General features: G+C 45.3%; 1 long non-coding RNA gene across 12 annotated transcripts; it reads right to left on the bottom strand.

The window, feature by feature from the left end:
• Nucleotides 1-41359: 41359 nt before the first annotated feature.
• On the bottom strand, nt 41360-68624 carry LOC146404989 (uncharacterized). 12 transcript variants are annotated; one of them, XR_014839857.1, is made up of 10 exons: nt 68290-68624; nt 67837-67984; nt 62849-62967; nt 62242-62462; nt 61428-61639; nt 60234-60740; nt 60000-60104; nt 59006-59099; nt 43767-44848; nt 41360-43729 (listed from the first exon to the last, which is right to left on the bottom strand). It is a non-coding gene; the product is annotated as an uncharacterized LOC146404989 (long non-coding RNA). The 12 variants fall into 12 exon arrangements; XR_014839859.1 differs by having other exon boundaries at nt 60647-60740; XR_014839860.1 differs by having other exon boundaries at nt 59392-60104; nt 60647-60740; nt 62861-62967.
• Between the last annotated feature and the right edge of the window lie 3465 nt (nt 68625-72089).

Below are 72089 nucleotides of genomic sequence, written 5' to 3'. Positions count from 1 at the left end.
ACGACTCAGCTGCCAGAGGACAGAGCCAGTGCGACGTGCTCCATTAGGGATCACCCATCTCCTGCAGAGTAAAGAAGTAGTAAGTAAGTTAATAAACACATGGAGGAGAGTTGGTGGGCAGAGGACAGGCGGGGTCCATCTGGGGAAATGGAGGGTGTTTAGTGTCACCAGCTGGAAACATTCAGAATGTGGGTGCAAAGCCCCAAGTCAACTTGGCTTTACTGCTGTCCCTGTTCTAGGAGGGCCTGTCAGTAATCAATTACCGGTTTTTCACGTATGTGTGTACGTGTGTGCGTGTGTATGTATGTGCATATACGTATAGATTTCTTAACTAACTATACACGTCCATATGTATATTATATACATTCACTTTAGGGAAACATCTTCTTTAGGGTCAAAGTTCGTTGTTTGTCCTCTCTAGCTGACAGGAAGTCACCGAGTAAAATATTGCTATTTATAGGAATATCAGGAAGAGACAACCTCCTCGTAAATTTTGCTCCCTGGTAAGCTGAGAAGATCAAGATGAAACCACATGCAGATGTCATTACTGAGCACACTGTCTTTATTGCCCTTGGAATAGGCAACATTTCACTTAAATTACTTAAGGCTCTTCATCGCACACTTGGGAACGTACCTCGGATCTCTTCGTGAGCATGATGGCACCTCAGAGTGTAGGAGCTGTCTGCATCGTTCGTCATGAAAAAGAAATTCTTTTAATGGAAAACTGGGGTAATCCCCTCTAATGTAACTCCTCGAATTTAAAAATAGGTTTCGGAGGAAGCGGCGCTGCAGTTCTCAAAATCGTCTTCCTGTTATTACGGTTTTTAGTGATCTCCGAGGATTGTTCGCATTATGAGATTTCAAGTCAAAGGATCCATCCTCATCATGAAAACAATTACGACCTTGAAAAACAGACCTCAAAGGGTCCTTTCGCCCTGCAGAGGCTGACTGGACCCTCAAAGCCCATCTCCCAGGATGGTTTTGCAGAGGGCCTCTCTTTCTCGTTTACTCCGATTCTAGAATATGCTCATCTGGAGCCAGAGCGCATGACATGTTAATAGGGCTGGTGGCGGCATTCTCCTTTAGCCACAAAAGAGTCTGGAAGGAAACAGTGAGGCAAGTCAGAAGCGAATTCTAGTGGAGGGTGGGGGGGAGGTGCCAGTCAGCCAGCCGGAGGTGTACTCAGCTGAGCACAGGCGACAACGGGGGCTCTGGCTTCTATCAGCAAGGGGAGACGTCACGTTGGGTGCCTGTACCCATCCTTCAGAAGGCAGCCACCGCACCGCACCTGTTTCTTCTCAGCTGGAAGCACCCAGAACTTCTCAGGCCAGATCTTCGGAGGGTGGTGTGATGTGTGTGCACGTGAATGTGTGTGTAACATGGTTGTGTGTGTGTGTGGAAGGAGTGTGAACATGACTTTACACAAGGCAACAAGCGTGCATCCCCACAGGAGACCCACCTAGGAGCTTCCCCTTGGAGAAGGAGCCCGGTCGTCATAAGCCTTGGCCAAACTTAGTGGGGAATGTATAGGAATGAGCTCAAATTTCCTCCTGAGGCACCTCCCAGAGTGCCCATCACAGAGGGTGCGAAAGGCAGGTGCAGAGGTGCTGGCCTCAGAGTGGGTGGTGGATGCCCCTGGGGTGAGGACTGGACTGTAGGATGCGAAAGGACCATCCAGGCACAGACCGGGTGCAGGGAGTTGGCTGGTGCCCTGGATGTTGGGAACCATCTTCCTGGGGTCCTCAAGACTCCTGCAGAAGCCCTGCCTTCCAAGAGCTGCGCCCTGGATCCCCAAGGACATTAAATAATGACCGTCTTTCCTAAACTCCCAGGAAAAGCTAATTTTTTTGGATAAAGAGTGTTAAGTTTCTCTTTGCATTCATTTTTCTTACAGTCTGGTTACTTTCTGTAAAAGAGCTTATACTGAACAAGGTAATTTGATTTCTTGTAGGAAAGACATGCAGCCATGGCGTGTCCAACTTCCTATACCGAGAGGGGGTATTGTAGGGAGGGGGCACCAGCAAGGTCCCAGATGCCACGTGTGACCTTGGGATGTGGCTGGGTGTGTGCACTTTTCTATAATGTATGTTCTACTTTATATACGCATTACACACCACGGCCCTGTTGCCCCACAGATGGCACCCTGACATCCACTCAGGAATCCTGTCACCTGCACCCGCGGGAGGCCAGCACTTGGCCTTCTCTGGGGCTTCTCAGGAAAACTCTGTAACAAAAGGTGAGTGACATATTTATAAGGCAAGAAGGGCTCCATACATCTCAAAAGTTGCTTTAATAAATGTCAAAACAGGGTTTTACTTAATTGTGAACTCATCGAAATTATTCCCAGAAATGTAAAAAAACAAAACAAAACAACAACAAAAAAAACTTTGTTACCCAAACCTGCAATTGATTGAGATTTTCGTGAACACAGGACACCATAGTAGCCTGTGAATGGCTTCAAATTTCTAAAACACAGACTCCAGTGCTTTTAAATTTTGTGAAGAGGTAGTTGAAGTATTCTCAGGGGTGGTTTTTAATGAAAGACTACTGTCAAAAACAACACAGACATCATGACGAGAAACCAGCCGCAAAAGCTGAAAACACGACATCTTGCTCACTGACTGATCATTCATAAGTAGCACTATTTAAAATAAACCTGCTGGGGTTCCTGTGGTGACTCAGCAGTAATGAGCCCAACTAGGATCCAAGAGGATGCGGGTTCGATCCCTGGCCTTGTTCAGTGCGTTAAGGATCCAGCATTGCCGTGCGCTGTGGTATACGTCACAGACATAGCTTAGATCCCATGTTGCTGTGGCTGAGGTGTAGGCTGGCAGCCGCAGCTCTGATTGGACCCCTAGCCTGGGAACCTCCATATGCTGTGGGTGTGGCCCTAAAAAGAAAAAAACAAAACAAAACACTGTTTATTTTAAACTCTAGAAAATAGGAAAAAAAAAATACCCATAGTATTATCAAACAAGGAAAGATCCATCCTAGCTACAGAGACACAAAATTTAATAAAATTTGGAGTTCCCGTCGTGGCGCAGTGGTTAACGAATCCGACTAGGAACCATGAGGTTCAGGGTTCAGTCCCTGGCCTTGCTCAGTGGGTTGACGATCCGGCGTTGCCGTGAGCTGTGGTGTAGGTTGCAGACGCGGCTCGGATCCCGCGTTGCTGTGGCTCTGGTGTAGGCCGGTGGCTGCAGCTCCGATTCGACCCCTAGCCTGGGAACCTCCATATGCCGCGGGAGCGGCCCAAGAAATAGCAACAAAACAACAACAACAACAACAACAACAACAAAAATTAATAAAATTTATTATTCATGGTTTTGCAAATACAAGAACTATTCTGATACTGTACTTTGGGATTATGTAATTTCTTTGAGCAAAGCCAAACATTGGTAAGAAAAGATGATGTAGTTAGAGTTTATTGTAAAACATAATATTTTATAAAAATGTACCTCAAGCCCTTGGCATTGATGACATATTTACACACACACACGCCCCTTCATCAAGTGTATGCACACGTATACACACACCACACTCTTTAATGGCATGAATGCTCAATTCAGAAAGGAAAAATCCTCTTGTGTTTAGTTTTTCCTTTTCCCACTTTTAAATCTCCTCGTTATTCGTTTATTCATTTATTCATATATTTTGGGGGAGCACAAAAACCTACTGCCTAGTTTTTATCAGAATGTATGTTCATTTGGAGTTCGCGTTGTGGTTCAGCAGGTTAAGAACCTGACGTAGTGTCCATGAGGATGAGGGTTCGATCCCTGGCCTCACTCAGTGGGTGAAGGATCTGGTGTTGCCTCAGCTGTGGCTTAGGGCACAGCTGCAGTTCTGATTCAACCCTTGGCCTGGAAACTTCCATATGCCACAGGTAAGGCCATGAAAAGACAAAGAAAAAAATTATATGTATGTATTCATTAAACCTTATTCTTTCGCCTAGAAGATCTAAACTGTATTGAGGACAAAAACAGCTCAGAAAATGTCACTCGGGTTCATAGATTGACTTGTGTCAGAAGCACTGTCCCCTCAGCAGTCTCCAACACACAGAGAGTTGAGTCTGAGGATTTTGCGTCTTCTGGAACTTCCTGTACATGCTCACGCTTGTTTACTGGAACATGAACAAGGGATGCAGTAGGAAGAAGAAGGTTTAAGGTCTCCCTGACACCAAGGCTGGCAAGTTTCAGAAAAGTCACATGCATGAAATACTCTGTGACATGGCTCCATCAGCTCAGAACATACAACTTAAGCCCTGGCATCAGTCGAGCAAGGATCTGGTTAATGAAAGACTAGATTCCATCACCTCAAAAGGTTTCTGGTGCTCTCTGAAGGGTCTTCATGGACTGAGAGCCAAGGTCCCATCCTGACACTGCTATTCACCAACAGGTTGCCTCTAACCATGAAAGTCAGCAAGCCTCAGCTGTCAAGGGGAAGAGGAAGAGGGGCCCCCCACCCCCTGCATTGACAAGACACCTCACTGGCATGTTTGCTGTGTGGCTGTTCTGTATCTTGCCTTTGTTTATAGATCAGGAAAGGAGTTTTTTCCTTAGCTGTGGAGGCAACTTGGACAAAAGGGTCTTGCCCAGGAACATTTAGCATTTATTATTACCTGATCACTTATAATATATTTTTAATTATTTTATTTCAGACAATGACTGGGAAGACAAATAGAGGAAAGATTTTCTTATTTTTTTTCTGAAATAAAAGTTTTTTTTTGTTTTTTTGTTTTTTTTTTTTTTTTTAGGACATATGGCATTTCCTAGGCTAGTGGTCAAATCAGAGCCACAGCTGCCAGTCTACACCACAGCCACAGCAACACCAGATCTAAGCCACATCTGCAACCAACACTGCAGCTCATAGCAATGCTGGATCCTTAACCCACTGAGCAAGGCCAGGGATCAAACCCGTGTTCTCAGAGATACAAGTCTCATTCTTTTCCACTCGTCTGCAATGGAAAGTCCCTCATCAATCTTTTCTTTTTCACTGTTTGACAGGGTGTGCTGTGGTATTACATTTAATTTTTTAAGATGTATATTTTTTCAATTTGTTGTTTGTATTTTGACTGGGTTGATGGCATTTTTGGCCAAGTTGAAAGTGTGAGCCTCTATATAATCTCATTGTGGTTTTAACTGGCGGTTCCTTGAAGACGAATGATAGGGAGCCTCCTTTTAAGTGCTTATTGTCTATCTATATATTTCCACGTGAAATGTCTATGCCAGATCTTTAATCCATTGATTGAGGCCAGGGATTGAACCCACATCCTCATGGATACTAGATGGTTCGTTACTGCTAAGCCATAACGGGAACTCCAAAAAAAAAGTGTTTTTAAGGCCACTGAACTAAAGGAAAGAGTTTAACCAAAAACAAAATAATCTTCAAATGATGGAGAAATTACAGGAAATTGAAGATTTTTTTTTTTTGCCTACGTCATAGCTGAAAGATAATACAACTACAGTCATGATTTTCAAAAGCTTCATTTTTCAAAGGCACGAGATCAACATATGTCTGAGATAAGCCACAGAAGCCTGGAAAACAGAGCAAAATTGTGGTGAAAAACCTGGTATTCATTAATTCCTTTTAACAGAAGTTCATGTTTCTTTTTTCAAAAAAAAAAAAAAAAGGAAAATTCAAGTGAGGGAAAGAAAAAGAAATTTCTAGCAGTTGTGTCTGGGTATTCAACCACAATCTGAATAACAGAGGCTACATAGGCATAAGCCAAGCGTGAGCTATAATATGTGAAGACCCAGGCTTCTTAGGGTTCTGGAAGAAGGGGTTATAGAAATCCTAAAAATCATTATAAAGGAAACTTTGCCACAACCCCTGGTAAAGGGAAATGCAATTTAAATCCACCAGTGAGCAACCGGAAAATAGTCTAACATTAAGTTGTAAAAACTCTTGACAAAATGGGAATGATCTCATCCACGCGATTTAGGACCCTATGCCTCTGTTACTATTTCAAAAAACAAAACAAACACACGACAACAAGGAACCGATCTGCGTCTGTGTCTGCTATGGAAGCCAAGAAGAGGACAACGAGCAAGGCCACACAAGAAGAACCAAGGAAACCGCAAACCACACTCAGGCAACCCAGAAGTCCCCAAACCCCACCACTGTGACATCCTTGCTGAGGCCGTTTCGAGCATTTACATCTCGGTACCTTGGCCCAGTGGCCCCTCGCCCCTCACCTGCCAAGCTGCACAACGGCAGCTCCTCCTTTCATTCCTGGAGATGGTCTGGGAGCATCTCATATCGAGCATCTTATATCCTCCATCCAAGCTCCAGTTCCGCCAGCACTTCTGCTGCGACGGCTGTTCTTGCTCTTACTGAGTCTGGTCTGATGCAGCGACAGCTGACACACGTCCCATCATCCACCAGTGCTTGCCCCGCTCCCTCCCCACGCCCCTGGAGCAGCATCCATCCACCCCTGACTTGTGCTCGCCCTCTCTGTCCTGGAGGGAGCGCCTCCCTGCCTCTGGTGCATGAAGAAGGAGAGGGCAGGGAAGTTCCCACAGGGCCATGGCTTGTGCCCTCCAAGTGGAGCTTCCCCCAGGAGACTGCGTCTCCTCTTCCTGGTGTGGCAGGTGCCCCGCAGGTTGGGATGGAGGGGATTCCAGTATCGAGCGTCACTCCGATGAAAGCCTCGTCTCCATTCTTCCCAGAACCCCTTGCTTTGCATCAGTATGGGCCATGTCCCATCTACCCAGGGTGGGATAGAGGTCGTTTCCTTTTCTCTCCTGGGGATCCTGCTGTCCTTTCAGAACCTACTTTCCGTGGCCAGCTGCCTCCCACCTTCCAGCCCTTCCATTACGTCTCAATCTGAGGGAACCTTGCAACTTTTCGGCGGTTCCTGTGGGCCACTCAGAAATAACAAGATGTGACTTGTCCACCACTCACACTTGCTGAGCCCCAGCACAACTCAGCCGGAGGGTCTGTCCTTCCACGAAAGGACAGTCCACTTCTTTTGATGCATTTCTCTCTGGAAAGATCCCCTCTTTCACTGAACCTTAGCAGATTCACTTGCAGGACAGTCGCAGGCTGTCCTTCAGCCAACGGCTCTGAGAAATTACTTCTGCTCATCAGTGGGCAGGATGGTGTCCTCTCCCATCCAGACAAGCACAGCTTCCGTAAGTCTTGTGGTAGAGGTACCAGCAAAACCAGAGACACGACGCAGTCTGACTTCAGGAAACAAAGGGGTCGTTAAGGCAAAAACGCCCTTCACCTGAAGCTGGAAACAGAGGAACTCATGACAGAAAATTATGCTGTAGTCTGTGCTGAGAACACAGATTTTTTGGGCTTGTTTGTTTGTTTGTTTGTTTTTTAAAGCACAGAAGCCGAGAAGCAACTGCTGTGCTTGGAAAACTGGCAGGTATTCCACTATTGCTAAAATACACCATGCATCACCGGAGATGCTGGAAACACTGGTGAAAGCAGATTTAAGGAGTTGTCTGTGATACGGAATTTGAAGCTTCTTTCAGAAAGTGAATGGGTGATATGGTACCACCCGGGACAAATTATGATGATGTGTATGTGTGTGTATTTTAAACTCCACTTCTCATCATTTACTGCATTTTTCCCTTTTTCTTTTTTTCTTTTTAGAGCCACACATGCAGCATATGTAAGTTCCTAGGCTAGGGGTTGAATTGGAGTGGCAGCTTCTGGCCTACACCACAGCCACAGCAGCACAGGATCCTTAACCCACTGAGCAAGGCCAGAGATCCAACCCACGTGCTCACAGGCACTATGTCGGGTTCTTCATCAGCTGAGGCACAATGGGAACTCCAGTATGTTTTGTCATAGTACTAGTTGACTTTGATACAGTTCTCTACACGCGGAGAGAAATTCACATGATCAATGGACCAGCCACTGCTGTGGGACAGCCCTTCAGAGGTGACAGGAGCCTTGGGCTAATTCTTGCCCTGTCCAGAAAGCGAAGCCCCCAGTCAGTGGGCTCCCTGCTATGCCTTTCTGTCCTGAGGTTTCGTCATCCTGCCCTTCGGGCATTTATGTTGGATTCTGGAAACATTTTTGACCCCCTGAGGTTGGTTGATACTGTGCAAATAAGACTGCTGGGATGCTGTAAAGACACAGCAGACGAGGACCTTGCTATCTGTGTGAAACCGTACGTTTGAGAATCATTCCAGCTCCCTTCCAGGAAACAAGGCAGAAGAAGATAGTGAGCACTGCTTAGAGGGAACATCGGGAAATTCTCTGACACCGTACACGCTTCATAAACCACTCTGCGTGGTCCATGCTCAATCTTGCAGGATATTTAATCCTCGCCAGGCACTGCCTTATTCACTACTATGGACTGAACGTTCCTGTCCCCTCAAAATCTATATACGGAACTCTAAGTCCCCAAAGGGATGGTATTTGGCAGTGGAGCGTTTGGTAGGTGGTTGGGTTATGAGGGCAGAGCCCTCAGAAATGGGGTTCGCACCTTAGTAAGAGCGGACACCGGAGAGCTCCCTCCCTCTCTCCTCCCCTCCCCGTGAAGCCACGTGCAATTCAAGAAGCTGGTCCTCATCAGACACTGGATCTACCAGCACCTTGATGGTGAACCTCCCAGTCCTGAGAACAGCGAGAAATGTTTGTTGCAAGTACCATACAGTCTACGGTATTTTGTTACAGCAGCCAGCGTGGGCTCAGCTGTGCCTGAACCAGCATCAGCTTGGCATCTGTGGTCCACGTACTCAACATCACGTGACGTGGAGCCATTACAGCTGCGCACCCAGTCCTCCCAGAATGCCTCTTTCCTGCAACTAAGGGGTGTACTTCTCCACCCTTTTAACATTATGTGGCAACATGACTTGCTTTGGCCAAGCGAGCGTATCACTTCCAAAGAGAAGAATTAAGAGTCATGGGCATCCACCGTATTTCTGCCTCACGGATGGAGGGATCACAAGGACAGGTGTCAAGATGGAGCCGCCCTTAGCCAAGACCCCAGAGGAGCCCCAAATGCTAACTCATGTCAAACACGTGTGAGCCAGAAAAAAGCCCTGTGTTGTCTTAAGTGATTAGAGATTCTCATTGTTTGTTACCACAGCATAAGCTTCTTTACTCTGACTGATACACAGTTTCTCTTCAGCTAGGTATTCCATGGGAAACTTTCCAATTCAGGGAAGCTGAGAGTGGAATGAACTTATCAAGTCATAAAGTACTTTTGAAAGACCTTAGTGATCTGTCATCAAAGAAATTAAAGAAGAAAACAGAGACGATGTAAGAAACAAAACCAAATAATTGAAATGGAATATTTCTTATTGGTAAACAGTTAAGATGGAAGACTTAAAATTAACACATTGAACAGACAGAAATACTGAAGGAAGGGAGGCAGCTTTTCTTTCCTTTTAAAGGGAAGGCTAAGAAACGTATGGAAAAGGTTACCAGACAATGCTGTTGAAGGCAACAGGATAAATGAGTTCAGTAACCACTTCGGTCTTTTCTGGAAGAGGAAGGGATTAAAGGGCAGAGTGAAAATGCAGGCAGGCAGGATTAAACTGAAACAGAGAGTCCGGAATTATGGGCCAGATGGCCTTTGCCTCCTCCTAGAACTTCTTACAGAGTATTTCTGACGTGCCTACGTTATAAACCACAACGCAGACAGCGCTCTTTTAGGAAAGACCCGTATCCCATTCCTCAACTTGAACATCTCAGAGTAAACCACTTTCAGATGTTTCCAAATTAGGAACATCTCCAGCTAAAGGGGAGGTTTGCTTTGCTCTCTGCCATGTGTTTGATCTTTTCTACTTTATCAATTAACTGTCCATGTTTCTCTGCTCCCTCATGGCGTGGTTAGATAATCCACACGCGGTAAATGAAGGCATGTCTGCGTGGAGGCCACAATGCGTCTTAACAAGCTCCCTGGCAGCAGCCCTAGCCACTCAGAGCTGCTGGTACTGGTTTCTGAAGAGGAGGTCGGGGAGCTGACCAGACAGGCAGCGGTCATGACCCTGCAAAGCCCTCTTCCTCAGCAGAGGCCAAGGAATTGTGGACTCAGGACTATGTCCGTGCGCTGATGAATATGAATTCCGGTTGCAAAATGGAAGACTTTTGGAATGGGGTGCATAGAAAACTCTTTCCAAAGGCACAGGTCAGCAGGTGAGTTTTTAGGGCTCTTTTCTTCCGCACGGACAAGGGAATGACATTCACACCTGCCCTCTGAGCCTCAGTGACAGTAATGATACACTTCGATTTTCCTAACCTCTCCTTCTCTCGACAGTCCTATGAGTCTGATGTGACTTTTCACAGACAGACAATGAGTTAGCCGCAGAGACATGGAGCCGGACTGGACTCCAAAGCCAGGCCTCTCCGTCACCACCTACTCCTTCTTTCTGGCAAAGGAGACCAAAGACCCTTTGGTCATTTGGCTGAAAACCAGCGCCGGGCTTGCCTGTGGCTGCACCAAGGGAAGAATGACCTGATTTAGGGAAGGCGATCATGTGTGTGTGTCGAAATAAAATGCACTCGCGGTGAAATGCACAGACCTTCACTCGCAAGCTGATGGGTTTAATAAGTGTGAACACGGTGTGGACACTTGTGTCACCATCATGCCAATCAAGATAAGGAAGTTTTGAGCCTCCTAACAATCTACTTCTCCCTCCACACTGAAAACAGTTTTTCTGATCTCTGGGACAGTGGATTGAGTTTGCCCTCTTCCCGAATTACCCACAAATGGGATCAAATAGCTATATTTTACACCTGGCTATTCTCACACAACATAAAGTTTTTGAGATACATCCATATTGGTGCAAACATGAGTCGTTCTTTTTTTAAATTGCTGAGCGGTTATTTTACTGTATATAAATCCAAATAGCTTATAAATTCTTATAAATTCTATTGATGGACATTTTGGTTGTTTTGAATTTGGGGGCATTGTGAATAAAGATGCTACAAATATTTTGCTCAATTCCTGTGTGCATGGTCTATCATTTCTTTTGGATAAATCCCTAGGAGTGCTTTGCTAGAACACTTATAAGCACTGAACAACTTCCTGGTGTGTTTAACATTTTTTTTGCTCCTAAAAGTAAAATGGTTAAGGGTCTCAATTGTTTTGAGTCTTATTGTTCAACAGCTTATCATCAATCTTTTTTTTTGTGTGTGTGTGGCCTATGGAGGTTCCCAGGCTAGGGGTCAAATCGGAGCTGTAGCTGCCAGCCTACAGCACAGCCACAGCAATGCGGGATCTGAGCCTTGTCTGCAACCTATACCAGAGCTCACAGAAACGCTGTATTCCCAGACCACTGATTGAGGCCTCAGTGGATACTGGTCGGATTTTTTTCCACTGCGCTGCAACGGGAACTCCTTTGTCAATCTTTTTATTTTAGCTGTTTGACAGAGTGTGCAGTTTTTAATTTACATATTTTTTCAGTTTGTTGTTTGTATTTTGACTTGGTTGAAGACATTTTTGGCCAAGTTGAAAGTGTGAGCCTTATGTAATCTCATTGTGGTTTTAACTGGCGGTTTCTTGAAGACGAATGATAGGGAGCCTCCTTAATTGTGCTTATTGTCTATCTGTATATTTCCATGTGAAATGTCTATGCAAGTAGTTTACCCATTTTTAATTGGGCTTGCTCATCTTATTAATATTGATTTGTAGGAGTTCTACATAGTATATTGGACATACATACTTTGCTAATTGTATGTGTTGTCATTTGTGTTTTTTTCCAGTCTGCAAGTGATTTTTTTTTAATCTTCCTAATAGATTTCTGATGAGCCAAAATATTAATTTTTATGAAGGCAATGTATCATGTTTTTCTTTTATAGCTAAGGCTTCTACTTTTAGAAATATTATGTTTTATGTCACACACTTATGCGATGGTGTGAGGTAGAAGTCAAGTTAGTTTTTTACACAATTCTCTGTAGGTCCCAGCACCATATGTTAAAAATACTTCAGTCTCCCCCACTGAATTATCTTGTCACCTTGGTTGAAAATCAACGGAATGCACGTGTGGGGGTCAATTTCTTGGCTCCTTTTTTTTTTTTTTGGATAGATTTGACTATCCTGAACACATTGTCTTGATTAGTGAGGTGATCTAGTAAATCTTGATAGCAGATAGTGTTCACCCTCTAAATTTGTTCTTCATTTTATTTTAATTTTTTAAATGATTTTTATTTCTTCCATTGTAGTTGGTTTACAGTGTTGTCAATTTTTTTACTGTACAACAAAGTTACCTAGTCACACATACATATATACCTTCTTTTTCTCACATGATCCTCCATCCTGCTCCATCACAAGTGACCGGATATAGTTCCCAGTGCTGTACAGCAGGAGCTCATTGCTTATCCATTCCAAAGGCAATGTTTGCATCTATTAATCCCAGATTCCAGTCCATCCCACTCCCTCCCCCTCCCCCTTGGCAACCACAAGTCTGTTCTCAAAGTCCATGAGTTTCTTTTCTGTGGAGAATTTCATTTGTACGGTATATTAGATTCCACATATAAGTGATATCATATGGTATTTGTCTTTCTCTTTCTGACTTACTTCACTTAGTATGAGAATCTCTAGTTCCATCCATGTTGCTGCAAATGGAATTATTTTGTTCTTTTTATGGCTGAGTAGTATTCCATTGTGTATATATACACCACATCTTCTTAATCCATTCATCTGTCGATGGATGTTTAGGTTTCCATGTCTTAGCTGTTGTGAATAGTGTTGCAATGAACATACGGGTGCAAGTATCTTTTTCAGGGAAAGTTTTGTCCTGATATATGCCCAAGAGTGGGATTGCTGGATCATATGGTAGTTCTATATTTAGTTTTCTGAGGTATCTACATACTGATTTCCATAGTTGTTGTACCAATTTACATTCCCACCAACAGTGCAGGAGGGTTCCCTTGTCTCCACACCCTCTCTAGCATTTGTTATTTGTAGACTTATGAATGATGGCCTTTCTGACTGGTGTGAGGTGGTACCTCATTGTAGTTTTGATTTGCATTCCTCTAATGATTAGTGATGTTGAGCATTTTTTTCATGTGCTTCTTGGCCATCTGTATATCTTCTTTGGAGAAAAGTCTATTCAGGCCTTTTGCCCATTTTTCAGTTGGGTTGTTGGTTTTAGTTTATTTTATTTGCTATTGAGTTGTGTATGTTATTAGCATATCTTAGAGATTAAGCCCCTGTTCTTCATTTTAAAATTGTATTCTTTAAAAGTACTTTTCATCTACATACAAATTGATTCAGCTAGTGAATTTCTACAAAAATAACCTACCGAGATTTTGATTGGGAATATGTTGAGTAGAGAGATCAAATTTGAGGAAATTGCCATTGTAACAATATTGATTTTTCCAATCCATGATTACGGAATAGCTCTCTCTTAATGTAGTTCATTTTAAAATAGCTCTCAGCAATGTGCTGTAGCTTTAAGAATAGAATTGTCGCATGTCTTTTATTTACTACCATGAACTTTGCGTTTCTCAGGGATCTTTATAAATGGAATGTTTCATACTTTTCTAATTGCTTTGCTTTTGGTAGATAAAAATATAATTAGGTAAAGGAGTAGTTTTTGCACGCAACTGAAGTTAAATTGTTAACAATTTAAACTAGGAGGCTAAAACTTTAAGATGTTTTATGTAAGTTCATCAATAACCACAATGAAAGTATCTACAGAATATACACAAAAGGAAATGAAAAGGGACTCAAAAATATCACTGTAAAAAGTCAATGAACCATAAAAAAAGCAGTAAGAGAGAAAAGAACAAAGAAGCCACAAGACCTACAGAAAAAAAAATGGCAATAATAAGTTCTTCCCTATTAGTAATTATTTTAAATTTAAATAGGTTAACCTCCCCAACCCAAAGACATAGATTGGCTGAACAGATTGAAAAAAAACCCCACAAACCTGGACCCAACTAGGTATCTCTATATGAGACTCGCTTAGATCGAGGGACATACATAGGCTATAAGGGAAAAGATAGGAAAAAAAATATTTCAAGCAAATAGTAACCAAAGGCAAGCAGGAGTAGCCATACTAACATAAGACAAGATAGACTACGAATCAAAAATTGTGAAAGACACAAAGAAAGGCATTACATAGTAATTGAAAGGGCCGTTTCACTAAGATTATAAACATTTATGCACCAGCCTCAAATTTCCTAACTATATGAGGAAGAACTTAAGGAAGAAATAGATAACCACAATACCAGCAGGAGACCCCAATACCCCACTTCCAGTAATGGATAGAACGAGCAAGTAGAAGATCGAGAGGGAATAGAGAATTTTAATTTGAAAAACTCTATAGATCAATTGCTCCTACAGACACGTATGGAAACTAACCAAAGTACACTATAAACTCTTCTCAAGTGGACATGGAACTTTCTCCATGAGAGACCGCATGTGAGGCCAGAAACAAAGCCATAACAACTTCAGGAGGATTGAAATTTTGCAATCTATCTCTTCCAATAACAATGGAATTTAGCTAGAAATAGCACAAGGAAAACCGGGAAATCCACAAAATGTGGCAATAAAAAAATAATACATAGATAAAACCAAAAATTATATTGTTTACACACTCTTAAACAAATGATGAGTCAAAGAAATGACAAACAAATTTAGAAAATTACCTAAATGAGAAGAAAACATATCAAATCTTATGTGAGGCAGCAAAAGCAGCGCTGAGAGAAACTGACAGCTGTCAATGTGCACATTGTAAAAAAGGAGTTTGAATCAATAACTTAACTTTACACCCCAAGAAACTACAAAAAGCACAAATTAAGCCCAAAGCTAGCAGAAGGAAGGAAATAGTAAAAATTAGGGCAGAGATAAATGAAATATTTAAGAGAAAGACAATAGGAAAAAACTATTAAACTATTTCTAAAGATCAGTAAAACTGGCAATCCTTTAGCTAGATTAACTTAGGAAAATCAGAGATGATTCAAATAATCAAAATCAGAGAGGACATTACAACTGATGACACAGAAATAAACAAGAGTATAAAAGAATACGCTGAATAATTTGGGTAACCTAGAAGAAATGGATCATTTCCTAGAAGCACAAAATATCAAGACGGAATCATGAAATATAACATCTCCACAGACTAATAACGAATTCTTAGAGGAACCTTTTGTAAGATTTTTATTGTTTATTCTCTATATGTTTGATAAAATTTTCCAGTTAAGATGTCTAGGTCTGAAGAATTCTTTGTGCAAATATTTGTATTTATAATTTCAATTTGTCCCACACATATATAGCTTAGTATTGTTTTCTTTTCCTTCTTGTGCCATTTTTATTAAGTCGTGTTTTTCAAGGAATTCGTCCATTACAAATGCACTGACATACGTTTGTTGGTGATATTCTTTGTTGTACTGTTCTATCTGTGGGATCTTTAGTATTCATGTCCCATTCCTGGTGTAGGTTATTAGGTTTTCTCTCTTTTACTCTCTGTGAATATATTCACTCTTATTCTTGATAAGTGTATTCAATTTATTCATTGTTTCAAAGAGCCAAATATTAGCTTTGATAATTTTTCCTATGGTTTACTTATTATTTCATTGATTTCTGCTTTCCCTTTATTGTTTTTCTCTACTTATTTTAGATTCGATTTGCACTTTTTCTCCTAACTTCCTACTGTGTAATTTTAGATCTGTGATTTTAAATTTTCTTCAGTACAAACATTAAAATACAAATTTCCCTCTAAACTCTGCTTTAGGAACATCGTCCATATACTATGTTTGAAATATTTTGCATAGCCAGCCTACCTGTCCAGGGCTTATCCTCAGCACACTCTTCTCTTCCCAGCTTTCCTATTCTTCCTCCCCGGGAAAAGTCTGGAGATGTGAATGGCCATGGCCAGTTAACCTGTGTTTCTTATTCTAGTTGTCTTTTAAGGAAGCATGTCTGAGAACTCTCCTCTAGCATGAGAAAGGCACAGGCCCCCTCAGCAAAGCAGGTGGAGTGCCGTGTGCTTACCTGTATTCTTGCACCTAGCACACTGTGTCTACCCGTGAGTCTTGTCCCCTAGTAACCGAAATATCATCGAGGGCAGAGATTATTTGCTGCCCAGAGCTGGCATCACTGATGGCTGGCACCGTTGCCTTGTACCTAGTGATGACTCAATAAAGGTTTTGATTGAATAAACGAGCGAGCAAATTCTCCCCTTCAGAGCACAGATATGGGGCTCTCACACATTACAAGAGAGTGTGAAAATGCCTTGGATTCTAGTGTGAAACTGGCAATGACTAAATTGTGAGGTCATCACAATCAATCTAGACTCATCCACCACAGCAGGCAAACAGGTAAGTGCTCAGGACCACAGTGGACTGAGAGCGTGACGGAAGGGTGGGTCCCTGCAAAGCTTCACTATTTAGCCCACACAGCTGACTGTGCTCACCAAAGGCTTCGGCAGCCTCTGCCAGCTGGCAGCCTTTGCCACCTGGCAGCCTCTGCCAGCTGTACGGTTTTGCTCCACAACTACAAAGGCAGGGGCTAAACTCTGAAGCAAAGCGACACTGCTTTAGGGATGAAAACTAGAATGCTTTGCATCACAAGCAGCATCAGAGAAAAATGCTTTGGTCCTAGAAGACGCCACCTGCCCAGCACATAGGGCCGCATCCAGAAAGAGATCCGTGGAAGCATCATGCTTTCCTCTGCTTTCTGGACACAACATCCCTTTCCTCACCCAAATGTGAGATGGTCGGAAGCCCTGTACTGGATGATGTCAAGGGGATTGCTGCTTAAGGGAAGTAATAGTCATTTTCATGTTCAAGAAACCACTTCTCCATAAATATTTCCACCCATCTCCTCTGTTTTCAAAAGATCCTCTGGCAGAAAAGAGGTCAGAGGAAGTTATGGTGAATCAGCTCTGGAATAATTTCAAATCAATTGCGTTCCTCATTCTCTGCAGAGATGCTGTAACCAAAGCCAAGGTGAAGGGGCAGACCTACAATTCTTGAGAAGAAATTAAACTCAGACGGCCCCACATTTCCTGGGAGAAACCTATTCCCATTGGCATTGCATTCAGAGTTGTAGGTGGTTACTCTCAGGTTTCAGCAGAAGAGACAGCTTTTTAACTGACAGGGATTGAGAACCACTGACTTCTGTTTTTCTCTCCCCAAAGTCTCCTTCATCTCTCTTCATGGCTTTCCCCCTAAGCTCAAATTCCTAGAATCACTCCTTCTCTCAGATTAGGACCTTGAAAGCTACGGTCATAAACTAATTTGTGTCAACAAACATGTGCTTAACCCGTGCTGTGCTCTGGACAGATTCGGAGTAGATTCATTCCCCAAGTATGTACAGAGCAGAAACGCAGGGATCAAGGGCACTGAATATAAACAGTACTTCATAGTAAAACACACACACACACACACAAATACACAGGGAGAGACAGAAAGAATGCAAATGGAATGTAGGAGAGAGCTGGCATTTTAAAAAAATATTATAGTTGATTTGCAATGTTCTGTCCACTTCTGCTGTACAGCAAAGTGACCAGTTCCACATATACATACACACACTTTTCTCACATGATCCTCCATCCTCTTCCATCACAAGGGACCAGATGTACTTCCCTGTGCATACAGCAGCATCTCGTTGCTTATCTGCTCCAGACGCAATAGTTTGCATCTACTAACCCCAGACGCCCGGGCCATCCCACTCCCTCCCTGTCCCCCTTGGCAAACACAAGTCTGTTCTCCAAGATCATGAGTTGGTTTCTTTTCTGTAGGCAGGTTCATTTGTGCCACATATTAGAGTCCAGATACAAGTGATACATATGGTATTTGTCTTTCCCTTTCTGACTTACTTCACTTAGTATGAGAACCTCTAATTCCACCCATGTGTTGTGAATGGCATTATTTTATTCTTTTATAGCTGAGTAGTATTCTGTTAGGTATATGTACCGCATGTTCTTAATCCATTCATCCCCGATGGACATTTAGGTGGTTTCCATGTCTTGGCTATTGTGCACAGTGCTGCAGTGAACATATGGGTGCAAGTATCTTTTACAATGAGTTTTGTCCAGATATGCCTAGCAGTGGGATTGGTGGATCATACGATAGTTCTAGATTTAGTTTTCTGAGGTACCTCACACTGTTTTCCATAGTAGCTGTACCAATTTACATTCCTACCAACAGTGCAGGAGGGTTCCCTTGTCTCCACACACCCTCTCGATCATTTGTTATTCGTAGTCTTATGAATGATAGCCTTTCTGGCTCGTGGGAGGTGGTACCACATTTTAGTTTTGATTTGCAGTTCTCTAATAATTAGTGATGTTGAGCATTTTTTCATGTGCCTTTTCATCCATGTCTTCTTTGGAGAAATGTCTATTCAGGTCTTCTGCCCATTTTTCAGTTGGATTGTTCATTTTTTTGCTCTTGATTGTATGTATGAGTTCTTTGAATATTTTGGAGATTAAGCTCTTGTAAGTTGCATCGTTTGCATCTCTTTTCTCCCATTCTATAGGTTGTCTTTTTTTTTTTAATGGTTTCCTTTGCTATGCAAAACTTATAAGTTTGATTAGGTCAAATTTTTTTATTTTTGTTTTTATTTCTATTGCCTTGGAAGACTTGGGAGATTGTGCTGTGTTGCAATTGTGTTGTGGTGTGGTTGTGTGTTGTAGTTGTGTTGTTGCATTGTGTTGTGGTGTGGTTGTGTTGTCTTGTGGCTGTGTTGTTGTGTTTGTGTTGTGGTTGTGTTGTGTTGTGGTGTGGTTGTGTTGTGTTGTAATTGGGTTCTGTTGTTGCTGTGGTTGTGTTGTGTTGTGGTCGTGTTGTGGTGTGGTTGTGTTGTGTTGTAATTGGGTTCTGTTGTTGCTGTGGTTGTGTAGTGTTGTGGTCGTGTTGTGGTGTTGTTTTGTGTAGTAGTTGTCTTTTGGTTAGGTTGTGTTGTAGTTTGGTTGTGTTGTTTGGTTATGTTGTGGTTGTGTTCATCAACGCTCCTTGATGAGATTAGTGCCCTTCTGGGAAGTGCTTGCTTTTCTCTGCTCTGCCACGTGAGAACACGCGATGAGGTCTGCCTGCCAGGGGGACTCTGTCAGGAACAGGAGTGGCTGCCCCTTGATCATGACCCTCCAGCCTCCAGAACCATGGGAAATAAATGGTAGTTTGATAGAGCAGCTATAGCACATTGAGACACCACACAACACAGCACAACTACAACACAATACAACCACACCAACACAACCACACAATGACAAAAAAAACCACACCACAACTACAACACAACACAACCACACCACAATCAGAAAGCAACTACACCATGACACGACCGCAACACAAGTGATTGCCTCCCAAAGACCCCACGTCCAGGGCCATCACATGGGTGACTAAGGTTTCAGCATAAATATTTTTTTGGGGGGAGGCACAAACATGAGATTTGCAACATGTGGGGAAGAGAACAGAAAGGCAAACAAGGAAAATGATTCAACATTTGCAATGACGGTAGTGGAGGCACAGGTCAGAATGCAAAATCTGCCTGAGGAGACTTCCTGGAAGAGGAAGCATTTTTCCTCAGGAAGACTTGCCAAACAGAAAAGCAGGCAGAAGGGGTTGCAGACAGAGGTAGCAGAGAGGTCCAAGGACAGGTGCGTGTTCAGGGAACTCCAGGGGCATAAGCATAGGGGACCACTGAGCGATTCTGCAGGACAGGCAGGCGGGGGCCATGGTCTTGTGTCATGCTAGTGGGTTTCAGTCTGGGGGTCACGGGGGAGTGTGTGAACCAGAAAAAAGAGCGCAGCTCTGTGTTAACAAAGCTTTTTACCTGGCAGAGTGGATAATGGACCAGAAACCATTCTGCAGGTTGGAGAACCAGCCAGAAGGACGATGGATAGTTCAGAGTCTGAAACAGGTAACGACACTGGATGAAAAGAGGCAGCTTCAAGACATGTTTCGAGTAGATAGGCCAGATTTAGCCAAAACAAAAAGCAAACAAACAAAAAAAAGCAAGATGCTGAGAGAAACATGAACTCCATGTAAACAATATATATACCTTTTTTGGTATAAGCATGTCCTCCCAGGCAGGATGAAGCATCTCTAAGTAGAGGGAGAATGTCGGAGGTCGGAGAGAAGGCGAGCACAGGTTGGTGCTAAAATCCAGTCTCTTTTTCACATGCTGCCTGACGTGTTTTCATCATATTCTATGATTTCTTCTTCCGAAGAGAAACTGACCTGCCCCGTCTGGGTTCTGACAAAACTCATGCTGTAGATGAAAAGAAGCCAGTTCGTTTTATCCCTCAAAAAACATTCATTCATTGCCTCCAGAAAGCATTTCCCCTACGCCCACACCCGTGCGGTCCTGCAAAGTCAGGGACCCAACAGCTCAGACTGGAGGGGCTCGTGATCTGATAGGGGGCAGCATCACCACCACTGGGCCAAGGGACGGGGACACCGGGCCCCCAGATGGATGTGGTCAGGCCCTTGAGAACAGAGTGGATGACAAAGCAGCAGCGACAGCCTCCCTAGGGAGGGAGAGAAGGTGCATCTTGCAAGGCAAGACAGAAGGAGGGCTGGCCCCAGTGCCTGAGCCACAGCTGCCTTCAGACCTCAGGTGAGGCTGGACGGGAGGCCTGTCTTTGTCTCTGGGAGGTTCTCCCACGGAGGGGCCCGAAAGCCTTGTTTGGCTTGAGATGGTTCCCAAGGACCACCCAGAAGTTTCCAGAGGGAGCTTCACGCCATCTGGAAGGAACGGGGAACACATTTCCTGAAGGCAGAGCTATAGCGTAGGATGCAGCCGAGAAGGGGCCAGGGCTTATCTTGTTAGATGTGGAGGGAGAACCGTTCCAGCATTTCCCCCACGGCAGCCCTTCTGCGGAGGAAAAAGCAAGAAAGAAACTTGGTCTCTTGCCATAGAGTCAAGGAAGATCAGGAGCGGAACCACGGGGCTGTTTCATCACGCGGGGAGGTTTCTGACCCGGGTCAAAGACGTGTGGGCGTTGGTGCTGGTTCTGTCACCACCCAGCTGTGGGACTTCGAACTTGTTACTTCTCCGTTTGCTCCACCGTAAGGCATGGAGCTGGTCTCAGGCCAGGAGATTTTCCAAGTGGGTTTCCTGGGGCCTGAAGCTTCCTCCGGGAGCAAAATGGGAGGAGGAGGCCGCATGACCAGCCTTCCGCCGGTATCCTTCCCCAGCCCTCCCGGCACAGGAGGGACAGGGAGCAACTGTACCAGCCCAGGTTCCTTGTAAAGTTCCTTGGGGGAAGCTTCCCCTCTAGGAAATATGTAGAAACACTAGTCTAAGAGATACTGGTGTCTTCCCAATATTCACGGATTTTGAGATTTTCATTGGTTTGCTTTTTGCTTTTTCTCTTTTTAGGGTCGCGCCTGCAGCATATGGAGGTTCCCAAGCTAGGGGTTGAATGGGAGCTGCAGCTGCCTGCCTACACCACAGCGACAGCCACACAGGATCTGAGCCCCATCTGGGACCTACACCTACAGCTCACAGATCCTTAACCCACTGAGCAAGGCCAGGGATTGAACCCCATCCTCACAGACACTAAGTCAGGTTTCAACCCAATGAGCCAGAACAGGAATTCTGGGATTCTCGTTTTTCATCCTGCTTTTCATCTTATCAAGGACAGCTTTTTCACATTTAAATCAGACATTAAGGAGGAAATGGGAACAAAGAGGTTATTTTCTGTATTACCAAACTGAGGGTTTTGGACGTTGGATCACTGTCCTTTGGGGGGGTAATAATGGAAGATTCCGAGGCACTTGTGGGTGGCATGGTGAGTTTTATTCATTGACTATTAAGTTTGAGCACAAGGGGCCCAGATAGTACTCGTGGCGGAGGATGGGAAGAGGAAGGATTGATAACATGACCCCCACAGAGGGGGCCTGGCTTCGAGCAGAGGTGCAGGCGCGTCATAGAGACCAGACAGCGGTGGTGTTGAGAGCAGACTGGACGCTGAAAGCATCTTGTTCCCAGGACATGGGAACCTAAGCAGCAAAGGCACCTGCATCTTAGGGACCCCACTAAGAAAGGCTTCCTTGGCCCTGAGCTCCAGAGCCCACAGCAAGGCTGAGGGTGAGCCATGAGGTCAGTGCCCAGGCCTCCGTCAGGTGTGGGCATAACTGGGCTGGTTTCAGAACCAGGCAGAGCCCAGCCTGCCCCTGTAGCAGGCACCCTCTGAGGCCAGGGGAGGAAGGCTCTGCAAAGGGACCACAGTGCCGCTGGCCTGGCTTCTGCACCTGCTCACATCCTTGCGATGGCTGTCCCATGCCTGCCTTCTCTTTTTCTCAATCTCCTCATATAAAATGGAAACACTGGGTAATAGCAGGGAATTAATTTTTGCTTATTAGGGTCAAATAGACAACGGATACGCCATGCTGTGAAAAGGGATGAAAATGAAATTATTTGAAAGCCAACATACATTGCCTCACAATTAAGTACTGCAGTAGTTTTGTTTCTACAAAATGAGCTGTAGAAAACTACTTGAGTGAGGGAGATAGCATGGTCTCAGAAAGGCTAACCATGCAGCAGGGGCCCTGCTCTATCATTTTCCTTTCCACCTGATTCTGGAAGAATCAAAATATGTGTCATGTTCAAAAGCAGTTTTTGCCTGGGGGCTCCAGGCCTGCTGTTTCAGGCAGCTGGCAACCAAGGAATTTGAAATAAAGCTGTGTATTTTCAAACCAAAATGTTTCTGTTTTTATTTTAACGTAATGATTTAAAATGAATGACATAGGCTGATGGACTCATAAAGACCAACCAAAGACGGGGGAAGAAAACAGCTCAGGACTTGCATTCTGCTGGAATTCATTTAAGCATACAGTGAGGAACGTCCATGGGCAAGCCACCCAGTAAAGCCAACGAAGGCTCTCCTGAGTATTAAAAGGCAATTAAAAGCAAGAGTCTACCATTAGAAAAACAAAAGCCAACAAAAGAAATTTGGGGTTAGACAAGAATCCTAAGCACCTGCTTCCTTAAGAAGGAGATCATGTCATACCCCAGCAAGAGATCTCCTCCCCCGAACCCACAGAAAGGAGCTCTCACTCTTTCAGGCATCTGTCTTACTGTGTCTCATGGAGGGAAGCCCTAGAAACACATCCCTGAACAAAGCATTTCTCCACCAGATGAGGTTATTTTCTTGTTTGCCTGACTCTGACCTCCAGCTTAGAAATTATGAACCAAATGAGAAATGTTTGTTGAGTGAATGAAAGAACAATTAGAGACAAAGAATGACTCTTTTCCTCATTAGTGATCCTTGGTGTTGGGGTTACCATGAGAAAGAAGATTCTTCCAAACTTCTGGGTGATTAGCTTCTGCCTTAAAAATGTGAGATGCAAACCTGAGATGCTTATCCATTTAGGATGGATGCAATGAGGTCCTACTGTACAGCACAGGGAGCTCTCTATCCAATCTCTTGGGATAGAACATGATGGAAGATAGTGTGAGAAAAAGAATATATGTGTATACATATATATGTATGTATGTATTACTGGGTCACTATGCTGTATAGCAGAAACTCACCAACAGGGTAAATCAACTACACTCTAATTTTAAAATTAAAAAAACCCCAACAACCCTGAGATTGAATCATTGTTATTGGAACAGCATGACTACACATTTTTATGTTCGAGGTGTTTTCCGACTGTAAAAAGAAAAATAGGACATGATCGTTCAAGACACAGTTCCAAGTTTCCCAAATGTTCTTTATTTGCACACACGAGGGCACTGGGCCTCAGGATGTGGGGAGCCCTGAGCCAGAGAGAAATGCTTGATGGCAGCCACGCTGCTCCAGGACTGATCCAGGAAGTGCCTTGGGTTTCCTGTGCACACATGCTCCATGGAGTGATGGGATCCCTCTAGGATTTGCATTTTGTCGTCTCCTTAGGGAAACCCAACAAGCTCAATGTCAGCTCATATATAGCCCAGGAGAGGGTCCCTTCCCTGCAAGAACAGTCTGAACACACCTTATTCCAACACACACACACACACACACACACACACACACACACACACACACAAGAATATAAATGCGTGGCTCAGTGCATTCAAGCCTGCTATAGCAAAACTACCACAGATTGGGTGGCTCAAGGAACAAACATTTATTTCTCACAGCTCCGGAAGCTGGGAAAGTCAGGACACACAAGTTCACTAATATAGATACTTGTCAAAACCGAGTAGATAATGGGGAAAAGCTCAGAGGGGATGTTTTCTGCTAGGATTGCTCTTACGGCCTGAGAGATGCATTTCTCACAAAATAATAGCTAAATTTCCTTTTAACCACCTCAGCCTCAAACCATCATGTTTGGAGCTTTTAATCACTAAACTGAAGAAAATAAATGTGTTCAGAGACAAAAAAGACTCTAAGAACATAGAAACTGCATAATGGATGAGTGTCCAAGGAAATGGATTTGAGAGACATGACCCCAAGTTATTGCTTTGGAACTGTTTGCATTTCACATGAAAATCCTTGTGTCCATGGATCACTGCAGAAACGCATCACAACCCATCCTACCTCCACTATGCAGATCAAGTTCGTTCAGTCTAGAAGAGGGGCTTTCAAGCGCATCCGGTTAGTAGAGCACCTGAAAGCCACAGCACGCTTTTTCAGCACATCATGGAAAAGCGTCCCTTCCTACTTAATCCTAACATGCAAACGTAAAGCATGTTACCTCAGAAGAGTATCACGCATGCAGTATGATGCTTGTGACAAGATGCATCCAAAATCCCAGGTAAACCAAATATGATCATCTGGTCTTGAGTATTTTAATATTTGTGGGCTCCTCCAAAGGTTGTTTTATATTGGACTTACTAGCAATAAAGCCTTCAAACAATGATTGAAGTAAACCTGAAAATAGAGAAATAGCATGCCACCAAATAATCAGCTGTGTGTGTGCATGTGTGTGTGCGTCTATTGAGAGAGGGAGAGAAAGACAGTGGATAAAATATAATTGCTATGGGTACAGCTCTAGAAACTCCTGGTAGAATATGAGTGTGCCCCTTTGCTTAAAAGGAAAGACGCATACATGATTACAGTTGAGAAAAGATTGGATAATTCTTTAATACTGGAACAAGGTGCACCTTTGAACAAACATTCTCTTCTAGCCATCCTAGGAAAGCACTGAGCTTTTCTGATGGAGGAGTTGCACTCACCCACCCAAGAGATCCGTAGAGGCTGTGCTCCAAAGAAGCTTGTAATCTGGCTGGGAGACCAGATACTTCCAGGACAGGTGGTGAAAAATTGATACCTAAATCACATGCAGAAATGTGCTTTTGGAGAGAGATGATTAAAGAGTAAATGTTTTGGTAATTCAGAGGCAGTGATCAAGGAAACTGTCAACTCCATATACTATCAAGAGCTGCCACACCACCCAACTCATAAAAAGAAGCCACTGACCTAAACCCTAAAGGGCCGGCTGGTTTTGTAGGGGGATGGGAGCGGCAGTGCAGACGGTAATGAGAAAAGGCTAAAATCAAGGCTGGACAGGAGTTCCCATGTGGCACAGCAGGTCAGGGACCTGACATCGTCACTGCAGTGGCTGGGCTTGCTGCTGTGGCATGGGTTCAATCTCCGGCCCAGGAACTTCTACGTGAAGGCAAAAATTAAAAAGAAAACTCAAAGCTGGACAGAGTCTATTTGTTCCTGATGTAATGAGTGACTCTCTCTGACCAAGGGGAATGGCCAGGCCAGCAGAAGGATAGCTGCCTGAGTGCAAGCATCCTAAGGTACCAGTGGCTCTGCTGAAAGTACTCAAAATGCAGCACACTTTTTATTTCAATAGCCTGTGGCTGGGATCAAGAACATACTGAGGCCACCATCAAATGTTCATAGCTTTTCAGTGCATCAGTTCGGGAGTCTGAGGGTCAGGACAGAAACTGCAAATTACTAACATAGGTGATGTGGGGACTATATCTTGAGTTGGCTTCGACCCAGAGGCTCAGTGGAATTATCCCGTCTGTCCTCATCCCTAAGCCCTGCTCTCCTCTGCCTTGGATTTACTCTCAGTCTCTCTGCACAGGCAAGAAGGTAAGATGCCCAGAGGTTTAGCAAAAGAAGAAATAGAATGTCTTTCTGGTAGACCACCTCCCACATCCCGCAGCTCATTGGGTTTGATTCTTCTTGCACGTGTTCCAAACAGAATAATCATAGTTGCCCTGGAGGGAGTTTCTGCTCTTGTTGGTCAGGTCTGGGTCACGCTCTGCAGGCCTGTCTGAGCTGCCCGAGGGAGTGGTACTCCTGCGGAGAAATCCAGGGTTCTATGGCTAAGAGAGAGGTTCGAATGCTGGGCAGGAGAAACACAACTTCTCATACACTCTGCCCCATTCCAGAACCCAACACTGCAAGAAAACGCCAGGGCTCCACTCTCACTCCCGTTTCTTTTTCTTTTTTTTTTTTTTTTTTGTCTTTTGTTTTTTTAGGGCCACACCCATGGCATATGGAGGTTCCCAGGCTAGCGGTCTAATCAGAGCTGTAGCCGCTGGCCTACGCCACAGCCACAGCAACACCAGATCCGAGCCGCATCTGCGACCCACACCACAGCTCATGGCAATGCCAGATCCTCAATGCACTGAGCAAGGCCAGGGATTGAACCCACAACCTCATGGTTCCTAGTCGGATTCATTAACTGCTGAGCCACAACAGGAACTCCTTTTTTATAATTTTTTGTTTCTTTTGTCACTTCCATTTCTTGACTCCTGTGCTGATGACCCTCCAGATTGACTGCATTCTGCTTTGGCTTCTCAGCAAAGAACGGTGAGTGCAGCTCCAGTCTCCAGCACTGGCATCCGCTTCTGTAAAATCTGTGCTCACCGCAGGACTCCTGGCACGCTTGAGCGTTATCGGTCCTGAAACAGCATTGAATGTCAGGGGATGGCCTTTCTGGACGCTCCCAGAAGCAATGAAGGGCTGCTCTGCATAGGGCAGATGGGAGGTTCTAGGCAATTACTCAGCCAGCAGCATGGAGGTGAGTCCCAGATACGAAGAGACCTAGCGAACTTTCCCCCGTTTAGTTTGTTGATGAGTAGCTTTGCATTGTACTAAATGGATCGGGTTGAAAGATGGAAGAGTAAAAACGAAGTGTACTCAGAATGGAAGACAGAAGCATTGTTGGGGGAAAAAAAAGTATTCGCAAAAGGAAATATTAGAGGAGAAATCGGTTTGGGGAAAAAGGACACAAATCTGATTTTGACTTATTGAATTTAAAGCGATAATGGGCCATCCAACCAAAAACGTCTGAAAGACATAGAGATACCTGCAACTTATTGAGCATGGATTCTGTGCCAAGAATTTTACAAGACCTATTTCTAAGCCTCAGAATAATCCTGTAAAGTAGATATTTTTGCTCTCATTTTATATAAAAATGGAGACAGAGAGATTCGTTATCTTGCTCAACTTGTGAGAGGCAGAGCTGGAATTTGAGCAAAAGGTCTGTCTCACTTCAACGTCTGGACCAGATCCAGAGATCAAATTGCTTGGAAGTTGCAAAATGCTAAATCTGCCCAAATCAACTCCCAGTCTAATCTCTTTCCACGGCAATGCGCTGCTTCCGGTGGGTACAAGCCCAGTCCGTGACGTCTGCTTCATGCGCATGCTACCGGGACGAATCTAGATGGCGGCCAGTCTCAGCCGGAGGGTGACAGGAAGCCTGGTGGTCCCTGCCACCGAGGGTCTCTCTGGGGAGAGGAGGGCCAGGTGACCCCTTCCTCATGGAGGCCATCCCTCCCTGCCCCAGGGCCCCAAGGCATTTCCATCCCCACACGGGGACCCAGGGCCCAATACTGGCTGAATTCAAGCCCACTCTCTTCCTAAATTAAATTCACCACGACTTTTAATCTTTGTGGTCTAGATAAAGACACGTATAGATAGATCAGGTCAGCTCTCAGACAGTACATAATACTCTTGAAAAATTACTAGCCCCAAACAAGAGCCAGACACAAGGGCTTCATAAAAACCCAGTTACTCAAGGCAAGCCATGGATTATGCCAGGAAGAAATTTTTTTTATTTTTTTTGCTGATTTTTTTTTTCGCTTTTTTTGCTTTTCAGGGCTGCATCCGCGGCATATGGAGGTTCCCAGGCTAGGGGTTGAATCAGAGCTACAGCTGCCAACCTACACCACAGCCACAGCAACACAGGATCCAAGCTGCGTCTGCAACCTACACCACAGCTCACGGCAATGCTGGATCCTTAACCCACTGATCGAGGCCAGGGATTGAACCTGTAACCTCATGGTTCCTAGTCAGATTGATTTCCACTGCGCCACGATGGGAACTCCTATGTCAGGAAGAAATTTAAAAACCCAAGTAAAATACAAACAAAAACAGGATAATGTCATTTCATTGTTGATCCAGAGTGGGAACTATTTTCTAAGCAGAAACTGTTAATAAGTTCACATCTGAGATTAGCTGCATAGAACCCCGGTTCTTACTCATAGAATTTTGGAATAGCATTCAGAAATAAGGGAAAAAACAGCAAAAAGATTTGGCCCCAATGGGATAAAAAGTATTTCATATCAAATATATTACTTTAATATGTATCAGATTTCTAATTGGCACAGATAAATGGCAATAGTTTCACTACTCAATCTCATTACTGAAATATCACTATTTCCCAGTTTTGCTGGGAAACTGAAGCTCAGAGTCCTTAAGGGTGTACCCAGGATCACACAAAGCTGAAGATGGGGTTGAAAACCAGTGTTAGTATAACCCACCTAGCGCCCCCGTCCCCAGGGTAGTTCTCTGCCAGCCGGCCATGTCCTAATTGCCAGGACCTGCAGGTTTGTTTATGGGCCTTTTCTGGCCACCAAAGCCCACGCTGTCTGCCCACAGGGGGCTGGACATGCCAGGGGGTGGATAACACTTAAGACCGACCACGTGCATTTCATCGCCCCAGCCTCTCTGCTCACGAACCCTAGGGCATGGGGTCCACAGTGGCTCCCAGGTTTCTCTAGAAGCATCTGACTCAGTTAACCGTATAACCATTCCTTTATTGGCTCTTCTCCCATCCCTGGTTCCTTACGTCCCCAGTAAACTTCACATGCACATCTTTGTTTCAGGGGCTGCTCCTGCGGGTCTAAATGAGCACAGCCAAGCCCTTCAGACTCCAAGGCCCACGCACGTGCTTCCCACCGCGTGCTGCTGAGGTGGGTAAAGGCTGTATTTGTGCCCACCACCCTAAGTGGGAAGATGTGGAAAGGAAGTCCAAGCAGACCCAGGAAGCCGGTGAACCGAGAATACAGTAGCTAAGCCAGGCTCGCTTGTTTCAGAGACATGTGCACATAAGACATTAAAGAAAAGTAATAGTTCATCATGAGAATGTCAGGGAAATAACCTGCCCTTTCCTGCAAAGCATCCAACCAGCCCTCAGATCAGTACTGAGATGGAGATCGTGCCTCAAGCAGGTGGGCAGTGTGAGCACACACAAGACCAGAGCAAGACGGAGATGCAAGGGTCTGGGCGAGGGACAGCAGAGCTAGGGCTTCCAGGGGGAGGAGAGCAGTGCTAGGGCTGCTGCGAAGCGTGTGAAACTCATGTTTGTGTCAGACAAGGTGGAGCGTCTGCGATTTCATGTGGTCAGCCCTGGTTCCCATCTTTCTAGGAGTCTCCAGACCTGGTCTTTTGTAAAGCACGTTGCCCTTCTAGAAAGTGAGAGAACTTGGGTTTAAATCTTGCAGTGCTATGCAACGAACACGTCCATCACCTAGGTCTCATCTGTAAAAAATGGCAATAAGAAGACCCATGGCTGGGGGCGGGGGTGGGATGGGGGGTGCGTTGGCAGAATTAAATGGGATGAAAAATGAAGGCTGAGCCCCAGTCTTCAGTGCAAAGTGGGAGCTCAAGCCCCTTGATCCATCCCTCAGGGGAGCTTCTTTCCCACTGGAATCGGCATCTGGAAGGAAACAGCAGCCCAGACGTGGAGGGTGTGGAGGTGGACACTCTGTACAGCTAAAAGTAAGAACGATTTTTGATCATTTGTGGTATCTATATGGGGAGCTATCCACACTGACATCAAACTAAATTAGTTGACCTGATTTGGAAGCGCCCTAAGAGAATTTTTGTTACAACATAAAGGGCAATATTCCTTGAAGTGGTTTAATCAGAGGTTTAAAAACTGTAGTTGTAAGATTTCTGGCATTAATAAATAGCCAAGGGGGGGTTATTTGGGGGGATGAGGCAAGAGTTTCATTTTTTATGCTTTTGAAATCCAAAGGTCAAAGCCGACCAAATGTTTGCGATAAAAAGTTCTCTGAATTTACAGATTGCTTTGGGCTGAGACTGCATGCAAATGTTAGATCAGAGGTTCTAGAAGGTGAGATATAATTTGTGGAAGACAAAATTTAAGGTCACAGGACTTGGGAACGAGCCCTGCCTTTGCCATCTCCTACTGTGTGATGTTGGACAATGCAAAGCCCTTTTCTAATTCTCAATTATTTTTGGAGAGACCAACTACTTCCACTGCACAATCCGAGGAAGGTTAAACAAGAGAATGTCTGAAAATATTTTTAGTTTACACTAAACACTGTTTCTTAGTTGATGTCCTGATAACCTGTACACTTAAGGCCCAAGGACTATTTCCATCTTACTCCATTATATAAAGTAGCAGTTGATGCAGTTTAGAGGAAGAGGAATGCAACTTTGCTCTGCCAAAATAATCAGCCCCCATCAGCTGTACGAGCTGCAGAAAACGTGAGAACATCAAAGAGTCTCTTTGGGCAAATGATTCAACTGATTGTCTGCAAGGTGAATCATGTTACCTGACCTTTGCAAAAACGTGGAGCATTTGGAACTTTACTGTGGCAGATGTCATTCAGTTCTGGAACCCGGGTCACAGACATCACAGCTTTTCTTCCACAGGTAAGACAGCAAAGAAACATGGACATGGACTCACTGACTCATCCATGGCTCAACTAACAGTTCTCCAGCATTCAACGTTTTGGACTTTACATGCCCCAAATTGACCTCATGACCTTCCACCAAATCTGAACTCTTCTGGAGGCCACCACCCCACCTCTCTCTGTAGGGACAGTGCTGGGCGGACAGTGGCCCAAACTGGAGACCCACACTGTACCCTTCCTTTGTCTTGCTGCTTATGTGAAGCCGACTACCACACCTCCTCCACTCCAAAATGCACATCAAATCCATGTGCTGCTCTCCATCCCTACCAACACCAGCTCGGCTGAGTCACCGGTATTTCCTCCAACCGGACCATGAAATGGCTTTCTCCATTTCGCTGAAGTCGTGCCGTACACAAAGACTCAGTTGCAGGAAGCTCGCTTGGGAGTCGATGGCAGGAAGCCAAAGTGAGAGAGCAGGTGGAGAAAAGTGGGGAAAGAGAGAAAGACCGAAGGGGCACCTGGAGCTGAGTACAGTCAGAGCCTCCTGCAGGTGACTCCACCCGGCCGCTCTGAGGAACCAGAGAGAAGGCAAGAGGACATCTCAGAACTGCCCGCACAAGGTAGGGGTCGCTGCCGCATTTACCTGATGATTCCTGGCCCCACCAATGGAACATCACCCCTGGAGGCATAACACCCCTGACCTCCACACTTCTGGGCTGCACCTGGGAGACCCCCCCGAGGCTTTGTATTAGGCTTCAAGTCAGCCTGTGAGAGAGGCTTTTGGCCTTGAAGTGGGATGTCATCTGTTTCCTAGACACGGGCTCAGGATTTGCCTCAGGACACGAGGAGACCTGGCGTGAGATGCAACTGTCCCTGCCAGAAGCTGCAAAGAGGTAAAGCCATCTTCTAGGACAGAGAATTTCAGCAGCAACTGGCAATCCATGGAAAGGGGATATCTTTGGGTGACGATGCTTAAGAAAACTATGTCCTTGCTCAGATTAACCCTGGGAAAACAAAAGTAGAATTTTAGGAAGCTGGACTCCGTCAAAAGTATTCGAAATCTATTTGTGTACTCTCTAATCCAGTAGCCATTAACCAATGTGTCTCTTTAAATGTAATCAATTATAATTAAATGCAATTGACATGGAAACCTCTAGTTACATTTTTGGTTTTTCCTGTGCTCAGTGGCCGCATGAGGCTACTGCTGCTGTCCTAGACAGCACAGAGACAGGACTTCTTCATCACTGCAGAGTGTTCTACTGGGCAGGGCTGGCAACCTCGGCAGTTGATGCAACAACGGTCACGGAGCCTTGCCTCCTTCTGTTGAGGCCCCTTTACAATGCAATTTTGCAAGAACTTATTTTTTCACTCCTTAAATCTGAGCTTACCACATGACTTGTTTCAACCAATGGGATGGGACACCAGAGGCGGGCTGACAAGCATGTGTGCACCGTGGCTTGTTCTCTGGCTGCCTGTGGGTTCCATCACTTCCTGATGTGTGTGCCACCCACCCACGTTCTAAGCGTACCAGCTTTTCCCGCATCTCTGCCAGGCTTCCCGAGCCTGTGCTAAGACCCTCCCCTCTGCTGGAAGAGCTCTTTGCCTGAGCTCCCACCAGCCCGTATCCAGCATGTATGAAGAGACTGCTCCAGTCCCTCCCTCTGTAACACCTGTCTGGATGCCTTACTGGGCTGACCCCTCTGTAGGAGATGCCTTATCTTCTCCATGTCTGTGCCTTGCATCTGCTACCCTGCTGGGCACTTAGTAGGCACCTCATTAATCCCCAACACATGCCTGAAAGTATTTCACAAACTTATTCTGCACTTCATTTGGCTCCTTGTAAAGTTCTTACATGGATGCAGTTCACGAACTAAGGAATCATGTGCTTCCCATTCCACCTCTCCAATTTCCAAATATCCCTGTGCCCTCTGGTAACTACTGAGGTTCTGTGCACCATTTTAGGACTGACTGTTAGCCAGGTTCCTCTCTGTGACCACAACAATAGTTTCAGACCACAAAAAAGTGTGCCCTAGAACATAGCCACAAACCCAGGCACTTCCCGGAGCCTGCTGCTGTACTGCCGCTGGCGCTGAGACCCTGTTCCTAACCCGACTGTCGTCCTTCAGAACCATGATAGGCACTCCTCAGGTGGAAGGTTCCAGCACGGATAGGACTCCTGGCGTGGAGACACGAGGTTTGGAATAACCTGTCTTCTCATTCTCCTGCCCACAGTCAGTGTGGGAAAAAACCAGAAAGATCAACCTGAGAATCTTGTGTTTAGCCCCAGATTTTCTACTTGCCTTTTTTTTTCTTTTGTGGCCAGGCCCAAGGCATATGTAAGTTCCTAGGGCAGGGATCAAACCCATGGCACAGCAGGGGTCGAGATGCTGAAGTGACAATGCCGGATCCTCAACCCACGGTGCCGCAAGGGAATGCTGCTGCTTGCCTATGTTTTGATCTTGGGCTGGACACTTACTTCTCAGTGACTGAGTTGGCTCATCTCAGATGGGTATCATGATGGGTGAGTTCAGAGCGCAGTTATTTGATGATACTTCTAGAAGGTGGCTCACCCAGTGGTTGGCACTTAGCGAGACTCAATAGGTTGCAACGACTAAAGATCTAGAATCCAGGATCCATTATCTGTTAGAACTGCCTGGGGTCTGTCTCCTTGTCGGAAGCCTCCCACAGCCCAGATAAGTACATCTTCCTGTCTTTAGGATGGCAGACTATCCCACTGGCTTTGGAAAAACCAAATGACCAAAATCAACACAGATGGATGAGCTTTTGATTGCTGCCTCCCAGAATTTCCCCTTGATATTCCTGCTGAGCCAGACAGCACCCACAGGACTGATGGGTTAGCACTGATGCTTAAATGAAGCCAGAAGAAGACGTCTTAGAGACTATAAACAGTGCACATCCATCCATTTCTGCCAATGACCTGACAGGAAGGCCTTCCATGAAAATGAAAATGCCTATTTCCTCAAGCAGAGTGTTTGTGACACTTTGGCCAATGTCATTGAAAAATTAAGCAACAGACAGGTGAGAGAAAATTAAAATCCTGTTTCCATGACCCTGCATAAATAACAAGAATAATAATGACACAATAACAACCCCAGTGCAGTTGTGCAGATGAAATAAGGGTGATCGAATTGGACAGGTTTGCCCAGAAAGCAAAGGAAATGTTAAGTCACGACCTGGACGGCAGGGCTGACCTCCCACTAGCAGCATAAGTGGGTCCATCTTAACAACACTTGGAAACGTCCTCTCCCCACCCCCGCCCATTATGTCACCCTCGCCATCGTGCTTGGTGACAGAACGCCCTCCCCTCTCCAGCAGAAACCCACGCTAGTTCAAGGTGCATCTCCTTTGGGTTAGCTTGACATCAGTGTAATTTTTTTTTCCAGATATGGTCCTTTTTAAAAGTAAGGAATGGTTATTAACTCATTGATATGTCAGCTTCTTGCAATCATTGTGTTCTTTTTTGATGATATTTAAGGCTGTGCTGAAATGCATTCTCTGTTTCGGCAATTGTGACATGTTTGATGAGGGAGTAAGAAGAGTCTGGAAACACAGGTTCTATCCTGGCTCTGCCAACACGGTCTGGGGTCAAGCCACTTCCCCCCTTTAACTTCAGTGCCCCCCGCCTCCGTCCCCAGTACAAGGAAGACTTGGATAAAATGATTTCTCCTCTCCTGCTCTGGCACTCCCTGACCCTAGAGTTCCCTGGTAATTTCCCAAGACAGGAAAGACAGTGCTGGTTCATTTGAATTTTGCAGACAGAAGAGAGAGAATGAAGAGAATGGAAGTCTGAGCCTGACACTGGGAGGCTGGCAGAGGCCACCCAGGTGAGCTGATGCTCCTGGGATGCTGGCTCAGAGCTCACGTGGCAGAAAATAGCACAGTCCTGGGGAGAGTGTGGAGGAAGGTAAGTCCTGGAGAAGGGAAGGGACCCAGAGCCTCTCTGGCTGCTTCCTGGGTTTGCACCAGGCTGGATCTATTCCAGATGGATCCTTCCAGCATTTAGAGAAACTAGAATGTGTGAGGAGGTTTTAAAATTCAAATATGAGTTCCCATTGTGGTGCAGTGGGTTAAGAACCTGACATAGTGTCCATGAGGATGCAGGTTTGATCCCTGGCCCCGATCAGTGGGTTAAGGATCTGGTGCTGCAGTAAGCTGGAGCTCCGTTTGCAGGAGCAGCTTGGATCTGGCGTTGCCGTGGCTATGGTGTAGGCCGGCAGCTGCAGCTCTGATTCCACCCAGAGCCTGGGAACCTCCATGTACCACAGGTGTGGCAGTAAAAAGAAAAAAATAAAAAAGAAAATTCAAATAATTTTTTTATAAGGACTTGAAAGAAACGGTTGGGATCATGATTGTTTTAATGAAAGAATCATACACATCAAGCTGGAAAGGACTTCAGAACTCTCTCTGAACCCTCACTCTGTGCAGAAGAGAAAACCATATCCAGAGAGGTAGGGCAGCGTGCCAGGGACATCCAGGGGGCATCAGGGGGCATCAGGAAGCAGGGATGTCATTAAGAATAAAGTCATTCAAAGAGTTCATACTCCACTGCAAAGTGAGGATCCAGTATGGTACTTTTCACGTGGGTTTTCCCACTGAAATCCTAGTTACAAAAGCAAAGTATAGGGAACGGGATTAACGTAGGTAGTAATAGAATTAACTTAGCCCTACCTGACTGACTGGTTGCACATGCATAGGCTCGTACATGTGCAGCTGCATTTCGTCTCCAACTTTAAAGCTATCCTAGCATCAAATGAAGGCCTTGCATTTGGGATAAGATGGCAAGGCCAGTGTTTGCTGAACCCCAGACACAAACGAAGCAAGCAGCTTCCCATTTTGGACTCTGGCCCTATGCAAAGCTTTCCCCTTGCAACCAGAAATAACCATCTTCCAGCTTATCATATAGAGAATAATGAAAGAAGGAGGTGGAGAAAGAAAAGAAGGAAGGAAAGCAAATGTAGACCAAAGGAGGCAAGTTGTAGGAATGTAAAGTAGCAATGACCTTCCCGGATGTAATAGAAAAATGTTGTCTCTGCCCCCCAAAATAAATATTTCGAGGCAAGAGCTCTTTATTTTTTAATGAGGATGTTTTATTTTCATTTCATTTCATTTTATTTTGTATTATAGTTGATTTACAGTGTTCTTCCAACATCTGCTGTACAGCAAAGTGACGCAGTTACACATATACACATTCTTTTTCTCACATTATCCTCCATCCTGTTCCATCAAGAATGACTGGCTGTAATTCCCTGTGCTACACAGCAGGCTCTCATTGCTTATCCACTCCAAATGCAATAGTTTGCATCTACCAACCCCAGCGAGGCGAGAACTCTTGAGAGCTCACCAGGTCTTCTGTTTTCACTGCACACGAAAATCCAGTGATGCCTCATTTGGGAATTTTGGGGTCCTTGTTCTTAAAGATGCATTGTTTCCATGTGGGATTAACAGGATGGAAACATCAGAGACTCTCAATTTCCGAAGAACACAGGGAAGCACAGCAGACTCTCAAGGGATCTTTGTGAGTTGTGCTGGGTCACGCCTTCCCTGGAGGTTCTCTGGCTTTCTCTGCTTCCTGCACGTTCTGTTGGAGCCTCCGAGCCAGTTCCGTCACCCGAGGCTGCTGCCTTTCAACTCAGCATAGACCAGCTGCCTTTGCTAATGGCTGTATCTATACCTGCTATTGGCTTCCCTACAGGTTCAAAAAAGTCTGGCCTATGCAGCCCTATTGACCAAGAAAATCTCCTTTTTTTTCTGCAGTGTGGAGAGCCAGGCTGCACCACCCTCTAGACTCCGGGGCATGAGGGGTGGGGTGGGGCTGGTGGTGGAGTCTGAGCGCAGGAGGTACAGGCTGAGGGTGTGGGCGTGGGAAGGAAGGCGGAAAGAGGCAGGTCCTGTTCACACCTGAGTGGACGCTCCTCAGACGCCTTAATGTGCACCCAGACTTCTTGCCGCCTAACCCTTTTTAGCAGATACTCTATGGGAAATACTCTGCAAAGGCCAGAACACTTGTGGAGTTTTCACAGGGCAGGTTTTAGATTAAGTGAGTGCTCCATGTCCTGATCTGTGAACGGCCGTTTCCTTATAAGCCTTAAACCACTGCTGAGATTCAGGGCAGACGTCAAGTCCCCTTTCACCATGGCGACAGCAACTTGACCATCAGGTAGCTGGGCTTGGGCACCACACCTGTGTTCAAATTCCAACACAACCACCAATTATCCAGCAATTCTGGCATCTTTGTAAAATAGAGGTGATGCTAATTGACTTCATCCTTCCAGCTGCCCCCCCACCCCCCGGGCATACTGCACAGATCCTAGCAAGTGACATGGCCCTTCTGGAAACCACCTTGGCCTCCACGGAGCTGGGCTTCAGGCCTGGATCACCGGGCAATTGTGTCAGCTTGTTTCCCTGGGCCTCCGTATATTGTAGCATAGTATGAAGATGATGATAGCTACCTTGTAGGATCACTTAATGGTTAAACTGCCCAGCACATCACATAGTCCATCAACAAACACCTGGGGAATCCCTCACTCAAGTCTTCTCCTCGATTATATCTCTTACAGAAGTGTCACCATTCCCAGTGTGATAGCTCCGAACCTGGACTACAGGTAGAGAGGAAAGGGAAGCTTGTAAAAATCCACCAGGCTTGTCATGTTGGTTTAAATTGAGCCCAGAAGTTGAGTGATAGGTTATTTTTAAAACGTTCTATTTTGAAGAACAGTTCATTAGCTGGACTGATTCAGTGCCTAAAAAAAAAGTTTTTAAAAAAGGTATTTCTCCTAAAGCAAACGGAAAAGAGTCAATAGGGCCAGGTTCCTTTGGCTGCCTGTTTCAGGTGAGGAGGCTGCCTGCAAAGCTGTTTTCGCAGCCGCATCTCAGCTTCCTGAGCCCCTCCTCCACCCGCCCAGTCCCGCCCCCACCCTGCCAGCTCAGCCTTCCTCTCACCCAGGCTTCAGGATGCTGGATCTGTTCTTAGTTAAGGACAGGAAAAGAATGAAGGGAAGCCAGGGCTATTTGCTGAAGTTGTCAATCCCAGGAAAGATCACAGGCAGCTTGTCTACATTTTTACAATGTGTTTCTGTATTCTCAGTTTTCCGTCTCTTTTAGTTCCTGCTCCTAAGCCCCCGATTGCAGACTGATTCCATTTCAGGTGGCCTCTGCCCACCCCAAGTCCGTTCTCAGACCCTACCTTCCTTTCCAGAACCCACTGACTCTTCTAAATGCTCCTTTTTCACTCAAAATGATTGCGGTGTAGACACAGTCTATAACTGACACAATAAGATGACTTGGTGTTCACCAAAAAAATTTTTTTCATGAAATATAAGCTCCTATATGTTGCAGACTTCAAAGAGCTTTTAAATTCGAAGACGCAAAAATCAGCCATGAACATTTTTTTTTTCTTCAAAGCCATGGTCCTAGGGAAACCCAAAGCAAAATATAAAATGTTTGCCCGTCAAAGACAGGAAAGCAGAAAGAAATAGGAAGTATCTGCTCTCTCCAAAGAGTGTGTGCGTTTCCTTTTATTTTTCAACTTATGCTGATGAACATCTTCCTGGATGTGTTTTTGGTGAAGTCCTTTGAGCGTTTCAGTTTCTAATTTTGAAAGACTCGGGAATCATCTCAATATTTTTTAAAGCTCCTGGGGAAAGTTGAAATAAACCACCTTTACACCCCTTGTCCTGTCAGAGCCGATGGTGTCCACAGGATGTGGGGATTGGTGGGGCTGGAGTGAGGAAGGCGAGGAGGAGGACAGAGTCCAAAGTAACCTTCGGGTTTGTACCTCAAAATTTAAAAACCCATTAGCGCCCTTGTCCAAGTGCACTGCACTGGAAGAGGACTGGCTTTGGGGATCGTGGGAATTTTGAGTTGATTTTGGACATGCTCATTTTGAGGTGCCTGGAAGGCCTGTGAAGAAGCAGTTAGATCGTCAGGACAGAGCCAGAAGACTCACTCAGAGGCAAACACAGGAGGTTATGCGAGAACAGAAGGTCGGCGAAGCCACTGGCACAGATGACAACACTTAGAAGGTCAAGTTACTGTAGCCTTTAGAGGAGTCCATGAGGACGTCACCGTTTACGTGGAAGGAGGAGAAGCCAGTGTTTCAAGGAGAGAATGGTCCCGCCCTTTAAGTGGAAGAGACCCAGTAAGAGGATGAAGTCCAAGTGTTCCTGACCCTCGGTGACTTGGTGGGGGGGGTCCCTGACCATCCAGGAGAGGACAGTGTTGAGGGCCTGACGGCAGAGGAAGACAAGCTGAGACGACGAGGGAGTGTGCAGAAAGTGAGGGAAACGCTAGAAGACGTCCACGATTCCAGGTGCTTCGGCGGCGAGGCAGAGGAGAGATGGGAAGAGCTGATGGCAGACATCGGGCTTGGAAACCGAACATAATGCTTGAGACAAGAGCTTTGAGCATGTTTGAACGCTGGCCCCAAGGCCAAGGGCAGGACTCTCAAGGGAGAATAAAGACGCCAAGGGAGAGAAGGAGACTTCTGAGACGGAGAAAGGGAAAAACCTAGCTCGGCAGGAACAGGCCCAGGATGGGAAAAAATTGGGTCAGTGCTGCAGCGACGGAGATGGTGTTCAATTTGAGTCCCAGCTTTGTCCCCTTCTAACTGGGTAATTGCATGGAATTGGGTTTTCTCCCCTAATGTGGCAGTCCTAGCTTCCATACTCAGAGTATCACCTTGGCGCCTTTGCAGGTGATCAAGTTCAGATGAGGTCGTTAGGATGGATCCTAATCCAACACGACTGCGCCATAAAAAGAGGACATTTGGGAGTTCGCTCCACGGTGCAGTGGAAACCAATCCAACCTGTATCCATGAAGATTCGGGTTCTGTCCGTGGCCTTGCTCAGTGGGTTAAGGATCCAGCACGACCGTGAGCTGTGGTGTAGGTTGCAGACGCAGCTTGGATCCTGCATTGCTGTGGCTGTGGTGTAGGCTGGCAGCTGTAGCTTTGATTCCACCACAGCCAGGGAACCTCCATGTGCCATGGGTGCGGCCCTAAAAAGACCCCCAAAAAAAGGCCATTTGGACACAGAGACAGGCAGAGAGGAAAGGCAGTGTGAAGTTCGAGGCCCTCAGAAGCCAGAGCAGGGCCTGGAATACCCTGTCCTCCACAGCCCACAGGAAGGCCTCCAGTTGTCTACAGCTTAGTCTCAAATGTCTAGGGTCTCAGTCTTCCAGCCTCCAGAAATAGAAGAGTCAGTTTCTAATGATTAAGCCTCCCAGTTTGTGTTCTTTGTTCCAGCAACCGCGGGAAATCAGTGCCGTCAACCTTGGTTCTTAGGTTTTCAATGAAACTGTTCTGCAATTTGATGTCTCCCTTGGATGCCCTGCAATAGGGCTGAAAAGGTACCGTGTGTGCAGCACTTAGTAGGCGCTCTGTGTCTAGATCAGGTTTGGGGGAGAATTATACATGCCTCTCGTTAAACATCTATAATTAAAGCCTTTGTTGTTAATTATATTAATTATCTTAATGGGAACAGCTGGGGAAACAACCACCACAGTCGTGTGGAGAAACGGCTCCGGGTCACACTGCAGCTGGCAAGCGGGGCGTCTCGGCGCGTGATCCCTCCAACTCTCACCACCACGACCCCTCTGACTCTCACCGCCGCGGAGTGGGGCGTGCTGTGTCTTGGCCCAAATCCAAGCGAGGGGACTGAGATGGGGCTTCTGGGGACACGGTAGAGGTGGCTTCCTGGGAAAATCACTTCATGTTGGGATGTCCACGAGGGAGCGTGAGCACGGGGACATGCCTCCAGGAGCTCAAATATTCTGCAGAGGGAATGCCCCAGTATTCTGTAGCCACGATAGAAAGACCAAAAAAGGAGGAGTGGGGGGGGGGTGGTCTTGCAAAGTGAACCTTGCCACCCTAAGGGCCCTATGATGTGTTTGCCTTGTAACATCTTCTCCTTCTCTTTTCGCAGTGGATAAAGTATAGCTTAGTGACACACAGGAGAAATTCAAAATTGTATTAGCTAACCCTCGTCGTGCTGGGAATGCGCTAACGTTCCAACTAACACACACAGCTATAGTTCATGCTTTGTGGGTTTTCGTTTGTCTGTCTCTTTGTTTCTATTTCTTTTTAGGGCCGAACCCAGGGTATTTGGAATTTCCTAGGCGAGGGGTCACATCGGAGCTGCAGTTGCCAGCCTTCGCCACAGGCACAGCCATGGGAGATCCGAGCCGCATCTACGACCTACACCACAGATCACGGCAACACTGGATCCTTAACCCACTGAGCGAAGCCAGGGATTGGACTCGCATCTTCAAGGATATTAGTTGGGTTCCTAACCTGCTGAGCCACAACAGGAACTCCAGTTTCTATACTGTGTTAATCCTCACAGCAGCAGTATGAGGGAAGTATTGTTTTATTATCCCCAGTTTACAGATGAAAAAGTGAGGCACGTGTTGCTTAAGGACACAGATCCATGGTCACACAGATAATAAGTGGCCTCTCTACTTTTCACTCAAGAGCAGATCTGGAAAGTCACCAACTGAGGCAGGAAACAGAAGGGAAAGTCAGTTTTCCATTGGTTGGGTCTGAGGTGCTTTGGGATGGGCTCCTATGGAGATTGCCACTGGGTATAATTAAGTCCTGAGTCGTCATTAAGAAGAGATACCAAGACCCAAACCTGGAGACACAGATGCCTTTAGTCATTAGGATAGTGGATACATATACAAAAACACTAAAGAGATGCAAATGGAAACTGATGGGAAACTTCAAAAGCATCCCTAAGATCTGAGAGTCAAAGAGCTGCCAATGAAAGCACATGTGCAAAGCTGAGAGGCTACAATAGTAGTATCTCCATATATACAATCATAAATGTTGATGCCCTAATCTTAAAGTTTGAAAGGCAAAACTTTACAATGCTTTCACAACCACTACGGGATGAAAGTCTTTCTTAGGCAAAACTTGAAAAATAAAATCTCAAAATTAAAAAAAAAAATGGTATGATTGGAGATATATATACATACACATACATAAAAAAGTCATAAAATTCAAAGAGAAGCCACAGAGCAAAGCTATGTGGAACTTATAAAGCATGAAATAAAATAATGACCAGAATATATGAAGAACTATGAAAGAAGTTCGATAAATAACCAAGAACAAGCAAAAATATCATCTATTATCTGCAACCAAAATGGAAAAACACAGATAGAAGGGGAAACCCTAATATATATATATAAGATACGGGGAAATTTTCCACCTCACGAGAAGTCAGAAAAATGTATAGTACTACAATAATGTGTCATTTCAGGACTCTCCAAATGGACAAAAAAAAAAAAAAAAAAAAAAAAAAACACAAAAAACAAACAATGAAACTAGTAATTTTGATGAGAATGCTTATATCTTGCTACTCAGAAGGAAAATTGGTACAACTACTGTGGAGAATAATTTCTAATAAAACAAAAAACTTACAGACATGTGACCTAAAAGTGTCCTCACCGCAGGGTTCCTAGCAAAGGCCACTCACGTGGGGCTAGAGAGCATGCGAGGAATGTTTGTCCATCACTGGCTGAAACAGGGACGAGGCTGCCTCCTTGACCGGAATTTGGTCAGGCTCCTGACCCCTCTCCTGGGCCCATCGGAGCACGTCCTCATAAGGTCCAGGTTTAGCAACAACCCTGCTAAATCGCTTTAGCAAGAAATCCTAAATATCCCCCATCCTAAACATCTAATCATCTTCAATACCCGACCAGGCTCCTCACCCCTCATCAGGTAATGTGTGGTCCCCAGCCTGCCTTCAGGAGGAATCCTATTAGGTCCATTTAGCTGTAGCCTCCTTAGCTCTGAGGTTTTCTATTATTATTATTATTATTCGGGCCAAGCCCATAGAACGTGGAAGTTCTGGGGTCAGGGATGGAACCTGAGCCACAGCAGTGACAACTCTGGATCCTTCAACTGCTGAGGTCCCAGGAACTCCTTCTCTTTACTAATTTTCCGTCCACTCACCCGCCTGCTCTGCCCCTTGACTATAAATTCCTATGTGTCGATGCTGTATTTGGACTTGAACCCAGTCTCTCTCCCCACAGCGAATCTTATTGCAGTGATGTTTATGCCCATTGCACTGGTCCTAGAAGGGGTAAGGTCTGTCTACCACCGTTAATACGTTCCTGGAATCACTGTTTTCTTCAGTGATAACAAAATATTGGAAACAACTTGAACGTCCATCAAAACGATACTGGATAGGCATTCCCATCTTGGCTCAGCCATAACAAACCCGACTAGTATCCATGAGGGTGCAGGTTCAATCCCTGGCCCCACTTAGTGGCTAAAGGATTCGGAGTTGCCATAGGCTGTGATGTAGGTCGAAGATGTGGCTCGGATCTTGTGTGGCTGTGGCTGTGGTGTAGGCCAGCAGCTGCAGCTCTGGTTGGACCCCTAGCCTTGGAGCCTCCATATGCTGTGGGTACAGCCCTAAAAGGAGCAAAAAAAAAAACTGGATAAATAATACATGAGACTTTCATGTGCTGACTCTTATATAGTGATTAAATTAATTAATTAGAACTAGATACAGCACATAAATACATCTCAAAAATATGACACTGCCCTAAAAAGATGATTTACATGTATAGGATCTGTATTCATCCATGCGAAGTTAAGACAAAACTAAACATTATGTTATTTATAAATACGTCCGTGTGGAGTTCAAGTTTAAAAGCAAGCAGAAAGGGAGGAAAGAGAATTCAGGATAATGGCTAACTGTGGGAGGAAGGCAGGAAGGGATTTGGGCAGAATGCTCAGGCAACTCCAATTATCTCTTTCATGTATTTTTTAAATTAGGTGTTTATTACGTTATCATCCATATGTCTATATGCCTGAAATAGTTCATTTTTGAAAAAGCAGCTAAAGCCGTCTCCATCTTTGCCCAGTGAAATTTAGCTGGACCTCTGCTGGTACCCACGCTTGCCTCCATCACTTCTTGATAGGGTTTAAGTACTTGTTTGCATAATTCTCCCCTGGATTTAATTTGGACCCTGGGAATTTGATACCATCTCTACCTCACTTTGGGACCCAGGAATTTGATGCCATCTCTACCTCACTTCATCCCAGCTCTTTCCCCATTGCTGCATTCTCCCAAGAGACCGAGGTCCCATCCCTACAGGGCTCTGGGGCTGCCCTGCCCCAGAGACCGTGCCCAGGACTAGAAACATTTGACCCATCACATGCTGACTAAGGACTCCTTTCCTTCCCAGAGAGGCTAACAGAATTGTGGCAAGAGAGCAAAAGGAAGAAGCTCCATTGTCACACATTGGAGAGAGGGGGAGGAGGAACCCCGGAATCTATGGGAGTGGAACAGGGTCAAAGACTTGGCCAGAGTCAAACCAGACGCAGAGGAGGCGGCACTGGTCTTGATCCATGGACTGGGCTGTCGCTTCAAGGAGAAAGGAAATGAAGAAAACTGCTGACGAGACAGGAGATCATCCATCCAGCAGGGAGACTCCGGGCATGATTGAAAAAATCATTTCTTCCTCAAGAAAGGGTATTGCGCTTTGCCAGTTGGGAAGTTTAAAAATCCGTCACGGAGTTCCTCAGCCCAGCTGTGTGGTTTTAGCCAGCGGGGTTTGGCAGCTGAGGCGCAGGGCTGGCTTAAGGTAAAGATGGATTTGGCCACGCTGGAGGCTGGGCATGGGGAAGAGAGGAGCACGATGGGCACAGCCCCTTCGGTCTGACGATCCCGCTCTGTTGTACACGTCCAGGTGTGTGGGCCGGTAATTAAACGGTCCGGCCTTTTCTCAGAATCCAGCCACAGGCCTGGGCTCCATGATCTTACAGGGCAGCTGTGGCGAAGACCGGCGAGGTGGCCTGCTGCATGGAATCCCCGTTTACCCTCTGGAAGGCACGTGTCACCTTTTCCCTAATCGGTTCTCATTTGCCGTTGGATTGGATTCCAACCTGGTGGGCTGGATCTGCTGTGGGAACAATGCCCAGCTTCGCTAAAACCTTCCTCACCCCGTGGCTCCCGACTCGCGGAAGAAACCTCTGGACAATTGCTTAGATCCAGGAACACAAATGGAGGATGCGTTGCGAGGGGATGGGCTCCTTCTCGCAGCCTTGGAAACCTGAGTGGCGGCGTCGGTAAGGGCTGCAAGCTTCCATTTCCAGGCCAATGCCTAGGACTGAAAACAAAAACAAAGCTGAACGGAGCTCCGCTACAGGAAGAAGGGGGATGAAATAGGAAAGATGACTTCATTGTGATTTTTTTGTAACAAGGGGGGAAAAGTGCCCTAAACAACCACCAAATCCCATGTCTATTCATCCCTTTGAGGTTTCTGGATCCCAGTAGCATCCATCTGCCTGGTTTGAAACTTAAATACTCCAAGAATCATTGTTGTTGTGATTCTTGTCTTACTATGTGCAAGTCAAGTCGATCACACTTTGAGGCAGAAGGAGACCCAGCTTTACCCTCAAGTTCGGGTTCCTCCACCACGACCTCAGAAAATCAAACCCCATTGATCCTAACTTGACGTCCACTGGCATCTACTGAGCTCCCACTCCGCATGGGGCATGGTCTTATCTGTGTTGTATGGCAGCCTCCCTGACTTCTTCTGGCTTTGCTGGAATAGCTCCTTCTGGAACAAGGTGGTAATTGTACATCCTTTCAAAATGTTCTGAGACTGATGATCTGCAGTGGGCAACCAGACTTGCTGAAACGCAAATTAAATATCCTCTATGGTTTTACTGAAATCTGAAAAGAACAACTGACTAATCCCAAATTAGTTCTTCTGCCTTTGTCAATGAGGAGCTTCTGATTCAGTTGCTTTGCTGGAACACAACATAGCCTTCTTTCACTGACGATTTTCGAAAGCTCATAACGTTACGAAACTCATTTGCTCTTTTATAAAGACCCCTATGGAGTCAGTTTATACCAAGCCTTTGAATAGTTTTACGTTTGAGAAAAGTGCTAGATCAGATTTTCACTACATATCTTTTTTACCACAATAGATATTTACACTACATTTGTGTTGGTGTATTTATGCCTCTAAAATGTGAATCTGATCGGCCAGGTTGAAACAAAATCATTATTCTCTAGGGATTCATAATTATGCTCTCGTAAATCTAATTCAATAAAAGCATGGATCTGAACATTCCTGGACTGATTAATTGGCAGTTATTTCTGAATTGGGGCTTGATTTATTTAGAGTTGTATGCATACTATCAACTTTTGCTCTTGCCTTTCTAAAATTAAGCGTGGTAACGTTTTTCCTGAGCGCTCTTTCATCTAATTATAACCCCTATGTCTATTTCATTGTCTTGGCTTATCCACGACTCTTCACCTAGGACCTTTACCTTATTTCTTACTCTATAAAAGAGACAGTGTCCTGATTTTTAAAGAGAAGAGGGTCTGGAAAGAGAACTCTCTCCTTAATCCTCATGGGACAGACCCCAAAATCTAGCAAACTTTCTCAAAGCCAAAGCACTAACTAGTGACATAATTAACAGCTAGAAATAGATCCTGAAGCACAAATCTCCTGGTCTGGTGGTCCATTACATTTATAAGGACTTGTTTATATTTTTAAACACTCTTGCTTTGAATACAGAGTATCTTACATCTGCTCTATTTGATGATTATCATAGATTGAATATTTGTGTTCCCACAAAATTAAAATGATGTAATTATAACTCCCAAGGAGATGGTATTTGGAGGTGGGACCTTTGAGAAATACTTAGGTCATGAAGGTAGAGACCTCACAATGGGATGAATGTCCTTAAAAAGGAGACCCCCGAAGAACTTCCCCGCCCCTTCCATCCCAGGAGGAACTGATGGGCCATCTGTGACCCAGGAAGCAGCCCCCACCAGCCCCCACATCTGCTGATGCCATGACCTTGGCTCTCTCAGCCTCCAGAACTATGAGAAATAAGCCCCACAGCCCATGGTACTCCCAAAGGGACTAGGACAGTGATGGACTCAGAGCTCCTATGAATCGTTTGAAGTTAGGTGTTCAAGGGTCTCCCTCACTCCTTTTTCCTTATCTTCATCCTCTCTTCTTCTCTTATCCTAGCTCCTCACGACCTCTCAGCATCCTTTTCAACCTCTCTCAAAGCAGCACATGGAGCTCACCTGGGGCCCAGGGTGCATCCCCAGGAGGGATGGGAGTGGAACAGGTGCAGTGGTAGAAGGCGACTAACATTGTCAGGATGTCGACTTCTTACTTACGCATCTCATCCACTAGAATGCACCTTTTAGAGAGGTCTAGCTTGCTATTATTTATTCAGTGTACATACGAATCCCTGTAGAATGACTGTATTAAGTGCCTGCCAAGTTTCATGTAGTTTGTTGTATTTTCTAATTGAAAAGGATATTTTCATCCACTTGAGCCTGGCTTCCACGAGGTTACATAATTTACTCAAGGCTGCATGGACAAGTCTGTGTTTCTTTAATATCTCCAGGAGCTGCTTAAGACAGCATGTGGATGGAAGTCAGGATTTTCTAAAGCCCATTTAAGGTCTTACCCCATTACTATTTCTATGCAAGGTCTGTCTTCATATTTACTAGGCAGAGAAATAATTCATCTTTTGTCTAAGGATATTGCCTTCATGAAAATGAAAGAAAGAAAGAAAGAAAGAAAGAAAGAAAGAAAGAAAGAAAGAAAGAGAGAGAGAGAGAGAGAGAAAGAAAGAAAGAAGGAAGGAAGGAAGGAAGGAAGGAAGGAAGGAAAGAAAGAAAGAAAGAAGGAAGGAAAAAAAGAAAGAAAGAAAGAAAGAAAGAAAGAAAGAAAGAAAGAAAGAAAGAAAGAAAGAAAGAAAGAAAGAAAGGAGAGAAAAGGAAGGAAGGAAGAAAGAGAGAGAGAAAAGGAAGGAAGGAAGGGTATAAAGGTTATCAATTTGAAAATCAGTTTCTTAAACGGACTAATCAGGCAGCTCCAGTTCAGGAATAAACATACACATTTGTTCTCCACCCTCCAAAGGCTTCCACTGAAACAAAAGCTTAGAAGTTAAAAAAAGAAAGTGTCGATATGAATAATAATCTACAAGTTGAGAGATTTCCACAAACTTCTGGAAGGGGATGGGATGGGAAAAATGGAAAGATGAAAAAAGTAAAGAGATACATGAGTCAGAGGCTTTACAAAATAGGAAAGCAATCTGGCTACTGGATTCAGACCACGTCCAGGTTAAGAATTAGTAAATAGCACAGCGGTTGGTATTTAGAAATGAGACTAAAAACAAGAGTATTAGTTGACAGGCTATAAATGACTCAACCATACCGCTGGACACCCTCACCCCACTTCAGTGTCTCCAGCTCATTCATGCTGTCGGCAGTGTTTAGCTCCTTGCAGTTCTAGGACTGACTTTTCTTGTCGGCCGTCGGAGAAAGGGGCTCTTTGTTTCTAGAGGCACCTACAGGAGACAGGATACTGTGGGGGGTGAGGGGAGCAGAGAACAGATTTCTCAGAGATTAGGCATATGACCCTAGTATGTCTTAAATTTAATCTTTTACAATAAAAGAATTGGAAATGCTATTTAAAAAATCTCCCAGACCTTAGAAGGTGAGTAAGACTATTCAGCGGGTTAAGAATCTGACTAGTATCCATGAGGATGCGGGTTCAATCCCTGGCCTTGCTCAGTGGGTTAAAGGATCTGGAGTTGTCCTGAGCTGCAGTGTAGCTCCCAGATGCATCTCAGATCCCGAGTTTCTGTGGCAGTGGTGTAGGTTGGCAGCTGCAGCTCGGATTTGACCCCTAGCCCTGGAACTTCCATATGCCATGGGTACAGCCCTAAAAAGACACACACAAAAAAGAATATACTAGAAAACATAGACAAGATCAGTGGAAGAAGACCAACGAGAAACAGATAAAAATTCCAGGGGGAAAAAAAAAGTGGAGGAAATAATAGGGAAAAAAAAAAAAGAAGTAAAAGAAGAAGTAGCAGAAGGAAGTTCCTCAGACCTAAAGAAGGAAATGAACCTTCAAGTGAAATTTCCCATCAACAGCTCACATGCTGAGGACAACTGCAAAAGAGACACAAACCTGCAGAGCATCTGTAAACCCTTCCTCATCACAGAATTCATCAGTGAAGCCATCTGGGCCTGGTGATGTCTGGTTTGAAAGATTATTAACTATTTATGCAATTTCTACGATGGATTAAGCCTGTGCAGATTGTTTATTTCTTCTTGTGTGAGTTTTAGCAGATGGTGTCTTCAAGGAATTGGTTCCGTTCAAACTTGTGGGCACAGAGCTATTTGTAACAACTTCCAGGGCATGTGGAAGTTCCCGGGCCAGGGATCAAACCCATGCCACAGCTATAACCAGCGCCACAGCAGTGACTACGCCAGATCCTTATCCGACTGAGCCACAAGGAAACTCCTGTTAATATTCATTTATTCCGTGGGAACTGTGGTGTTTTCCCCTCCTTTATTTCTGATATTTTTCATCTGTACCTTCTCTCTTCTTAGTTAGCTAGGCTAGAGGTGTATAATTTTATTGATCTTTTCAAAGCACCAGCTTTTAGTTTTGTTGATTTTCTTCATTGATTTCCTGTTTTCAGTGTCAGTAGTTTCTTTCCAGTTTTTATTATTCCTTTTCTTCTGCATCCTTTGGATTTAATTTGCTCTTTCTTGTAATCTCATCATAAACATTTCTCCTACTTTATTCAGTAATTATTAACAAAAAAATACTATGCCCAGAATATCGGAGGCAGAGCATAGACTGTGTTGTCCAGCAGTGTACAGTTCTTTATAAGATGGCAGGACATGCACCCAAGTCCAACAAAGTAAAAGATAGAAGACATGAGAAAGGGCACCACACCCTGTGCAGGGCAACATCTGGGAACTGACTTCAGACACACTTGGTCTAGATCTTAACTGACGCAGACGGATGTCATTACAAAAACTCTCTGAGCCTCAGTTTCCTCATCTGTGCAGCAGGAACAGTAATGTTGATATTATTAAGATGGCATAAGATTTAGAAATAAGGAAATATTTAGCCCTCTACCTGGTGATGCTATACACAGGGAAACTCTAGAAATGAATCAAAGAAATCAGGTAGAATTGGGATTAGGGCAGGGGAGAGAGGCAGGCTATGTGAGAACAAGAGCGGAATAATAGAAGAGTTCCCTCTGGGGCACAGTGGGTTAAGAATTCAGCTGCAGTTGCTCTGGTCACTGTGGAGATACAGGCTCAATCCACAGCCTGGCCCAGTAGACTAAAGGATCTGGCATTGCTGTAGCTATGGCATGGGTTGCCACTATGGTTAGGATTCAGTCCCTGGAATGGGAACTTCCATATGTCATAGGTGCAGCCATAAAAAGAAAAAAAACATGTAGAATAATAAAAGCAATGCTGAGTTGACTGAAATTACCTATAACCTACAGCAGAGACAAACTTACAAACTACTTTAAAAGGTACAGCCTCTAAGAGACAAAAGAACTATGACTTTCATCAAAATAAAATCTTGGAGTTTCCATTGTGGTACAGAGGAAACAAATCAGACTAGGAAATATGAGGTTGAGGGTTTTATCCCTGGCCTCACTCAGTGGGTTAAGGATCTGGCATTGTCATGAGCTGTAGTGTAGGTCGCAGACGTGGCTCGGATCTGGTGTTGCTGTGGCTGTGGTGCAGGTCAGCAGTTGTAGCTCCAATTGGACCCCTAGCCTGGGAACCTCCATATGCCACAGATGTGGCCCTAAAAAGCAAAAAAATAAATAAATAAATAAATAAAATCTTGGTTCTGAAAAGAGTGAGGGTGAGAATGAGAGAGAAAGAAGGGTGTAGAAGTACAGTATTTGTGTTCACACATATCTGTACACTTACATCAGAGACAGAAAAGAATTTGGGAAATTGGACTTAGCACAAGGGAATAGTAATTATTTTGTAACACACTTGTGTATTCCCAACTACCCACCTCTCACTCTTTCACTGACAACTGTCTTATGGCTCTCTTTCTCTAAAAATAGAGGTTTAAAAATGTAATTGCTGATAATAATCAAAAGGTGAGGAGTTCCCGTCGTGGCGCAGTGGTTAACGAATCTGACTAGGAACCATGAGGTTTTGGGTTCGATCCCTGCCCTTGCTCAGTGGGTTGACGATCTGGCGTTGCCGTGAGCTGTGGTGTAGGTTGCAGACGTGGCTCAGATCCCGCATTGCTGGGGCTCTGGTGTAGGCCAGTGGCTACAGCTCCGATTCAACCCCTAGCCTGGGAACCTCCATATGCCGTGGGAGCGGCCCAAGAAATGGCAAAAATAAATAAATAAATAAATAATCAAAAGGGGAAATATACATGCAGTGGCATATTATTCAGCCTTAAGAAGGAATAAGATTCCAACACCTCCCACAACATAGATGGAACTTAGACATTACACTAAGTGAGAGAGGGCAGCTACCAAAGAACAGATATTGTATGATTTCACTTCTATGAGATACTTAGAGTGATCAAATTCACAAATACGGAAAGTAGACTTGTGGTTTCCAGGTGCTGCGGGCAGAAAGGAATGGAGAGTTATTTAATGGATATAGAGTTTATTTTTGCAAGATAAAACACATTCTGTGGATGGATGGTGGTGAGGATTGCACAAAGTTGTGAATATACTTAATGCTACTTAACTGTACATTTAGAAATGGCAAAGTTTGTGAAGTCTATGTTAATGTGTATTTGATTGCAGTATCAAAAATAGGAAAACATCTCCTAAAGTATTTAAAGAAATGCAGACTAAAAAAGAGAAATTTTTGGAAAGGTAGACTACTATATACCGGTTTTGAGCTGGCTATATGCTCATGAGAATGAGTTCTTGTTAACACAAAGAATCGATCAACGAAAGTCTAATCATCTGAGATTTAACGCAAATGTGATAGGCTTCATAAAATGTCCCTCTTCATCCACTCCATGAGCTCCTCAGGAAAGCCCACCCTGGACCAGAAGAAGAGGAGGATGCTGTGATCAGTTGTGTAGCCCAGCTGGATGACAGCGTGTTGCAGTCCAGGCTGGGCATCCTCCAGGCAGGAGCGGGACTGAAGACCCTGGGGGCCCTTCACAGTAGGAAGTCATCTAGTCCCTGGGTCTTAGAGCAGGAATCCGAGGCTCAGAGAAGTGAAGTGACTTTCCCAAAGGGGGAACTGAGCTCAGCTATCTCAATGTCTGGTCCTGGTTCTTTTCACCTCTACACACCATAGCTAAACAAGACTGTGTGATACTCTGTATCCACGGGAAGAACACAAGTAGGTGTGAGAGGGAGAGGATGGCTGCTTTGGAAATGCAGTCTCTGCCTCTTTTCCTTCCACCTTGCCAAGAGCAGGCGTCCCTCCTTGCTTCCTCCTCTAGTGGCTCCTCTCCGTTGGCCCCTGCCCCACACCCGGGCACTCCTCTGGGCTACCTGGGGGCGGTCTTCTGAGGCGGCCAAGCCAAACAAGTGGGAGCTGCTGGCATCGCTGCCACGCCCAGCAGTTGTGTGGGGGACAAGGCACGTTGGCTATTCGGACCAACAGCTGCAGAGCGGAATTCTTTGCCCATGACACACCAGCCCAGCGGCCAGCTGTCCACCCAGTACCCAGGATCCAGGGTCACCAGGGAGGGTGCGGATATTGTCACAGGGCCGTCACCGCCTCAGGGGTTAAGCGTCAGTCAGGCTGGTTATGGCAACAGAGGAAAGGACACTTTCCCAAGGGGTCATCTTTTACAGACCAGAGCAACTGTGAGCGTCCCTGGACAAGGCTGATTCACGGCCTGGGCGAGCGCTTCCAAGTCGCTTTTTAAAATACTGCCCAACTCATGGTTCATGCCCCAGCAATGTTTGATAATCCCACCCCAGAGACACAGTTCATAGGACTCGCCGGAGACAGAACGGGAGAGATGTGGGCCAGACAGGCACGGCTCACTCCAGCTTCCAAACTAGCCTTTACGCTTAAAGCCTTTACACTTAAAACAGAGAGACACATGGTTTAAAGTAAATACGTTAAACAGTTGAAATAAATGGGCCTCTTTGCCTTTTCATTTTTTTAGAACAATTTTTGACATCATATTGAAGTAGAGTTGATCGACCGTGTTGCGTTAATGGCTGCTGTACAGCCAAGTGATTCAGTTATACACGTGTGTGTATTCATTTTCATCTTCTTTTCTGTTATGGTTTATCACAGGATATCGAATACAGTTCCCTGGGCTGGACCCTGGGACCTTGTTGCTTTTCTTTTTCCTATAGGGCACCCTACCTGGTTGATTCATAAATTCATAAAAGCAACGCAAGTTAGACAATCCCAGCTACTTAAGATGAAGCTGGTGGAACCTCTTCGCATCAAGGCAAAACACCCTTGATTAACAAGACCTGTGTCTGCTTGGCTTGACCCTTCCATGGTGTGTCTCCACCCTTGGGATATTCTTGTGACCTGGGCAAGCTGAGGATTAATTTTCCATTTCATTAAAGAGTTTCAAACTCCCCAACTGCGTACAGGAAGAAGTGGTTTGAAAAGCTGATGTGCTTGGTGCCCAGCTCCAAACCCGCTTCTCCCATCCAATACAGACCGACTTTTCTGTACATCAGATGGAGGCAGAGCTCAGATGGACAGCCCTTCGGGGGGATGTTCTCCATGGGCTGCTCTAGGTAGCCTACTGCTTCCCTTTGAACTCATTCAACAAGTATATTTCACAGCTGCTGTTCAAGTAAACGAATTCACATGGACGATTCTGAATTGTTATTTTTCCCTCTGTATTTGAAACAATTTTCCTGGAAGCATACTTATCTTGGGTAGCTGGAATTGCCTAACTTTTGCTGCTTTTATTAATTTACGAATGGATTAGTCAGAGGGAGAAAGGAAAAAGTCAGAAAAAAGGTGAGCAGCGGAATAAGGGTCCTGGCTGAAGGAAGGACGGGGCGGCTGGGCTGCTCCGCCGCAGCTGGGGTCACTGAAACAGCGCGACTCGGGACAGACCACCGCAGGGGCCACAGCCTCAGCGAGCGCTTAAGGCTGCTGGCGCCTCCTCACCCCACCTTTCCCTCCTCTTCCAAGGAAGAGAGACACGTTTAGACCATCTCTGCACATCTGAGGCGAGTGGTAAAGGATGAGCAGGGATTTTCCAGGCAACTGGAATGAAAGGAGCACTTTGGGAAAAGGGAGGAGCCTTGCACATGCGCACAAATAGGAAGCCTATCTTTGGACTATGAATGATGCACATGGGAAAGCCCGCCTGCCGCAGTTGGATGGCACACAGCCCACGGCTGCGCGGAAGACCCTGAGCTCCATCCTGCTTGGAGGCAGGAGACCGTGCGGGGAGCAGGAGGAGGGGCAGCGGCGGGAGGAGGAGGAGAGGATGGTGGGGGGAGCAGGAGGAGGGAGGAGCAGGAGGAGGGGCGGAGGAAGGAGGAGGAGAGGACGGTGGGGGGAGCAGGAGGAGGGAGGAGCAGGAGGAGGGGCGGGGGGAGGAGGAGGAGGGGACGGTGGGGGGAGCAGGAGGAGGGAGGAGCAGGAGGAGGGGCGGGGGGAGGAGGAGGAGGGGTGGGGGGGAAGCAGGAGGAGGGGAACCTTCCCATTCTCTGGTGCAGTTGTTCTGGGAGGGACAGAACAGCGAGGGGACTGACTCTGGGTAAGAGTGCACTTTGCCATGAGGACTGGTGTTTGATCCCTGGCCTCGCTCAATGGGTTAAGGATCCGGCGTTGCCATGAGCTGTGGTGTAGGTGGCAGACGCATCAGATCCCACATTGCTGTGGCTGTGGTGCAGGCCCACAGCTGCAGCTCTGATTCAACCCCTAGCCTGGAAACTTCCAGATGCCGTGGGTGTGGCCCTAAAAAGACAAAAATAAAAAAAAAGGTGATATTCCAGTGAACACACAAGTGATAAGAAAACTAAAATGCTAAGAAAGTTTGAGTGCTCTGAATAGAAGATCAAACCAGCCACAAGATCACCTTAAGTCAAAGCCAAATCAAGGGCACGGTCGTGACTCTCTTATTCAGTAAAGGCTGAGACAGGTGAGGAGGCTGCAGAAGAGGTCTGAAGATAGCAGGCCTCCTTGGTCCATGAGCTTAAGAAAAGAAGCCATCTCTGTAACATAAAAGTGCTAAGTTAAGCAAAAAATGCTGATGTAGAATCTGCAGCAAATTATCTAAAGCATCTAGCTAAGATAATCACTGAAGGTGGCTACACAAAACACCCATCTTTCAGTGTAGACAAAACAGCCTTCCACTGGAAGAAGATGTCATCTAGGACTTTCATAGCTAAAGAGGAGAAGTCACTGCCTGGCTTCAAAGCTTCAACAGGCTAACCCTCTGGTTAGGGGCTAATTGCAGTTGGTGACTTGTAGTAGAAACCAATGCTCCTTTACAGTTCTGAAAACCCCAGGGTCCTTAAGAGTCATGTCTTCAAGGTATTTGGTTTTCTGTTAGAGGTATTGAGGTGTTATCTAAATTATTTACTGTTAGAAGCAACCCCATGAAGCTTATTGCCATTTGACAGACGTGAAAACTGAATATGAGAAAGGTTAAGTCAGCCAAGATGTGGAGGCTGCCTGCCCCCAGAGCATGTGCTCTTGGCTTTGGCTCTTTATCTAGGTCAGGTGTGAGCATGAACTCAACGTGCCATGAAACGTCCAGATAGAGGGATTCAGGAGATGGCTAAGACTGGAACGGGGAGAGTTCCAAGTTGAGACTTAGATACGGCCCTGGGTACATGGGCTGGAGTTGAAGTCACGTGTGTAAAATGGCAACATGGGCCAGAGGAGGGATCTGGGGACCTGCCATTGATGGGGAGATGGCACAACAGTGTTTTCAAAGCAAGGTGACCTGGACCTGGTAGAGAGGAGAGGGACCCAGGACGGAAGGACCCAGCCCCACTGGACCACTGGAAACTCAGCCTCTCTAAATTATTTTTACGACCTCAGTTACTACCAGTCTTATCGCTGGCCTATTTTATTTTTCAGCCCTAGTAGAAATAATGACCTTTTTTTCCCCTGAAGGAGTTCATTTTAAAAAGTTTATCATCTCATTTACTGAGACTCATTGGGGAATAAAATGTTTATATAATGTGATTTTTTTTTCTAATGAATGAAGCTTATTCCTATAAATTCCAAGAGTTTGAGTTTAAGTCATGCCTAAGCCTTTTCTCCCCCCATATTTTATACATTGTTTGCTTTCTTCTTAACTACAGCATATGGTGGTATTTTCATAGAAAACTAAAGATCTTCATTAGGCACATACATCATTAAATTGGACGTTTTTACAGCAATAGTCCCAAGAGTGAGGCTTGAGTGATGACTTACTACTATCCTGAATGATTCCAGAAAACTACGCATGTATCAAGTTCGCTGACAACTTTGTTCCTTTAATTAGTTAGTGAGTATTTATTGAGTTACTTCTAGATCAGTGAACCAAACAAACAAAATTCCTGCGTCTTGTTCTAATGTTCTTTTCATGGGTCCCCTCACACAGGTTTTAGATAACAATGGAGAACTAAATGGTTTTATCATTATAATTAATAGCAACGATACCCTCTAAATGGCAGAAAGATGATTGTGGAGACTCTGTCAGGTGAAGGGATGCGCAAGAGAAAAATGGGAACTTTTGGTGAACACGCCAACGATTTCTATGTACCAACAGGAAAGAACATTACAGAAAGGATTTATTCTGTAAAAACATAAATAACATTCAGATTTGTTCTGTAAAATGAGACTGACCATTCAAAGTTGCTTTAAATCTAAACTGCCATTGAAGAAGAGATACATTTTCTTTTCGTTTTTTTCATTTTTTAAAGTTTTACCAAAGTAGAGTTGATTTACAAGGTTGTGAGAATTTCTGCTGGACAACAAAGTGATCCAGTTATCCATGTACACCCATCCATTCTCCTTCTGGTTCTTTTCCCACCTAGATGATCACAGCCTACTGGGTGGAGTTCTCTGGGTTAGATAGCAGGTCACTTTTTAATGCACTCATATAGAATAATGCAGAAATTAAATTATGCCTACTAGCCGTCACCTTATATTCTTTCACTTTGAACACGTATCTTCCTATTTTAAGTGGTTTCTTGTAGACAACATATAGACAGATCCTTCTTAGGTCTGACCTGCCAAAATGTCTTCTTTTAATCTCAGAGTTTAGATGATTTAAATTGAATATAATTATTGATACAACTGAGATGAAGTCCACTGTCTCTGCTTTCTATTTATCTCATCTTATTTTCCTTCCTTTTTTCCCACAATTTCCCTGCCTTTTTCCTAGCTGTGTATCTTTTTATCATTCAAGTTTTTACCTTTACTATTTGCTTATCAGCAATGTCTCTTTGTGTTAATTTTTCGCAGTTGCTCTAGCAACATAAGCTTATCGCAGCTTTATGTTGAGTGTAAGAAAGTTACAGCAGTATCGTTTCATTTTTTCCTCCTGTCTTGCCACATTGTTGTCACCTATTACTACAAATACAGGTATTCTACATACCTTACAAATCCCACAATGCATAGGCATCGTCTTTACTTTGAACATTCAATTATCTTTCAAGGAGACTCAATATATTTTTTAATACTTTAAAAATATTTTTCACATATTTCCATTGCTCTTAATTTTATTTTTTATGGACAAAGTTTCTTTCTGGTCTCATTTTCCCTTTACTAAAGTAATTCTCTTTAACAATTTTGTAGTACAAGTGCTGCAATAAAGAATTTGCTCAGCATATTTTTTGGGGAAAGGTTTTAATTTTCCTTCCTTTTTGCTGGGGAAAGAATTCTAGGTTAGGAAAAAGTGGATTTTTTTTGGACTTTAAGGGTATTTCTCTATTTTCTTTGTAGTTATGTAGATTCTGGTGAGAACGCCGTGGTATTCTTTGTTCTCTCTGCATGTGATGTGCTTTTTTTCTTTCTCTCTCATGCCTTTTTCTGCCTTTCTCTTGGTGTCCTCTCCTTCTGGCACTCTAATCACATAAATATCTAACTGCTTGGTGTTGTCCCAAGTGCAGTGCTGGAAGGAAGCTTTAACTGCAGTAGACTTAGAAGATAAAGAATGGGAAGCAGCACCAAATACTAATGGACAGGTAACAGTCATTGCAGGTAGTGGTGCTGACAGTTCTACTCTTTACCCAACCAATTTCAACTTTGCTTTAGACTTTGTCTTGGAAAGCTTTCTATACCTTCCTTTCTCATCTTTACTCTCTTCCTCACCCCCATTACTAAAATAAGTGGCCCTTTTTTATTTCGTTTTTATTAAAGTTGATTTACAGTATTGTATCAATTTCTGCTGTCCAGCATAGTGACCTAGCCATACATATATGTACATTCTTTTTCTCATATTATCCTCCATCGTGTTTTATTCTGAGAGGTTGGATATAGTTCCCTGCACTACACAGTAGGACCTCCTTGCTCACCATTCTAAATGGAATAGTTTGCATCTACTAACCCCGGACTCCTCGTCCATCCCACTCCCTCTCCTCCCCCTTGGGAACCACAAGTCTGCTCTCTGTGCCTGCACGGCTGTTCCTTCCGTCATTACATTTATCATTCTTATTGTCCTCTGTTGTTTTATTTGTCTGTCTCCATGGCTAGACTGTGAACTCCTTTGGGGCAAAAACTACAGTTTTAATTTTTACCTCAAACAACTTCCCTTTGTCCAGGATCTATCAGATTCTCAACAAGTGCCTGCTGGAAGATTCCATCCCACTGGACTGTGCATTCCAAGGACAGAGATTGCACTTCTTCCCGTCTTTGTGGAACCCACAGCTCAAGCCAGACGTGACTGGCATAAAAGGGTGGTGAGTGCAGGATGGAAGGTCTGAGTGAAGAGACCTCCTCGACCACCAGATTTTCGGCCAGCTCTAACACTGAAGGAGTGAGAGCAGAGCGCAGGGAAGAAAGAGATCTCTCAGCTACTCGAACTCCTCCCGTAGGAAGACTCCTGCCTGCCTGAGAATCTGCCGTCTATGCCATTAGTTGTGGAAGCATCTCCCTGGCCTGAGGCCTTGGAGCGGAGGGACAGAAATGCTTTATAGAGTCGCCATAAAAAAAGGAAATGAGAGGATTACTTATTTCCTGCCTTGGTTTGCGTCTCTATTCCTGTCAACATCCATGCTCTGTTTTTCCTGCAAATAACAATGATTTAGAAAGCACATAATGTTTATTGAGTACTAATTGGGCCAAACACCTGGCAAGGAGTTTTACGAAGACAACCATCAGCATTTCACAGATTAGGAAACTCAGACAGAGACATGACTTGACTTGCCCAAGGAAATATATGAGTGGGAAAAGCAGAATTTGAGCCCTGGTTGGATTGCTAACAAAACCCACATGTTTACCACTAAATAAATAGCATTCTGGCCATGTCCCTTAACGTATAAAATAGAGCTTCACAGTTACTGATCCGTGATATAGTAAATGCACAGACCTTGCAGTCAGACCACGTGGCTTCACATGCAGGCTCTGCTCTGCTTTGGACAGGTTCTTTAATGCTCTCATCTTCCATGGCTTCATCTGGAAAACTGAGATAATAATAATACAAACATCACAAGCTTCTTATAAGACAAAATGCGATTATGCCTATGAAAGGGATTTTGCATATTGCGAAGCACTGTGTAGGTATTATCCCAAACATTACAGAATTTGAGACGGAGGACACGTCCCTCCCCACTTTAAAATATACCTAACGAGGAAGCTATAATTTTGTACTAGCAAATATCCCCTTGAAAATGCAGATACCTTATTTAAACCTATTCAGGAAGGGGGACACCATCGTTCCTAACCTGAAATGAATTATTGCTATCGGATTGATACCTTGGATGCTAGGTGAGACCAATTCATCAAATGGTTGGAGAAAAAAGTGTTTGGCCACGCCAATGGCATGCAGAATTTCCTGGGCCAGGGATCAAACTGGCATCCCAGCAGTGCCAATGCTGGGTCCTTAACCTGCTGTGCCACCAGGAACTCCAAGTTGAAAGCTTTCAAGTCAAGAAAAAGACTATAGAGCACTGCCTGCTGCAGGATGAGTCTCGGAAGGGGAAGAGTCAACCAAAAAAAAGGAAAATCTGAAGTTCTGGGACCAGGAACAGGTAACCCTAAAGCCCTAGAGTGGGAAAGGACTGGAAGGGAGTCCCAGTCAGAGGCGGACCCGAGGACAACTTTCCATCTCACGTGGAGCACTTGGTATTTAAGATCAGGAGACCACAAGATAGAATGACTGGTGATGTAGTGAACCAGGCGTAGAAATCCCACTTCAAAGCTGATTTATCTGTGGCTTCTGCTGAGCGCAGAATTGTCAGAGCAATTATTCCAAGTTCAGATGAAAAGCGGGAGTCAGTCTTGCTTTCCTTGGTGTCCGGTCTGGTTCTGCTCGCAGGCTCGGCGGGCGTCTTCCTCTCTCTGCGCCCCCTCCCCTCCCTTACCTGCGTGGGTTTGAAGAGCGATGACGGAAATCCTTCCCCAACCATGAATGCAGCTTATGTGAAATTCCAGGCAACATGGTTTTAATTCGTAAGGATCTCTCTCTCCTCCAGTGTATGTGAGTTACACATGTTGAGAATAATTAGAAAAAGAGACGACTGGGTTAGAAACAGGGAAGAAAAGGAAGTGAAATAAAAACAAACAACAGAGCAGGCAGAGCTAGGAAGAGATCTTACAAAGAGACTTTGAGAGCGGGGCGGGGGTCTGAGGCCTGGCTGCTCCCTCTCAGGAGGGATCGGGGACCTGCCAGGCTGGGTGCAGGTCCCCAGGAAATGTCCTCTGTCCCTGTGGCTTCACTGGCCATCGAAGCTGGCACACAGGTGTCCAATTCAACCAGGAGTCTTTCTATTTTCTTGTCTTTTTAGGGCTGTGCTCACAGCATATGGAAGTTCCCAGACTAGGGGTTGCATCGGAGCTGCTGCTGCTGGCCACAGCCACAGCCACAGCCACAGCCACAGCCACAGCCACAGCCACGGGGGATCCGAGCTGCGTCCGCGACCTACACCACAGCTCCCGGCAATGCCAGATCCTTAGCCCATTGAGCAAGGCCAGATCCTGCATCCTCATGGATACTAATCGGGTTTGTTACCGATAAGCCATGATGGGAACTCCACAACCAGGGATCTTCACCAGAGTCAGGAGAAGCAGGGTCAAGGAAACAGGTCTTTCCATGTCCATGTGACCTGGAAGGAAGCAAAAGGAATGTATAAACGTCTGGTTGAAACTTTCAGGAAAGGAGAACCTGGGAAGATACTTCCAGAAAAAAAAAAAAAAGTGTATTGGAAATAAATTTCAGGACCTCAGCATGTTACAATGTGCAAAATGCCTGGTAAAGGCTTGGTTTTTCCCTTCCTTTTCCAAATCTTCATCCCTTAATAGCACGTGTCTCAGCCCGGAGATTTTCATGGTGCAAATTCCTGCATTCAGAAAGTCTGCACTTTCATCAACTACATGTACCTGAGACGAGGAGCAATATCATTCAACGTGCATGCATGACTCCTGTCGTTTTTCCCGTGTTCATTTGCTTACAGAAAATGACATTAGTGTAGCAAACCTATAAAAAGGCAGCCCCTCCTGTCAAGAAGCTTCGAGTGGCCAAAGAAAGACAAAGGAAACCCCATAATATGCTCATTACTGCTTACACTTTTAACTCCAGCTAATCACATCCTCATGTTCCCTGCATGTACACATTAAAGAAAACGTCAGTAATTAGTGGAAAATTTAACATAATGAATCCATGTAAAAACAAGGTTTTAATTATAACATTGACACAGGTTACAAATTCCAACTTGCCTTTTGTAGAAGAGACAATCAGAGCCATACGTTGTTTTTTTTTAAAGCCATTTTAGAAAAAGAAAAACACAACTGGCCTTTGATATATGAGTCGCGTTCATACACTTGGGGTCCAGGACAGTGTTCTGGCATTTTTCAGCCAGATCTCCGTCCTCTCCTCATCGGCGAGAAACGGCTGCTCTTGGAGTTGACAGTGTATAACTGCCATCATGGAGGGCTGTGCCTTTGACCTCATATGGGGCCTTTTCTTCCCTGTGATCCGAGTCCAAAGAACTCTGCTCGGGCCAATCTGGGAGAAACAAGAATGGAACCTGGATGTTCTCTTCGGACCACTGCTGATGCTGCTTCAAAGACCCACAGGATCCCAGGCCACCCATCATGGTGGGTGACAGAACCCCTCTCATTCCAGAATCCTAAGAGAATTGGAGCCCCAGGAGAGACCACAAAGGAATATGAGCTTGCCTGGTCCACTGGACCAAAGACATGGGAAGCAGGCTATAAAAATAGTCACGTGGGAGTTCCCGTCGTGGCTCAGTGGTAACAAACACCACTAGTATCCATGAGGTCTCCGGTTCCATCTCTGGCCTCTCTCAGTGGGTTAAGGATCCAGCATTGCCATGAGCTGTGGTGAAGGTTGCAGACGTGGCTCAGATTCCATGTTGCTGTGGCTGTGGTGTAGGCCAGCAGCTGAAGCTCCAATTCTACCCCTAGGCTGGGAACCTCCATATGCCCCAGGTGCAGTCCTAAAAAGACAAAAAAAAAAAAAAAGAGTCAAATGGCTATGGAAATAAAATGATAAATGTTTATGTCTAGTATCTTAACAAACAGGAAAATATTTGTATTAGTAATATCGGCTCCACAGAGTGACTCTGGAGGCCCCACTTGTCTTACCTCGAGAATTTGCACATCAGGTGAGAATGGTGGTTTCCTGGAAGAAACATGGTGGTTGCGCAGCTCAAGGAGTTGACCTGGGCCTCTTAGGCACTTGTTCTTTTCCAATATCTTGTTAGGGAGGGTAGTTCAGTTCGCCTGGATAAGTGCATTTAGGCATCACTTCATCTTCTTTTAACTAAACCAACTTCACCACAAGGTTAAGTGGCTTATAATGTTTCCTACAAAGCATTAGCAAATTAAACATGAGAATGCAAAGTACGTTGAACAAGAAAATAGCAGAGCTTTATTTCTTTAATCAGTCCTCTATGCTTTGGTCAGCTGCATAACAGTTTAACACAATAAGTCAGCTCAAAATTCTAAACTCTGAGGAAAGCATTATAGATTGTATAGATCAAGAGATCCACTGTCATCAATAGAACGTCACCCTAAGTACATATTCTAACTTGAGGTTTTTTTTGTGTTTTGTTTTGTTTTGCTTTGTTTGGTTTTGTCATTTTAGGGCAGCATATGAAGGTTCCCAGGCTAGGGGTCTAATGAGAGCTACAACTGCTGGCCTACACCACAGCCACAGCAACATCAGATCCAAGCCGTGTCTGTGACCTACCCCACAGCTCACCACAACGCCAGATCCTTAACCCACTGAGGGAGGTCAGGGATCGAACCCGAAACTTCATGGGTCCTAGTTGGATTCTTCTCTGCTGAGCCACCACGGGAACTCCTAACCTGAGATTTAAAGTCGATGACAATATTCAGAAAACATACAATTTGGCTACTTGTGCTTAAAACCAGAGACACTTAAGCAACTACTTTACAAACTTAATTGCACTTAAGGATAAAATTAAGTCTCTTTTGAGAGCTTTTCTCAAACAATAGAAGACAACAATAATAATAAAAGAGAAAATCCTGTTACTTATATAAGCTTATTTTTTCAATTATTTCAATAAACAGGAGAAATAATATGTGAGAAAATATAAATATAACAATCTAAATAGATAAAACAAAGGAAAATACACCAGCAAACAGAAATATATTTTTTGGTATCCCCTATTATTAGGTGATATGTAGAAAATATTGTTAGACATGGAAAGGAAATAGTATTAAAACCTAGTACACAGTGCAGGAAATTCGTATACAGATTACTTGAAAAATACTGGTATCTCTTTCAGATCTCAGCTTGCGGAATTTTCTAGACTCTGTTCCAGTAATGAATTAACAAAGAAATCATTTTTTAGAAGCTATTGAAGAAAAAGATGTAATAAACAATGATGAAATATTTTAAGTAGAAACAATGTATATTAAGAAAGAGATAGCAACCATGAAAATACTTTTTCATATAGCGTGTGCTGGTTCTCTCTTGACAAATTAAAAGATGATGTAACTTAAAAATCAGTTCTGTGTTTTTCTCTCACGAAAAAATGAGCACACCAAATTTATTTAGCTTTTCTGTAATGACAAGTGGCTTATAGCTGTCCCTGACGTAACCCGCATTTAAACACACTCAGACAGCTAATCTAAACCTGTAAGTAAAGGAGTTATTTAACAGCCATTGAAAAAGTAACTGTGACTCAAGCTTAATGCGTGCTATGAAGGGAGCGCTGTGTACACTCTGTTTGAAAAGGTTTCTCTTATCTGATTGCTCAACCTGAGATGATGTCAGTTTATCACCTTCAAAGGACGTCTATCTGCTCTGGAACACGGACTTGACTGCAATGTTTACATCTGTCTGAGTAAAGTGTCTGGATAAGGCGAAAGCCCCCTGTTTCCAGTGGAATATTTGACACTTCTCCTTGGACCTCAGATAGACATCTTAAAGGCAGCCTGCCTGAGGCCAGACTCCTAAAATGCGGCTCGGTTTGCCTCCCCGCTCCTGTCTCGTCCCAGCAGTGGAACCACAAGGAGAAACATTCCTGCCCTGACCCTGACCCTTTTCTCCCTCCCTCCGGCCCCTCCTCCACACATCCCACACCAAACCTGCCCAGGAAGCCTCTTGGCTCCGTCCTCAAAGTATCTTCAGAGTCTTACCTTGACCCTCCCATCACCAAGCCCTAGACCCACCTGCCCTCACTGTTGCCATGGCTCCTGACCAACCCTCCCCTTCTCCCTGAGTTTATTCTCCTCATAACATCCAAGACCTTCTTGTAAAAACACGACTCTCAGACTTTCACTCCTTGCTCAAGACCCTCCATTCATGCGACAAAGGTCTCTCTCAGCCCCACCCCAGGGCCCCCACCCTGACCTCTCTCAACCCCACTTTCCCCACCCTCACTGCTCTCTGCTCCCATCCTGCTGTGAAGCCTGTCTCATCCTCTCTCTTCATACTGGGAAAATTGTATTTTCTCCAGCCGCCTCCATGGAAACTCCCCCACCTTCTTCCTCTTTGATGCCCAGCCTGGACCACAGACCCTGCGAAGATCACGTGTTGTATTAGGCAGAGTGAGGTTTACTCTAAGGGACTGGCCCTCACAGACGCGGAAAAGCGCCAGGACCTGCGTTCTGCTGGCTGGACACCCAGGACCGCAGGTGCCGTCGTTTCTGTGGCCTGAAAACTGGAGAACAGAAGGTCTCCATTCCAGGCTAGGTCTGAAGGTTGGAGCATCAGTAGCTCCTCGAGGGCCAGGAGAGAAGGACATGTCTGCCCACAGTCAAGCCAACTGGTGCCTTCCTCCGCCTTCTGCTCTGTCCAGACCCCCCTGATGGTGACACCTGCCCGCATCCGGGAGGGTGTCTGCATCCCTCGCCCCCTTTGGTGCATACCCAGGTCTCCGTGGGTCACCTGCTAAAGAGAAGGTGAAGCTTCCTGAACTTCCATCACAGTGGAAGACACCTTGCTGGCCTTCTGTCCTCCGCTGGTACAGGACTCTTAGATAAAGACACGGATACAAAGAGCCCATTTGGAACTCTGTACTTGTCCTTGCAATTTCCACAGGGGTGTCACGTTCCAGGTTCCATTTCATTCATTCTCAAGCCCTATTTATTAATCTTGTTTTCCTATTTTCTGGTGAAGAACATGAACCCCAACAAAGGCAGTCACTCGCCAGTGTCCATAGTTACAAGCACGAGAGACCAGGGCTCAGGTGTCTGCACCCTTTTCTTTTTCTGTCTTTTTCTTATTAATTTTTAAATTTATTGAAATATAATTGATTTGCAATATCATGTTAGTTTCAGGTATACAGCAATGTGATTCAGATATATACATATACATGTTCTTTTTCAGATTCTGTTCCCTTGCAGGTTATTATAAGATATTGCATATAGTTCTTGTGCTCTGCAGAAGGTCCTTGCTGTTTAACTATTTTATATATAGTAGTTCATATCTGTTAATCCCAAACTCCTAATTTGTCCCTCCCCCATCTCCCTTGGTAACCGGAAGTTTGTTTTCTGCACCCTTTTCCTGCCATGCAAGGTGAACTGCAGGAAGCAAAGCAAATGTGTGGCCTCCGTGGGCAGCCAAGACCCTCCCAGGTTTTTTCCCAGAGCCACAAAGCCCGCAAGCCACATCCTAAGGGTGCAAGCATTCAGGCACTCACAGCTCAGAAAAAAACAAATAAAATCTGCTCAGCAAAGTCGTGATGACTTAAGTCAAGAACTTCTGGGAAGCCAGCACGTGCTTGCTGAAATCAGAGGCTGAGCCACAAGGAGGTAAGAGATTCTGCTGGGAGATTGGGTCTTTTCTCTACAAAGGGATTTGTACAACACGGATAACCCAGCCAGCAGCTTCAGCAGAACTCCTATGAAGGTCAATTTTCCTGGAATCCATGAGATGGAAATATAAAGAATAGATATTTTTGGTTTTTGGGTTTTTTTTTGCTTTTGCTTTTTAGGGCCACACCCCACAGCATATGTAGGTTCCCAGGCTAGGGGTCCAATCAGAGCTGCAGCTGCCAGCCTACACCACAGCTCACAGCTCACAACAATGCTGGATCCTTAACCCACTGAGCGAGTCCAGGGATCGAATCCACATCCTCATGGATCGTAGTTGGGATGGTTAACTGCTAAGCCATCAAGGGAATTCCCCCAAATTAGATTTTATTCCCCTTGTTTATTCCATAACTTGACAGCTCTGAAAATATTTTGGAACACATATAGAAACTCTGTTTACAATGGATACTCATGGTTTTTGTCTTCTCTGACACCCCAGAAAATGCTGTGAGAGAGCAAGCAGATCATGTCCTGCTTGTACTGTGTTACAGGTGAGAACTCGAACCCGTGGCAGGATCAGGAGCGCATCCCACCAGCCAGGTTTGGAAGGATGGGGAACCACCTAGACCCCCAGTCTCCCACCTTCCAGGGATCCAATACATCTGAACAAGAGTCAGCAGCAATTATGGATCAGAGACACACTTTAAAATGCATTTAGTAGGACTGGATATTTATTATTCCCTTTATGGATATGCCACCTTTTATTTGCCATGCATCAGCAGACTGAAAGTTGGGTTATTTCCACTTTTTGAGCTATTGGGAATAATGCTGCTAAAAAATACACTTAGGGTGCCACAAAGATCCAATTCCATCACTTAAATGTATTTTATTTTGTTTTATTTTTTATGGCCACACCTGTGGCATGTGGAAGTTCCTGGGCCAGGGATTAAATCCAAGCTGCAGCTTTGACCTACACCGTGGCTGAATCTTTTAACCCACTGTGCTGGGCCCGGGATCAAACCCGCACCTCCGTAGTGACCTGAGCCACTGCGCCACAGCAAGAACCCCACGCACCTTTATTTTTTAAACTCACCAGTCGTCTCTGACATGTGTGATGACCCAGGAAGATTTCAGGATCCTAAAGAACTTTTCAATCCCGCGGGAGGATGTTTTGTTTACTGTTATTTACGCATGAAATCTCCTTTAACATAGCACAACATTGTTCTAAAAAAATAGATCAGCTCTTTCTGGAATAGATTTGAGTCTTTGTTGGCTAAAGAGATAAATCACCTATTCCAAATCATTTGGATAATTAAGAGTGAATGGCAAAAGAGTAACTGTACCTTTCTAATAAAAAAAGTACGTTCAGCTAGTCATACCAACACTGCTGAAAACATTAAGGAATCTTGAATAAGATAGGGGGAAGAAATGTCCCTAAAAGGATCAAAGGAGCGTATAAGACAGTAAGAAATCAACAAAAGTAAACCCGTATTTGAGCATGGCATGGTGAACTGTAAGAAGGAGACAGAAAATTTAAAAAAACAAATAACCACACGCAAACAACTTCAATCCGCTAAGCTACATGCCACACTAGAATTTCCAGGGAAATACCTTTCAAGAATAGGGTAGAAGGAAGACATTTTTTAGATAAACAAAACTAAGAGATTTTGCCAAAAGGAGAGTGTGTAATTAGGCCAGAAGAAGGGTTAAGATTCAGAAAGTGATAAACACCTAAAAATGAGAGTAATAGCCTTTAAGCTTAAGAGAAAGAAGCCAGATAAAAAATACAGGTCGAGAATTATGTGACTGGAAAGACACAGAGGTGGAATTAAGATCTTCCAGCTCTTCAGAGAAGAGTTTCAAGCTCCCTCTGTCTTGGCATCATTGCCCACTGACCAGAGAAGTACCCACCCCTGGACCTTCACAAACCCAAGTTCATGTTCCTTCAACTACCTGCTGAGCCCAGAGGACTTCTGTTCTGCTCCAGCAGCCAGCCTTTCTGGAACAGTGACCGGAAGGTAAAGCTGGTACCACTTGTGACATTTCTACAAGACTCAGCCTTTGTTGGCGGATATCACCATCGTCAGAGCCGCCACACGCCCTTGAGAAGGAGTAAAAGTCCCCAGGAACATGTCTCAGCCCCTCCTTAGAAAGGGGGCCTCATCAATACCTCCCCTCTCCCCCATCAGCCCAAGTGCCCCCCCACAGCTTCCCTTGGGGTCTGTCACAGTCTGGCTCCCTCTCTTCTCTCCCCAGATGAGGACTGACGGAAACAGGCTAAGCCAGAGCATCCATGTGCAATCCTCTCAGGATTCTTACAAGTCCTCACTTCAGGGCCAATTCCAAGAGTCTTTCCCTCCTCTGCTCCTAAGCGGGCAGCTGATGGCTCCAGGTGAGCCAGCTCACCTTTGCGCTGGAAACGGAAGCAGTTCACTCTTTGCCACGTGAAGCCTGTTGGATGGAGAAACGCACATTGCCCCTTAGACTCCGGGCAAAAAGCAGGTGCGACGCCCTCCACGCTAGATGCTGTGCTGACATTTGTTCACTACATCGACAGACAGTTCGTGGCCACCAGTTATTGCTGGAAATTGTTAAGTACTGGGGCTAAAAGAAGAAACAAGATGAGAATGCCTCCGCCCTCACAGAACATAGTTTCGAGCATGGAAATCCATTCCAGTAGCTGTCGTCCTGGACGGGAATGGAGCGCGTCTTCACGCAGCACTGGTCCCTGCGTGGACACCAGCGCTCATCCAGACGATCGGGAGTCCCTGGTGACCCCTCCGGAGGGAAATAGCTCTGAAGGGCTGGGTTGCACTGAGGCATGCACCACATATTTTCCTGCGTTTTTTAGCAAGTGGTTAAAAAGTCTTGCCCAAGGCATCCAGCTTCTTTCTAGCTTCCTGAAGATTTCCCCTCAAAAGTGGACAGAAGGCTCCAAGCTTGGAAAGGGCCACCCCCTCAGAGTTGGTGACAGTCACAGGCCAGCCTTTCTGCCTTTCACCTCAGCAGACACAGGTGCCAGAGCCGCAGCCCCTGGAAGGGAAAGTGCTGGATCACAAAGCTGAGTGACATAGCTGTCTTTCCTCCCAGACGGTCGGCCGCCTCGGGCTGGAGGCTGCTGTGCCCTCTGCCTTTTTACCCCCACACCCCCGCCCCCGGGGCCCTCCTCAACCCCTCGGGGCCGCCGAGTGGACCCCAGGGAAGACTCTGTCCCGAAAAGCCCCAGATTCTTTGCCAGGCGCTCTGAGCTCCCACTTCCAGTCTGCACCCTGCAGACAACACTCTGCCTTTTCCACGCACCGACCAAAGCCGGAAAACCACGGGCGATCAATGTCACCTTGGGCACGTTCGCCTGCGCAGCTGGGCGGCAGGGCTGGGGCCACAGCTGCCGAGGAAGCCTGGACAGGCCAAAGATTCCGGCCTCTGGGCTCTGTGCCAGGGGAGAGCGCGGTTTCTCTTCCCTCCCCGCCTCCTGCCGGCCCCTCCCCCTGCTGCCCCCTTAGGGGGTGGCATGTTTACTTCTGCACACTTGACATTCTCCGTGTTGGGTGTTGCTTCTGTCTGAGCTCTCGGGTCTCCGGGCCTTGCTGGCACCTGCCTGTATCTGTGTCACTAGAATGCTTGGGGCCCCTTCCCCCAACCCGGAGCCCTCCCTCCTCCCAAGGCCCCCCGCCCCTCGCCTCCCTGCCCTGCCTCGCCTTTGCCTACTCCCTGCCTGTCTTCCGAGAATGTCTTCAGCTGGGAACTCTTCCCACGGCCTCCCTCCCACACCCAGCTGAGGCCCCCTCATCATCCCAGGCATCCAGTGGCCACCTCTCCCCCCACAGGACGGCCTGTGGGCAGCGGCCACGTGGTCCATGACACGGAATTTCCAAGCCTCCCGCTGCTCCCGTCCCACTGAGGACTTTAACGTGAAAACTCAACCAATCAGCACACGAGCTGGGATGGAGCGCTTTCCACACTTGTCATGAAGGCTCCGTGGGTAACTCGACTTCAAACCTTCACTTACTCACCTGCGAAGCAGAGACAGTCCAAGACATAGCCATTTACAGCAAGAAGAGGACAGCATCACTTCTCTAGAAAAAAGGCCAAGACGTTTTGAAAGAGAGCAGGGGTTTCCAGAGCACGGGGCCTTGGGTACTTACCTCTCAGGGTGAACACGTATGTTCTAGAAACCGCGCGGTGGACTACTGGACAAGACACACCCATACCTCGGCTCGGCCGGTACCCTTTCCTCAGACGCCTCCCTGAGGCATCGGCCTGAGCGCAAGATCAGAGGCACCGCAGAGGCATTTAGCGATGGGAATTCTGGTCGCCGGAGCGTCTGTCAAGACTCAAATGTTGGAAACCACCTAAGTGGGAACCACAGCAGATGGGAAGCCTGGCTGCCCCACCTGTCGCCGTGGAATACTCTGCAGACATTGAAAGGAAGAGGGTCGCCTTTGCTCCGTATCCTGTTGCCAGGGGAGCTGGACGGATATAAAGTCAGACGTAGAATAATCCCAGCGGACATGCAGGGCTTCTCAAACCGGGGTGCCGGGGGCTCCCCCCATTGGAGTTTCCTACAGATGACGCACAGGGACACAGGACAATTTTCATCTGTGATAACCAAAAACACACATTATATCAAAGCCAATGCAAGGATATCATGGAAGAAAAGACACATTTTTTAATAAAATAAAACAGTTTTTGAAGCTGAAAATAAACACTGCACGCTCTGCATTTGGGCAACACTCCACCTTGGCCCTCGATCCAGCCAGGATCAAAAACTCCCTTTTCCCACATAGAGCTTCTTTCATGGAAAGAGTTCAGAAGTCTGGCTTTATGACATCAGAATCAATGTGGAGACGCTCTTGTTGGCCGGCCTGCAATTTTCTTTGCTTTGGGAATATGTATATGCACAGAAAAAAAAGATTGAAAGCTTATGAAACCAAAGTATTAACAGTGGTCATCCCTGGATCGTGAGATTTTTGGATAGTTTTTTTTTTTATGTTAATGTTGTGTTTTTCTGTACAGTTTAAGTTCCATAGCTCATTTAGTAAGAAAAAGATAAAAATAAATATTTTAGATAACCATCATAGAAGGAACAAGTAAAATATCAATTAAACAATACGGCCATGACCCTTCTTCCCACAACTGTTGTTCTTAAATACCACGAAGGAATGTAGATCCTGGAGCTATTTTGGGCCTGGGTACCACGGGGCGCGCTGGGAGGGCGGATGGGTGTGATCTCCGCGGTATTTAGGGGCCAGAGAGCATTCATCTGCAAGCTGCCCATCGGCGCAGAGTCCGCATTGCAGCGCAGCAAGAACGTCAACTACGAGATGTTTCTCACTGCTTGGATATCGGGTTTCAAAAATGCCCAAGCGCTGCACAGCCCATATTTAAGCCCCTCCTCGCCAGTACTTAACCCTTAAAATAATTCAGGAGCCAAAGCTCACATTAAGAGGAAAAACAGCCTTCTCTGCCGCAAGGAGGACATTTAAAATACTTGTCACACAAATGGAAATACAACATGCAAAATTCATGTACACTCGCTTTGAAACTAGTCACCAGGGAGTTCCCATTGTGGCTAAATGGGTTAAGAACCTGACTAGTATCCGTGAGGACACAGGTTCGAACCCTGGTCTTGCTCAGTGGGTTAATAATCCGGCATTGCCCTGAGCTGTGGGGTAGTCGCAGACACAGCTGGGATCTGGCGTTGCTGTGGTTTCGGTGTAGGCCGGCCGCTGTAGATCTGACTCCACCCCTAACCTGGGAACCTCCATAGGCCGCGGGTGCGGCCCTAAAAAGACAAAAAGAAAAAAGAAAGGAAGCGAGGGAGGGAGGAAGGAAATTAGTCATAGTTCCTACAACGACCAGTCGGGGGCACTCAGAATAGGCTTGGTCTTCCTGCAGCCCCAGAGCTGGGGAACCGAGCACCCCAAGGCCCCTACGGGGCACCCCCTACCCCCCAGCATCCTGCATGGCCCGACAACAGCTCCAAGAGCCCCCAAATGAGCACCCACCCCTGTCTTACTGACAAGCAAGCTAAGCCTCCGGACGAGTCCAAGGTCGCATGAAAGAGGAATGGGATTAGGTCTCTCCAGTGCCAACATCGTGCTCATTCTAAAGATGGAAAAAATCAGGGCGTCGGCAAGAAAAACGCATCAGATGTTACCAGCAGCAAAGACAGGGGTCCTGTAGTCCCCAAAGTCATCAGGTGC

Source organism: Sus scrofa, chromosome 3 (assembly GCF_054392235.1).
Source record: "Sus scrofa isolate SSC_HxYL_T2T_F1_AM1 chromosome 3, Sscrofa_HxYL_maternal_Yorkshire_Landrace_v2.0, whole genome shotgun sequence".
Classification (NCBI taxonomy): Eukaryota; Metazoa; Chordata; class Mammalia; order Artiodactyla; family Suidae; genus Sus; species Sus scrofa.
The sequence above is the reverse complement of the archived record's forward strand: the minus strand, read 5'-3'. Positions and strand labels throughout refer to the sequence as shown.